Here is a 64,712-nt window from a genome sequence, read left to right on the forward strand (position 1 = left end):
ATTCTGTGTATTTCATACTTATTTGGAAATGTATATTTCATAGATCTACTTGTAAAACACGTAGAATGGAGTAATATTTCCTACATTAAAGCGTAATGGTACGATAAAAAAACAAGCTCGATTTTCACCCATCAATTACTTTTTAGACTGTGGTCACACAAACATCAATAACAATTTCTGGTATATTTAACGTTTAGCCGCAGGAAATCTTTCGACTTGTTATTAGTTAAGTGGTTGTGACCTCTTGATAAGTACATGCTTGCAGATGATAGATTGGTTCCTGTGTGGCAGAACGGCAGCATAATTATTCAAATTTAAACACATGTCGGACCTTCTTCAAAAAGTAACTGAAGAATATGAAAACTTTAACACACAGTATTTCTGTTACAGAATAGGAAGAGCTCTGGTTGTATCAGGACGAAACCCGAGTACACAAGCAGGTTGTAGTGTGGTTAATCTGGGTATAAGCAACCTTCCACCAACTGTGAAAACAGATCTAGCAAACCGGTATACATAAAATATTCACTCACTTATTTACTACTATGATAATCTGACAAGCAGTGTACAGGTTCCATAATTAGTCCCCCTTTGAAGAGGTTTAACATTGTTTTAGTCATTGTGTTTTGGTTGGTCAGTAGACCATTTGTATTCCGATTGATAACTAGAGACTGCTTAGTTTCACAAATGTCAAACTGCATAGAATGATTGCCTTTAGTCAGTAGATGACCCATCTTGTTTTGTGGGGTCAGTATGGTAAAGGTCAAGGTCACAGTATCTGCCAGACTGAAAATGGTTTTTCTTCAATAACTAAAGAATACTTTGGCCTACAATTATCAAACTTCATAGGTGCACATCACAGTGTGGTCAGTAGATGATGTTGGGTTGGGATCAGTAGGTCAAAGGTCAAGGTCACAGTGTCCTGAAGACTAAACAAAGTTTCTGCTCAGTAACTTAAAACCATTTGACTTACTGTCTTCATTTGCCTGTGGTCTGTATATGACTTCTATTGTATTGGGGTCAGTAGGTCAAAGGTCAAGGTCACAGTGATCTTGAGATTGAAAATGGTTTCTGCTCAATTAATTAAAAACCCTTGAGTCTAAGGACTTCAAACTTTATAGGATGATTGCTTGTGGCCAGAAGATAGCCTCTATTGTCTTTTTTATGCCCCCGAACGGAATCATATTAGTTTTCAACTGTCCATTCGTTCGTTACTCACAACGTTAACTTTTTGCATGAAGGCACTTTACTCGCGAATCGCTGCACCAAGGACCTTCAAACTTCACATGCTGATAGTACTTATTGAGTACACGACCCCTACTGACTTTGGGGTCACCAGGTCAAAGGTCAAGGTCACGGGCCAATGTTAACTTTTTGCATGAAGGCACTTTACTCGCGAACCACTGCATCCAGGACCTTCAAACTTCATATGCTAATAGTACTTATTAAGTACACGACCCCTATTGACTTTGGGGTCACCAGATCAAAGGTCAAGGCGCTGCGGGGCATTTGTCACCATTAGTGACAGCTCTTGTTTCGCCCTGCTTTGACAAAACTATTTATGATTTAGTTTTTTTCTGCCCCCAATTTTTTTTGGTACGGGTGTTGGGGGCACTTAACTTTGTCAGTACTGCTCGTCCATTCGAAATTATGGGGTGGCTATCTCAAAAAATGCTTGACCTATAGTTATCGGACACAATTTCTAAAAATTGTTGTTCAAAATTGGAAGTCTGACTTACAGGACCGCTTGATGTGAAGAAATTTGATTTCCTCTCAGCACTATGCAATCGTTTGACAAGGCAAACACTACTTGCTTATTTGGAGGCCAATATCTTGTTGATTATCTTTCTGTGAGGCTTGAATTAGCGCTCTTGTGTTTCATTACAATTCACTATATTTTCAAATAGCCTGGCAACGTATCGTATTGATAAAGTTGCAGAAACTCTCAAGCCAGGTGTTGTGCTGTTGCATTCTTTGGCAGCAAAATTACAGAAGTATTTAACACACACTTATATGCCTAACTTTAAGAATTAATAACATTCAGTTGGGTCTTAAGGATTTGAGGAGGTTAAAAAAAATCTCCATATACCCTTGCACAGTTGCTGACCCCTGTGGAATTTGTTTTTTTCCACCTGCAAATAATTTTTCGTACAAAAAGTTAACATGTCGTGCTCAACCCAAATATTTTCACACCGTAAGAATAGGAAAAAACTGATTTCCTATTAGCAAAAAAAGTCTTCAAGCATACTTCTAGACAGGGTTACCCCTGCATGTAGAAATATATAAAAATGTGCCTTAAGTTTAAAGTTTAGCTTGTGTACTTCCATTTTTAGCTCACCTGAGCCAAAGGCTCACCATGCTCATGGTGGGCTTTTGTAACCACCGTCCATCGTCAGTCGTCTGTCATGTGTCTGTCAACATTTTCTAAACAAGAGGACCATGATGGTCCTAAATCGCTCAACTGTCCCCACATGACCCAGTTTTGAACTGAGTATGACGTCGTTTTTTCTATTATTTGACATAGTGACCTAGTTTTTTGAGCTCATGTGACCCAGTTTTGAACCTGACCTAGATATCATCAAGATAAAAATTCTAATCTATTTTCATGAAGATCCATTGAAAAATATGGCCTCTAGAGAGGTCACAAGAGTTTTTATTATTTGACCTACTGACCTAGTTATTGAAGGCAAGTGACCCAGTTTCGAATTTGACCTAGATATCATCAAGGTGAATATTCTGACCAATTTTCATGAAGATCCATTCAAAAGTATGGCCTCTAGAGAGGTCACAAGGTTTTTCTATTTTCAGACCTACTGACCTAGTTTTTGATCGCAATTGACCCAGTTTCGAACCTGACCTACATATCATCAAGATGAACATTCAGGCAACTTTCATACAGATCCCTGAAAAACATGGCCTCTAGAGAGGTCACAAGGTTTTTTAATTATTTGACCTAGTTATTGAAGGCATGTGACCCAGTTTCGAACTTGACCTAGATATCATCAAGTTGAACATTCTAACCAATTTTCATGAAGCTCCATTCGAAAGTAGGGCCTCTAGGTAGGTCACAATGTTTTTCTATTTTTAGAGCTACTGATCTAGTTTTGGACCACAGTTGACCCAGTTTCGAACTTGACCTAGATATCATCAAGATAAACAGTCTGACAAATTGTTATAAAGATCCATTCAAAAGTATGGCCTCTAGACAGGTCAAAATGTTTTTCTATTTTTAGACCCACTGACCTAGTTTTGACAGCAGTTGACCCAGTTTCAATTTTGACTTAGATATCATCAAAATGAACATTCAGACCCATTTTCATACAGATCCCATGAAAAATATGGCCTCTAGAGAGGTCACAAGGTTTTTTTTTATTATTTGACCAAATGACCTAGTTATTGAAGGCACGTGACCCAGTTTCAAATTTGACCTAGATATCATCAAGTTGAACATTCTGACCATTTTTTATGAAGATCCATTCACAAGTATGGCCTCTAGAGAGTTCACAATGTTTCTCTATTTTTAGACCTACTGACCTAGTTTTTGACCGCACGTGACCCAGTTTCGAACTTGACATAGAAATCATCAAGATTAACATTCAGACCAATTTTCATACAGATCCCATGAAAAATATGGCCTCTAGAGAGGTCACAAGGTTTTTCTATTTTAAGACCTACTGACCTAGTTTTTGATGACACGTGACCCAGTTTCAACCTTTACCTAGATATCATCAAGGTGAACATTCTGACCAATTTTCATGAAGATCTTGTGAAAAATATGGCCTCTAGAGAGGTCACAATGTTTCTTTATTTTTAGCTCACCTGTCACAAAGTGTCAAGGTGAGCTTTCGTGATCGTGTGGCGTCCGTCCGTCCGTGCGTCCGTCCGTCCTTAAACTTTTGCTTGTGACCACTCTAGAGGTCACATTTTTCATGGGATCTTTATGAAAGTTGGTCATAATGTTCATCTTGATGATATCTAGGTCAAGTTCGAAACTGGGTCAAGTGTGGCCGAAAACTAGGTCAGTAGGTCTAAAAATAGAAAAATCTTGTGACCTCTCTAGATGCCATACTTTTCAACAGATCTTCATGAAAATTGGTCAGAATGTTCACCTTGATGATAGCTAGGTGAAGTTTGAAACTGGGTCAAGTGCCGTGAAAAACTAGGTCAGTAGGTCAAATAATAAAAAAACTTTGTGACCTCTCTAGAGGCCATATTTTTCATGGGATCTGTATGAAAGTTGGCCTGAATGTTCATCTTGATGATATCTAGGTCAAGTTCGAAACTGTGTCAACTGCGATTAAAAACTAGGTCAGTATGTCCAAAAATAGAAAAAAGCTTGTGACCTCTCTAGAGGCCATACTTTCAACGGATCTTCATGAAAATTGGTCAGAATGTTTACCTTGATTATATCTAGGTCAAGTTCGAAACTGGGTCACGTGCCATCAAAACCTAGGTCAGTAGGTCAAATAATAGGAAAACCTTGTGACCTCTCTAGAGGCCATATTTTTCATGGAATCTGTATGAAAATTTGTCTGAATGTTTATCTTGATTATATATAAGTCGAGTTTGAAACTGGGTCACCTGCGATCAAAAACTAGGTCAGTAGGTCTTAAAATAGAAAAATCTTGTGACCTCTCTAGAGACCATACCCTTGAATGGATCTTCATGAAAATTGGTAAGAATGTTCATCTTGATGATATCTAGGTCAAGTTTGAAACTGGGTCACATGCCATAAAAAACTAGGTCAGTAGGTCAAATAATAAAAAAACCCTGTGACCTCTCTAGAGGCCACACTTTTCATGGGATCTGTATGAAAGTTGGTCTGAATGTTCATCTTGATGATATCTAGGTCAAGTTCGAAACTGGGTCAACTGCGGTCAAAAACTAGGTCAGTAGGTCTAAAATTAGAAAAATCGTGTGACCTCTTTAGAGGCCATATTTTTCAATGGATCTTCATGGAAATTGGTCTGAATGTTCACCTTGATGATATCTAGGTCAGTTTCGAAACTGGGTCACATGCGGTCAAAAACTAGGCCAGTAGGTATAAAAATAGAAAAACCTTGTGACCTCTCTAGAGGCCATATTTTTCATGAGATTTTCATGAAAATTAGTGAGAATGTTCACCTTGATGATATCTAGGTCAAGTTCAAAACAGGGTCATGTACCATCGAAAAGTAGGTCACTATGTCAAATAATAGAAAAACCTTGTGATCTCTCTAGAGGCCATATTTTTCAATGAATCTTCATGAAAATTGGTCAGAATTTTTATCTTGATGATATCTAGGTCAAGTTCATAACTGGGTCAAATGAGCTCAAAAACTAGGTCACTATGTCAAATAATAGAAGAAACGACGTCATACTCAAAACTGGGTCATGTGGGAACAGGTGAGCGATTCAGGACCATCATGGTCCTCTTGTTTCCTATATAAGTCTATGTAAAACTTGAGACCCCCGGGACAGGGCCTCTTTTTACCCCAGGGGCATAATTTGAACAATTTTGTTAGAGGACCACAAGGCAATGCTACATACAAAATATCAAAGGCCTAGGTCTTGTGGTTTTAGACAAGAAGATTTTTGAAATTTTTTACTATATAAGTCTATGTAAAATTTGTGACTCCATGGCCCTCTTTTTACCCCAAGGGCACAATTTAAACAATTTTCATATAGGACCATAACATAATGTCACATGCGAAATATCAATGCTCTATGCCTTGCGGTTTTGGACAAGCAGATTTTTAAACTTTTTCCTTTCAGTTGCCATGACAACCAGAGTTCTGCATGGAATTCAATTCTTTGAATAATTTTGAAAGGAGACCATCCAAGGATCATTCATGTGAAGTTTGGTGTAATTCTGCCCACTGGTTTTCAAAAAGATCTTTTTAGCTCACCTAAGGTGAGCTTTTGAGATCGCGCAGCGTCCGTCGTCCGTGTGCCGTGCGTAAAATTTTGCTTGTGGCCAACTTTAGAGGTCACATTTTTCATGGGGTCTTTATGAAAATAGATCAGAATGTTCAACTTGATAATATCTAGGTCAAGTTCGAAACTGGGTCACGTGCGGTCAAAAAAAAGGTCAGTAGGTCTAAAAATAGAAAAACCTTGTGACCTCTCTAGAGGCCATATTTTTCATGGGATATGTATGGAAGTTGGTCTGAATGTTCATCTTGATGATATCTAGATCAAGTTTGAAACTGGGTCACGTGTGGTCAAAAACTAGGTCAGTAGGTCTAACAAGAGGACCATGATTGTCCTGAATCGCTCACCTGTCCCCACATGACCCAGTTTTGAACTGAGTATGACGTCGTTTTTTCTATTATTTGACATAGTGACCTAATTTTTGATCTTATGTGACCCAGTTTTGAACTTGACCTAGATATCATCAGGATAAAAATTCTGACCAATTTTCATGAAGATCCATTGAAAAATATGGCCTCTAGAGAGGTCACCAGGTTTTTCTATTATTTGACCTAATGACCTAGTTTTTGAAGGCATGTGACCCAGATTTGAATTTGACCTAGATATCATCAAAGCGAACATTCTCAACAATTTTCATGAAGATCTCTTGAAAAAATATGGCCTCTAGAGAGGGCACAAGTTTTTTTCTATTTTTAGACCTGCTGACCTAGTTTTTGACCGTACATGACCCAGTCTCGAGCTCGAACTAGATGTCATCAAGATGAACATTCTGACCAAATTTCAGGAAGATCCATTGAAAAATATGGCCTCTAGGGAAGTCGAAAGTTTTTTCTATTTTTAGACCTACTGACCTAGTTTTTGACCGTAGTTGACCCAGTTTCGAAACTGACCTAGATATCATGAAAATGAACAATCAGACCAACTTTCATACAGATCCCATGAAAAATATCACCTCTAGAGAGGTCACAACGTTTTTTTTATTATTTGACCTACTGACCTAGTTTTTGCCTCACCTGTCACAAAGTGACAAGGTGAGCTTTTGTGATCGCGAGGTGTCCGTCGTCCGTCCGTGCGTGCGTGCGTGCGTCGGTCCGTAAACTTTTGCTTGTGACCACTCTAGAGGTCACATTTTTCTGGGATCTTGATGAAAGTTGGTCAGAATGTTCACCTTGATGATATCTAGGTCAAGTTTGAAACTGGGTCACGTGCAGATATAAACTAGGTCAGCAGGTCTAAAAATAGAAAAACTTTGTGACCTCTCTAGAGGCCAAATATTTCATTAGATCTTCATGTAAATTAGTCAGAATGTTCAACTTGATGATATCTAGGTCAAGTTCGAAACTGGGTCATGTGCCGTCAAAAACTAGGTCAGTAGGTCTAAAAATAGAAAAACCTTGTGACCTCTCTAGAGGCTATATATTTCAAAACATCTTCATGAAAATTGGTCAGAACGTTCATCTTGATGATATCTAGGACAAGTTCGAAACTGGGTCACGTGCCATCAAAAACTAGGTCAGTAGGTCAAATAATAGAAAAACCTTGTGACCTCTCTAAAGGCCATATTTTTCATTGGATCTATATGAAAGTTGGTCTGAATGTTCATCTTGATGATATCTAGTTCAAGTTCGAAACTGGGTCACGTGCGGTCAAAAACTAGGTCAGTAGGTCTAAAAATAGAAAAACCTTGTGACCTCTCTAGAGGCCATATATTTCATGAGATCTTCATGAAAATTGGTAAGAACGTTCACCTTGATGATATCTAGGTCAAGTTCGAAAGTGGCTCACGTGCCGTCAAAACCTAGGTCAGTAGGTCAAATAATAGAAAAACCTTGTGACCTCTCTAGAGGCCATATTTTTCATCGGATCTGTATGAAAGTTGGTCTGACTGTTCATCTTGATGATATCTAGGTCATGTTCGAAAGTGGGTCAAAACAGCAGTCAAAAATTAGGTTAGTAGGTCTAAAAATAGAAAAACCTTATGACCTCTCTAGAGGCCATACTTGTGAATGGATCTCCATAAAAATTGGTCAGAATGTTCATCTTGATGATATCTAGTTCAAGTTCGAAAGTGTGTCACGTGCCATCAAAAAGTAGGCCAGTAGGTCAAATAATGAAAAAACGTTGTGACCTCTCTAGAGGCCATATTTTTCATGGGATCTGTATGAAAGTTGGTCTGAATGTTTATCTTCATGATATATAGGTCAAATTTTAAACTGGGTCAACTGCGATCAAAAACTAGGTCAGTAGGTCTTGAAATAGAAAAACATTGTGACCTCTCTAGAGGCCCTACCCTTGAATGGATCTTCATGAAAATTCATCTTGATGATATCTAGGTCAAGTTTGAAACTGGGTCACGTGCCGTAAGAAACTAGGTCAGTAGGTCAAATAATAAAAAAAACCTTGTGACCTCTCTAGAGGCCACACTTTTCATAGGATCTGTATGAAAGTTGGTTTCAATGTTCATCTTGATGATATCTAGGTCAACTTTGAAACTGGGTCAACTGCGTTCAAAAACTAAGTCAGTAGGTCTAAAATTAGAAAAATCTTTTGACCTCTATAGAGGCCATATTTTTCAATGGATCTTCATGAAAATTGATCTGAATGTTCACCTTGATGATATCTAGGTCAGTTTCGAAACTGGGTCAGGTGCGGTCAAAAACTAGGCCAGTAGGTATAAAAATAGAAAAACCTTGTGACCTCTCTAGAGGCCATATTTTTCATGAGATCTTCATGAAAATTAGTGAGAATGTTCACCTTGATGATATCTAGGTAAAGCTTAAAACAGGGTCACTTACCTTTGAAAACTAGGTCAATAGGTCAAATATTAGAAAACCTTGTGACCTCTTTAGAGACCATATTTTTCAATGGATCTTCATGAAAATTGGTCAGAATTTTTATCTTGATAATATCTAGCTCAAGTTCAAAACTGGGTCACATGAGCTCAAAAACTAGGTCACTATGTCAAATAATAGAAAAAACGACGTCAGACTCAAAACTGGGTCATGTGGGAAGAGGTGAGCGATTCAGGACCATCATGGTCCTCTTGTTGAAGGCATGTGACCCAGTTTCAAACTTGACCTAGAAATCATCAAGATGAACATACTGACCAATTTTCATGAAGATCTTGTGAAATATATGGCCTCTAGAGAGGTCACAAGGTTTTTCTATTTTTAGACCTGCTGACCTAGTTTTTGACCGCACGTGACCCAGTTTCTAATTTGACCTAGATATCATCAAGGTGAACATTCTGACCAATTTTCATAAAGACCCCATGAAAAATGTGACCTCTAGAGTGGTCACAAGCAAATGTTTACGCACGGACGCACGCACGGACGGATGGACGGACGACGGACGCTGCGCGATCACAAAAGCTCACCTTGTCACTTTGTGACAGGTGAGCTAAAAAAATCAAAGATCTTCTTGTCTGAAAGTTCAAGGCCTAGGCCTTTGATATTTTGTATGTAACATTACCTCGTGGATCTCTAACAAGTTTGCTCAGATCATGCCCCTAGGCTGAAAAGAGGCCCTGCCCTGGGAGTCACTTGTTATAATAATGAGTTATATTGGAAAAAATACTTCAAAAATTATCAGATCATATATCCTTGATTGCTAAATTATAATTACCTGATGACTCCAAACGATTAGGGATCATTTGACTGTGACCTTGACCTACTTTCTTGTTTTTTAAAATACAGCCTTGAAATTTGGATGACATGATTGTACAGTTTTGCACACCGATCTTAAAACTGACTTTCAGTTACCATAAATGTGACCTACTGACCTACATTCTTAAATATTTAGCATCAGTTTGCCATTTGAAACATGTAGCTCATATTACCAAGGTGAGCGATCCAGGGTGTCAAAAAACAACATACAATTGCCCTGCAAGAGTTCGTAAAAATGCGCAAGGTGAAGAATATACTTCCCCATGAACATGTTTTTTTTTTCAAGATGCTAACAAATAGAAATTTACTGGACAAACATCATGTATTTTGTTCCATGCGCAGTTTAGGATATGATTGTATTCTCCAGGCGGTTCTCCTTTAGATTTAAAAATTTATAGTGTATTTTGACCTGTGGATAAAGACCACCTCTTTATAACAACTACATTCTGGTTCTCCTAAAGATGGTCTTTTTACTGTAGAGATGTAATAAAGATATGGTATGTTATATTAGGCATAAACTGATAGCAATGAATGAGTTATTTATGACGAAACACATAAGAAGCAGTACCTTGTTACAGTTAAAATTAAATTAAAACTTGAATACATGAAATTGCTATTCTGACAGTTATAATGTCCCAAGAAACTTAAAAACTTCTTCAGTTTATTTCTTCAAGCTAAATATAGTCCTCTTTTTAGAATTTTATGTATTGACGAAACTGGTATTGCCTCAAAAGCAGCATTATTATATCCACAGTAAAAGACGACAACAAATAAACACCACTTGGATATGATATTTTACAGAAGAAAGAACTTTATTTTAGATATATACATACATATTATATTATCTTGTATAAATACAGCACATTATAAATATCAAAATCACATAATTATGCACAACCAAAGTGAAGATATACAGCATATGCATACAAAACATAATCATTCTTAATGAGGCTAGGGATATATACAACAAACACATTAAAAACAACACATGTTCTTCAAGTAACGAGGTTGACAAAATTTATTGTATAAACTCTGTTGGGAATTCAAAATGACACAATTTCATAAAAACTAATTTGAACCGTTAATATCGTAGACATCTGGTTGTATATCTGTTGAAAATTTAGATCTTTCTACATTCTGTTCAATAATTCATCTGAGAAGTTCTTGTAGTATTTTAACTTTGAAATTTCAAACTTGTTAATAAGACTGCTTACAATAAGTTCCTTTATGTTTGTACTAAATATCAAAACTTTAAGAATGCTTTAATAAATATCAGAAAATCCGAGTGATTAAGGTTGCTGACTTCGAACCATTTAGCCCTTATCTCTTTGGGTTCAAACTGTATGCAGAGCAACATGTGAGGAAACCATCCAGCTCACTTGGTCAGTGGTTCTACCCAGGAACCTGCTTATGCCTGAGATAATACTTGGAGGGCATCTAAGGTTTTCCTCCATCATTAAAGCTTGAAACACCAGAATCAAAAACTTAACAGCCACATTATGACCTGAATTGTGTCAGTATTACTTAAAGATATCCAATGGCCATCTTTCATGTAAATATTTTATCTTTAAATAATTACTTCGAAGGTATAATAGCCTCATGAAGTGTTTTTAACTTTACTTAATATATAAATCAAGTTTGCATATAGAGCTACATTCATAATTAAGTGTCATACAGTAACAGTTGATTGTTAAAAACAGCCAGTGTTTTGCAAGTAGTATAAATTTTAGGCGCGTAGCTAGGACCTTATTCATAGTACGAAGGGGTGGTGTACGGGGGTATCCTCCCCCTGAATGTTTTTTCAGTGAAAACGGCAAATGGCACATTTTGGGGTATATTTGATGTAAATACAGTGATCTTGTTTCTTTTTAATAAATTTCATACAAAACATTTTTCAGGAGACCTACACGCATGTGAAAAAATATGCATCAGGTCTGCATGTAGACTAAAGAGACATTTTATTTTATATTTTAAATATTTTTCAGTACATATGATAGAATCGAGCCTTTATACACTTTCAAAACAGAGCAAAACTCTAATCCCTTTTCTATGTAAATTGACTTATTATTTGAACAAAGTAAATGGTCTCATCTCTAAACACACTGGCTGTTATCGAAAATGTTGTGTTTCTTTATTTATATTCACTTAGATTACTTTCGCTCTGATCCTTCGAATTAAGAGTTATCATTTTGAATAATAACATATTCGCTATGTACTACTGAACCAAAGCTGACACACTGATGACCTTTTATCAATGTTTAAGGGTTTGAAGCACATTCCGGTTAATGACAGAAACGTCTTCATGACATCCAACTTTTGAACTATAGAACATAATTAGTTTGCAATATTTTCTTATTGACCTTCTCAAAAATCACAATTTTAGTTTTCAGCAAGACATTTGGAGCTCTTAACGCATAAATATATTTAATTCAGGACTGTAGATGTTAGGCTTTTAGCTCTAAAAATCGCAAAAACAATCATATTTATTGTTGTATATTGCCTCTTTCATGATAAGTCTACGATAACCCTTGTTGTTTTCAATGATTCAGGAAGTTTTATGCATTATGGTTTGCATGATCAGATTTATATGAACACGATGCTAAAGACTGAACGAGATTTACAGAGTTGTTGTGATATCCTGTTGCATATAGTAACGTTATTTCATTTCAGTCTATTGATTTGTTCAAATCTAAAGCAATAGCGAGTTACTAGGGTTATTAGGTAACTCTTAATTTTTGAACAACCCGAATTTAATGTGCTTGTACTCCGTGAACACAAAGCCATATGGCGGACATTACAGCCCAGAGGCGTGTCTTTGTATGGCGCACAGTCCTGAAAAACTCTCGACATTGGCATACATACAAAGGCAAAGATGCATATATTTAGATGAATATTTTGAAAAATTTAGATATATTAACTATGAGTTACGTACAACATCCTCCGTTAAATGATATATGCTCCTTACTATAACCAAATAGATTCAATGCTTAAGATTAGGCAATTTAATTGTACATGCCTACCTGCGTATAGGCAGCTATGCGCCTGCATTTATACTTTGATTTATATACATATATACGTTTGTACTGTTTTAAACCTAATGGATAGTTCTGTTAATACACATAAACTTGTTAATTTTATGTTTACATACACTATATGAAGTAATTGTTCATGTTTTTAAATTTTAAATTTGGATCTTATCTACCTTTTAAGTCCAACAAATGTAAGAAAAAGTGTTTCTAGTTGTGATGTAAATGTATCTTACTCCAACTCACAGACTTTTACATGCTTGCTGTTAAAATGAGTTACAACTAATCTGTTCTGGTGAGGATCAAAGCAGACTGATGTTGGATTTTGTTCTGTTTTGATGATACCCAACATTGTTTTTGAATCCTCACTTATGTGGACAATATTTGATGAAATATACCCACAGACCAGTATGTTTCCTCTTTTATCTGTACATACTCCCTGAGGCTGAACTAAATCAGGATCAGTAAATGTTGATAGATAATTTCCCTGCATGTCTAGAGTTATCACACCTTTCACTGTATCAGCCACATACACTCGGTCTCTGTTTGTACTCACACTAATATGTTTACAGTTACTGAAAATTGGGTTGCCTGATTTGTCAGTTGTAATTTTATGTAACATGGTGCCACTTATATCATGAATGTAAACTGTTTTGCCTTCATCAGATATGAACAATTTCCCATCATTGAAGCTCAAACCAACACATTTATGATCCATCTTCAGCTTCTGTGTTGTTGTCATCTTGTCTCCTAGTGATACAAACTGTATGGTTCTGATGTTCAGACTTACTGCAGCTTCTTGTTTACTGGTTAGACATACAGCAATAGGTCTTTGCTCCAGATCTAGATGGTCTATGATGGTATCTGTAGAAAGATCCAGACGTTTCAACTTTCTGTTGATAAGATCAGCAAGCAACAAGGAACCATCCTCGGTAAAACAGGATCCATATATATTACATCCAGAGTTGTCTTCTTTAAGCTTAATATCAATATCTCTCTGCTGTTTCACTTTGTATGCTGTGCTTAGCTTGTATGTTGCTTCTTCTGAAGACACATGTCCTAATATTTTTAATTGTTTTAGGTAGTTTTTTATTTTCATATCGACAGGAAAACTTATTTTTACTTCTGTTGGTATTTTAAAGGAGCTTGTGGAACTTTTAACTGTTACAATTTTTTTCTGAGCAGTTTTGACACAAACAAATTCTTGGCTTCTGTTTCCATTAGACTTTTGCAGTGCGGCAACAGACTGTTCTATGTCATTTATATGTTGCTCTGATTCTTTTATTTCACGTTGCAGATCTCTTTCCATACTATTAAGTTGTGCATTGACTTCCTTTATTGATTCAGTTTCAAGTCTCTTGAGCTCAGCCTCCAGTTCTTTTCTGTAGTTTATGATAGAATCAGTTGCTCTCTGCTTTTGTATCTTTAGCTCACTGAGGAGTTGTTTTTTGGCTTTCTTTATATCCTCTACATCCTTCTTTGCTGCAAGGAGTTGTTTCTTCGTTTGATCAGAAGCTGATTGTTTGTATAGATTGTCAACTTCGTCCGGAATGGAGTGTATATCTTGGCATGTTCTGAAAAAGAGGCCATAATTAATTCTTTGTAAAGTTTGAAACTGGGTCAATAAATGTTGAAACCAATATCACAAGGTTGGATCATTAAAACATCTTGTGAATGTATTATATGCCATATTTCCTAATAGGGGAGAAATTTGGTAAAGTCGCACAAAAACATTATTAACTCTCTATATGCTACATTTTCATCCTTGCCTTATTGAAATCAAGGTCAAATTTGTAACTGGTTACTTGGCCTGCTTGGTCGTTTTGTTAATAACTTTCAAATATTTTTCCTATATTATTGGCTGACTTGAAAAGTGACACCTGACTTTGGTTAGAATATAGGATATTTTTGCAAAACCAGAATTTTGAAAAAAGTTATCACTGATGTTGTTTAATACCCCAGTCACACATATGGTGCGGATAGCTACGTCTAGCCACGGATAGAAACGTAGTAATCCATATCGATCCGTACGTGAGCTGTACCTCAAAGTAGTAATCCGTATCAATCCGTACCAACACTTGGTCAAAACGTATTCAAGACTTATCCCAAACTTGCAGACGCGTCCAAGTGCTGGTGAAGTTGCCAGGTGCAGTAAGACGTAATTCAACGTAGTACCCCATACCTATCTGTACTTATTCGCGCCCTGTATTGTTTTGTTTTTTCCCCATTTCTCACCATTTTTCCTGTACTAAGACGCACTGCTCCGTACAAATCCCCCCCTCCCCCCCACAGACCAATCCCATCCGCACCATACCTCAACACATGTACATATCTGTATGTGTGACTGTAGCTTAATGAGTCTAAATGTTATGAAATATTTTGATGCAAAATTAATGCAAGCTTAAAACTGCTTGTAAGTTTATTACAATTTGGAAATATAATGGATTATCATAATCAATATGCCTTAACTATAGTCTACAAACATATTGTTAACCAATATATTTCCATCATAATTTGTACCCATTGGCCTAACACACTTCGCGGAAAATTGCTGTTTTTGTTGTTTTCAAGGGGTGTTTTAACAATACTGCATTTATATACAACAACAATAACAACAATAAATTTATTGCATTAAACATTTTACAATGTCTATAGCAAACTGACAACTCCAACACGACCATAGCTTTTCGGAAGATCTTACATGTACTTAGTTTCTGATTTTACTTGCATGGTATAAAAATTTGGACAAATTTATTAACACATTTCTAGATTTTATTGACAAAAGGTTAGATAGTTTTTGAAGCGTAGGCCATGTATAATAATATTTCTTTAGGTATTTTTGTCTGAGATCTTTGTATTTAGTACATATTAAAAGATGATGAAATTCATTTTCAACCATATTTGATCTACATTGAACACATATTCTATTATTTCTTGGAACATTAACATGTCTACCTGTTTCTATAAAAAGATCATGGGAAGAAGTTCGAAATTTAGTTAAGGCTATTCTGTATTTTTTCTCTTGTATTTTGTCTAAGTACGACTCAAAAGTAAATGAATGTTTGAATAAACAATACGTTTCTAAACGAGGTGAATTATTAATTGCCGCATACCAGGTTTGATGATATATGTCTATAATTCTTTGTCTAATGATATCATAATTTAACAACATAGTAAATTGATTTTGCCACAAATACGCTAACCCTGCTTGATCTAATATACATTTTACTTGATACGCCCAATTGGTTTGGTTATACGTAACGCCATTATCAACATCAGTCTTTAACATACAATACGTTTTAAACAATAAAGAAGTATCTTTCTGTTGTAAAACTTTAAGCCAGTATTTTATAATTATTAGTTTCCTATAAATATACATCGGGATTCTTCCTAATTCCCCGTAAACAGCATCCAGATTGGTGGAATTTCTCACACACAGTAGTTTTCGACAGAATTTAGAGTGCACAGATTCGACATCCGGGCTCTTATGATAGCCCCAAATTTCTGCGGCATAATTTAATATAGGAGCTACAAGTGTGTCAAATAAACCTAATTTCTGTGACACTGGCAGTTTTAACTGATTATTCACAATAAACAAGTTATGCATGGAAAACGAAGCATGTTGCGCAACTAATTTTTGCGCGCGATTCCAATTTCCGTTTTTAAATAGATGAACGCCTAGATATTTAAACGTTGTAACAACCTCTATACGTGAATCATAAAGATAAAAATCATGGGAGGTATGACGCCCGTTTTCGAAAATCATAACTTTTGTTTTGTTTACATTTAAACGTACTCCCCATGTATTACTGTAATTTTCAATGTCATTTAACACTGACTGAAGAGAAAATGGATCATACGCAAATATAATCGCGTCATCGGCAAATAATAGAAGAAAGATTTTAAGATCATCTATTTGCAACAAACCATCTATATTGCTATTTATGTTGTTTATGATATCATTTAAGAAAAATAAACATAACAAGCTACTTGACGAATCACCCTGTTTTACGCCAATATTAGAATATATATATGATGATTTATCTGCATATATGCACATTCAATAGCTGAACGTAAATATTTAATGGCCCTTTAACTCATAACTCAACAGTTTGAAAGAAAATGCACTATTTTTAAGATATGTTTAATATGCTTGAATAACATTAACTCATGTATGTTTCTGTGATAACAGGATTGTGCTGAATTTATGACACGAAAATTCATGCATGATCTTTAAATTATCACAATGTTGATTGGTGTTAACATTAATTGCACACAATTGAAACATGAATATTGCAAATAATTGAAGACCCAGTACTAGTTCATTATATCTAAAATTTTAACTTAATATTGGTTAAGGTAATAAGAACTAACTATTACATACTTTATATCAGTTACACAGTATGTTTTCAAATACTCAATTGAAGCATATTACTTTAATGTTATTTCAAGACCAGATATGTAGAAAAACTATAATAAAAGTATAGTACTCTATGATTGTCCATGAGTGTCCAGTAGTTTATTTCTAATTTGGTCGTCAAGAAATATTATACTGGTAATATTAAGTTCAAACAAATGTAATATATGATTATGTTTCAAGACAATATACAGTACTGTTAAAAGAGTTTTTATTTTAGAAATCATTATGTGTAACAGATATCTGGTAAAAAGTACCTAAATAATTAGTCCCTTTCAGCAGTATCAAGTAGATAGTTCTTAAAATTGGTTAAAAAATGTAACTTGTCTTTTTTTCTATGTACTCCCTGGGGTCCGCCAACAATTTGATTAGTAGGGTCAGTGCAGTTCTGTGGATAACGGGGCCATGAGATGGTGGGCTATTCAAATCACTCTGCGTTCTTGGTCCGTCCGTTAACAATTTCTCGTTATCGCATCTCTCTCCTCAGAAACTACTGGGGGGATTTTGACCAAACTTTGTCAGAATGATGTATTGGTACCCTAGTTGTGTCCCCCCTGAAAATCAGACTGGTTTAACAATTTTGAGTAAGTTATGGCCCTTTGTTTATTTTTATAATTTACATATATTTACATAGGGAAAAACATTTGAAAATCTTCTTGTCCAAAACCACAGTGCCTAGGGCTTTGATATTTGGTGTGTAGCATCATCCAGTAGTCCTCTACTTAAGATTGTTCAAATTATTTCCATGGGATAAAATATGGCCCCGCCCTGGAGGTCACATGGCTTATACAGACTTGTATAGGGAAAAAGTTTGAAAAACCTCTTGTTCAAAACCACAGGGCATAGGGCTTTGATATTTTGTATGTGACATCATCTAGTGGTCCTCTACTAAGATTGTTCAAATTATTCCCCTAGGGTCAAATATGGCCCCGCTCAGGGGGTCACATAGTTTACATAGACTTACAGTGAAACACCGCTCGCTCGAGGTCGCAAGAGGATGAGCAAAATGCTCGAGTTATCCATGGTTTCGAGCGACCTGAATATTGACCAACATACGAAGAAAATTGAAGTTTTATTTTACCATTTCTACATCTACATCTACATCTTTCACCCAACCGTCGATTTCCGACTATCACTGGGCGGCGCTGTCAGAGAAACAGTTGTTAAAGAACTGATATGTTACAATGTTAAAAGAATAAAAGCTAAAAAAGACAGTATGCTACAGTTAAAATGGGACAGAGGCAACAGAATTACATACTGACCACCGCCAGCCTCTCTCTAAAGATACTGAGACTGGGGCTAGATTTAACATGAGTTGGTAGGGAGTTCCAGAGTCGGATGGTCCTAGGGAAGTAGGAGTTAGAAAAGTACTGAGTGTGAGACATGGGGATTAAGTAATTTAGGTTTCTAGTTGGAATAAGATGAGATTGGTCGACTGCAACTGTCTGGGTCCTTATTTTATAAAACATTACTAATGAATTGTGTAACCTTCTATATTGGAGTGTATTCCATTCTAAGGTTTTCAGCATTTGTGTAACACTACTGGTGTAACTGTAGTCATACATGACGTACCTAGCAGCTGACCTTTGGACATTTTCGACTTTGCTAGTGAGGGTTTTTTGCCAAGGATCGGGACCACTTGCAGAGGAAACTGTGATGCGTAATAATAACAAACGCGTGGCATTTAAAAAAAAAAACGTTATCTATGATGTAATAAGTAATAACATACTTTCTTTAATCTAAAGTAAACAGTAATTGATCAATAAAACTTTAACCTTTCATCAATAATTAATCTCATTATCAGATCAAATATACCGACAAACAAACATTTAAGATAGTCGGGGAATAGACCACACAATTCTCACGGCGTGCGAAAATTTTAAATTAATCGATACATTCTGATCGTCGAAGGTGCGAAAATTTTTGACACCTCTGCTCGAGTAAGCCAGAAGCAACAAAGAGTAAATTAATACACATGGACCTGGGGTGCGTTTCATAAAGAATCTTATGTCTGTTTTTACTCCTAAGTGCAAAACTACGGTAGGTTAAAACAGTAAATTAATACACATGGACCTGGGGTGCGTTTCATAAAGAATCTTATGTCTGTTTTACTCCTAAGTGCAAAACTACGGTAGGTTAAAACTGTAAATTAATATACATGGACCTGGGGTGCGTTTCATAAAGAATCTTATGTCTGTTTTTACTCCTAAGTGCAAAACTACGGTAGGTTAAAACTGCGTTTCAAGAAAAATCTTAATGCGCACTGTGTGAAATTAAGACTAAAATTAGGACTATTCCTAGGGGTGCCTCAGGGCACCCCTAACTTTTATCTTTTGTCTCAAGACAAAAACTACGTGCAAAATAAAATGGCGGCACCCATGTATCTTGCGCTTTTCAGTGATTTTCCGCTATAAATTACGAAAAACTTAGCCTAACTGATACGTGATTTTGTAATACACCTGTGAATTTATTGGTGACACAATATAAGCTACATAGTCCAATCATATCTACTGTTTTACAATGGGTCGGAGATAGTCCAATTAATTGTACTCGACAGTTAAATATCGTTATACTTTTTTGACTTGTCGATATCCGCCTAGACAACGTAAAATATCAAAATGTAAAATCGGTCTACCCGAGGTCTCATTATCTAGGTCGGCGATAGTGTTGTTTATCGGCAGCGTCAAACATAATGTACATGTAGATCAATTCAGTTTTAACGCTGGACATTTAACAAATTACATCTTGAGGTACGTTTCGTTTACACGTAACACTACAGTTACTTGTTTTATTTTGATTACCGGTATTGCATCATTTATTCCTTGTGTTATCGGGGCTCAAAATTAATCACTCTATACCCACCCAGAAATGCACCGGCGACCAGGGGCGAATTCAGTAAGTGAGTTAATGTAGTGGGGTGCGGAGTTTTTAGTTGGATTCGGGTGCATATCACCTTCGAAAATTATTGGCAGATATAGCTCTACCTCAAGTGACAGCGTGTGAGGTGTGTTTGAACATGAATATAGATACTGTAAAGCTGTAAATATTCACACAAAATAAAATGATTTGACTAAGGTAATTTAGGTCTGCTCCAAATAGTTAAGTAATTTTAATTACTGTTTATGATAAGCTCTTTAGGAGCATAGGAGCTGTGGTGGGGCTGCCACCCCAATGTTTTGAGGAGCAGTAAAATGCCGAATTTGTAATTTTTTGAAAAGGCTAGAAAATATAGTTCAATAAATACAGTGGTCTTACATTTATCACAAACTTGACAAAGTGCATCAGCGGCTCATATGAACGAAAAATCTTGTCATATCGCTGACACCTTGCTAGATCACCTTGGTAACAGGGTATGATACAAAATCTATAAACCGCAATGTCCAAAATGGCAAAAACATGTAATTTAATCTGTTTTTAGTTAAAGCATCATGCCTCCAGATTTGGCTAAAAAATAATCTTTCTTTCAAATTGAAGCTTTGGTCATATTATGAACATTAGAATATGAAATTTTGTTTCTAAAATATTTAAAAAATTCTAAATCAAGAAAAAAGAATGACCGCGTCAGGAATCAAACCCTGACCCGCCACAGCAATAAAGACATTTTCCCCGTCGTCTTAACAATTGTGAATAATTATTTCAAAATACAGATATTTATAATTGAAACGGTTTACCGGAGTAAAAACGTGACAAACCCTTTTCAATTTTCATCGTAAAAAGTAGTAAAACCAGCAAATTCTCATGTGTTTCCGTAACATAAAGTTTGTCAGTAATTAAGTTTTAAAGCCTTAAGAAATATAGCATTTATTTCAAGATAACTGAAAAAAAAAATGGTTTTGTTGTCAAACGATCTTGAGGCATGTCGCTTTAATCATAAACATTGGATATTTCAGATAAAGAAGGCAGGGCAAAAAATGGCTGACCACACTCTGGACAGGAATTGAGCATGCATTGATGGAACATTATTTACTATCATTTAGTTCCCAGGTATTTTATATTGCATTCTTGATTTATAAATTCATCTGGATTCCAGACCCACTATTTCGCAACTGTTCTGAAAATAGTATTTCAAGGGCTAAAATCAGAATGTGAAAAATTCATGCATGTAGTAATATTTCTTAAAGAAACTAACAGAAGGGCTTACTTGACAATGAAGTAAATGACTCCTTAAATATAAATTGCTATAGTCCATAGTATGATAGTTTGTGCTATTCGACCACCAGTCTATATTATTCAACATGTGTACTAAGATAATTAGTCCAAAATTTAGAAATAAAACTAACAAGAGATCACAGAGTGATCTTGGCGCCCACCATTGAGCCATTTTTGATTGTTCAAAATTTCAAGACTACCTCAAGGTCAAATTTCATTTCAGTACACATCACTGTGCATGTGGTCCATGCATGTGATCCAAATTTGAAAGCTGTAGCTTGAGAAATGCTTCGAATAGTCGAGCTAATAAAACTGAATATTATATACCCTTCTCAAATGCGCTCATTTGATTGGTCCAAACTATGTACTGATGACTATGTACTGGTGACTTACTGGCAAGCAGCGTCAGTTAGTGTATTGTTTTCTGTAGACTTTGGTTTAAACAGACAATAATTATATTCCATATAAGGTATAAAAACAAAATGAGGCCCCCCATGAGAAACCCAAACATAGTTGCGTTTGCGACCGCATGCATCTGCGCAGTCGGGCCCGGATCCATGCTTTTCCCCTTTCAAAGTCTATTGCAATTAGGAAAAACCGTTAGCGAACAATGGACCCTGACCAGACTTCGCGGATGCGCAGGCGGGTCGGGGATCCTGCTGGACCCCAAACCACTATGTTGGTTTTCTCATGGCGCGGCTCAAATTTGTTGTTTTAGAAAAAAAGATCTTTGAATTATTTGCTGGATCATTTCTTATTCTTGTGCCTAAAAAAAATTGTACATGTAAACATTCTTAAAATTTGTTATTGACTTAGCTGAAAATATTTTTGTAATGTTAAAAGTTTCTTCTAAATTTATAAACAATGTCATTTTGCAAGTATATAGTATTTTTTATTATATAGAGGATATTACATGAGTATATTTTCATACTGAATTTATTTAACTCGTTGAATAAAATAATAAAATGCGAGGCTCTGCCAAGCATTTTATCAATTTTATTCAAAGAGTTTAATAAATTCAATGTGGAAAGTCACAAATGTAATATTCTTTTTATCACATGTAAGCTTTTCTTGTCGAAACATCGACTTTCTTTTACTATATAAACAAGACAATTTGACCGACGTTGCTTATACTATAAATAACATCAACGTCAAAGCTTTATTACACTAGTGTATTATCATTTTTATTTAATGGCTTTATTACACTCCCGCGACGTCAAACATGTGATAAATGTGAATATAACAGAACTAGTCTGCAAATATAGTACTGAAATATTTTCTCATTTTTCAGCAGACTCCAGAATGATATAAGTTCTTTCCAGATGACAATGGCAAAAAGCAAGTGGACATGGAATACTCCAGTTGATGTAAATGGTTAGCATGGATATTTTTTGCCTGTGAAAAGTGCAGAGATCTATACCCTACTGTTGTGTTCTTTGAGTCTGTTCTTATTTCCAGTAGACTTTATTATGCCCCCTTCGAAAGAGGGTTATATTGTTTTGCTGATGTCGGTCTGCAGACAAATTGGTTTCCAGATGATATCTGGAATGATGAGAAATTTTGAAATGTATATTTCTTTATTCTCCTGGATGGAAAAAAATAAAATATATAAACAAAACAACCATTTATACCAACCAAATTGTAAAATACTTAAGTTTCTTTGATGTTAGTAATTATATGTTGAGACATGAAAACAACATAAAATATCAACATAAATACAATATAACTAAAAAATTGTGGAACATCATATGTAGATTAGATTAGACTGTATTATACAAATATTTATATGAAAATATTGACAACTCTGGTTAAATGGGAATATAGTTAACTTATGGTAAATGTTGAACTGCTTTAACATTAATCTACAAGTGATGAATGAGTTCATTTTATCATAACTTGACATTTAATGTATTATTAAGAAAACTATAACATTACAAGAAATGACACCAGACAGTATAAGTTGCTGAATGACTGGTCAGTCTCCCCACAAATATAACATTTTAACACTTCTATGAATGCAATTGTTAATTGCTTGCTTTTTTACATGCATGCACTAATGAAATAAAAAATGATTTAACAATATATGTAACATCTTGTCATGAAAACATTCTGTACAGATGATAATACTTTAGAAAGTCAACATTTTTATTATTGGGTCCATCTCAGTTTACAGCTGGTGCATGGCTGTCTTTCACTTGAATATACATTTTGGCAGCACAGTTGGGGTAAATTCCATTTCACTTGACAACACACTTGTAGCACTTCTGGAAATACAAATTTTAAAACTTTATTACATAAAGGAATAAAACATGATAGTTTTTAAAACAATTATAACATCATTTTAGACATTTGGCAGATTTCTAATCTTAGAAATATATTATAAGCAGCAATTTCAGGTAACTCTACAAATTGACATTTTGTCAAATTTAACGGGTCAAAGGAATTACCTGTTTTAAGCGCAAGATTGTGTTGCTACTTGGCTTGCTGCTTTATTTAAATTTACATATATTTTAGATCCACTAAATGACAAGTTATTTAATAGGACTGTCTGAAAGATTGCATATTTTAAAACATTCAATGTACTTATTCATAAAATGGTGAAAAAAATAACAGATAAATCTGATGATGTTCACCTATGATCTCACCTAAAAGCTCCAACAACAATTTAAAACCCTCTGATTAGTACATGATGAAATAATGAAAAATCCCTATTTAAGTGTTTTTTTTATTAGCATGCAAAACAATGAATTTGAGAACTGCCAAAACTTCACCTTATGAGTAATATATGTTCACTTTTCCTCTTGTTGAAAGTGTTGTTTTTCTTAAAGCATTTGAAATCATACATTTATAAGTACAACGCAACCTCTGTAGAGAAAAACACCCTGTGGATATACAAATTTTTTAGTTATTTTGAGGTTGGGTGTTCTGGAGAAGAAAATTTGATAGTTATATTCAGCTTGGGGAATCCTCATGATGTTGTTATAGAGAGGTTTTTGCTTCAGAGTGAGCTACTCTGGAGAGGTTGTACTGTGAAAATTGCTTCAAACTTCATCTCCTTCAACTGAGCAAAATGAAGAAAACAAAAAAAGGATTTTCCAAATTTAGAATTTCCATGTTTACAATTTGACATTAAATTAATGTTAGGCAACTATGCAGACATATTTTTATGTGACACAATACCGCCTTTAACTATCTTTTTTCCAATGAACAAATTGTCAGTCTTGACAAAATCATGTGAAAAAAGATCACAGTAAAAAAAAATCAATCCTAATCATTATATATTATATTGCAAAATCAGCTTTACAGAACTCATAAGTGAAAAAATTTTTAAAATTCAAATATTGCCTTTGTGATGTGCAGCACTGGCCATGTCTTTTTATCACAATAGTTTACCTTATTTATATCTGTTACTTTCGTCATAACATTTATGTCCCTTCTGCACTAACCATTGTCTTCAAGTTCTGAAATATTGTGAAACATTAATTCACACACATTCTAGGAAGTCAACATAAAATCAGTGTCAAAGCATTGGAATATAATTGTTTTAATTATCTTAATACAAAGATACAAATTAATGTACTTCATGTTTTTGCTGACTGATACAATATACTGAAATTTGTATTTCAATATTTATTATCAAAGTACTTGTTCATTCTATTTTTGAAATGTTGACATTACAAAGTATCACACTTTATTACTAACCATATCTATTACATTTTTTTAATGGAGATATGTACTTAGTAAATTGAGGGATACACAAAGCTACAGGAAAGAAATGTTTATGCCAGGTGACATAAAGTCCAGACGGTTCACATCTTGTCGGAATGTCAGTCTTATAGCTGTCTTGTACGTTATTTCAGGAGCAAAAATGTAGCCATACAGCATATAAATGCTTTGAAACCTTTGTTTAACATACAAAAGCATAATCCCTCCTGCATTTTCAAAATGGTAACTCTTCTTGGACTGCCACAGGGAAAGCAGGTCAAACAATGTACATGTACAATACTCAAACTTTTCCTACCAAACTGAAAATGAAAATTATACAACCTTTTTTCCCTTTTTTTTTGTACAAGATGACTATGCATTTAATACAGACTTTTTACATTTATTAATCTAAATATATTAAAATTAATAAATATCCATAACTCATTGTATGATTAAAAATTATAATCTTTAAATAAACTATATCAAACATGAACCTGAAGTGTTCTAATTTATAAAACTGCAATTAATATTGAAAAAAAAGCAACTATTGTATACAATGTATATTAAAAAAAGTATCATGAACCTGATTATAAAAAAGTCTCAGTTCAAATTTTAATAACACAAAGACTGTCAGAAAATCAATGTATGTTGTACTTTAATGATATCATCATGCATGAATGCCATCAATAACTTCATATATAACAAACTATACCCCTATGTCAGCTCTTTTTGTTATTTCTACAGCTTCCAAAGACAGACTGCAACTACATGTATCAGACACTGTAAGTAAAATATACAAATAATCATTACACAAGAGAATTTTTTTATGTTAAATAAAGGGAGTTAATTAATGCAATCTGAGAAAATTTTTTCCCAAACATAAAGGGAAGTAATTATCAACAAAAGATCACAGAGTGATCTTGGCACCCACCAGTGTGCCATTTTTGAGTGTCCCAAATTTCAAGACTTATTGACTAGCTCAAGGTCAAATTTCATTTCCGTACACAACACTGTGCATGTGGTCCAAATTCGAAAGCTGTAGCTTGAGAAATGTGAAAGTAGGTCACTAGATCAATTTCAAGGATAAAGTTCTTTGTACACAAAACTATGCATGTGCATCAAGTTTGAAGACTGTAGCTTGAGAAATTTGTAAGTAGGTCACTAGGTCAATCTTTTAAAGGGCAAAGTTTAATTCGGTATACAAAACTATGCAAGTGGTCCAAAATTTTAAGGCTGCAGCTTGTGAAATGTGTAAGTAGGGCACTAGGTCAAATCAAGGTCAAATTTTTTCTTCAGAACACAAATTATGCATGTAGTCCAAATTTGAAGCCCGTCCTTCAAAATTTTGAAAGTAGGTCACTAGGTCAATGTTCAAGGTCAAAGTTTGTTTCGGTACACAATTCCTATGCATGTGGTCTAAATTTGAAGCCTGTAGCTACAGAAATGTGAAAGTAGGTCACTAGGTCAATCTTAAGGTTAAAGTTCATTTCGGTACACAAAACTATGCAAGTGGTCCACATTTGAAGGCTGTAGCTTGAAAAATGTAAAAGTAGGTCACTAGGTCAATGTAAAGGTCAAAGTTCATTTCAGTACACAAAACTATGCAAGTGGTCCAAATTTGAAGGCTGTAGCTTGAGAAATGTAAAAGTAGGTCACTAGTCAAATCAAGGTCAAATTTTATTTCGGAATACAAAATATGCATGTGGTCCAATTTGAAACCCGTACTTCAAAAATGTGGAAAATAGGTCACTAGGTCAAAGTGAAGGTCAAAGTGTTTTCGGTACATAAAACTATGCATGTGATCCAAATTTGAAGGCGGTAGCTTGAGAAATGTGAAAGAAGGTCACTAGGTCAAAATCAATGTCAAATTTCATTTTGAAACACGGAACTATGCATATGGTCCAAATTTGACGCCTGTACTTCAAAAATGTGAATTAGGTCACTAGGTTCAAAATCAAGGTCAAAGTTTTTTCCAGTGCACAAAACTATGCATGTGTCCAAATTTGAAGGCTGTAGTCAGAAATGTGAAAGTAGGTCACTAGGTCAAATCAAGGTCAATCATGTCAAAATTCAAACTTGCCACTCAAAAATATACATGTGGTCCAAATTTGAATGTTGTAGTTATTGACAAGAACATTTTAAAAGCTTTTCCCTATATAAGTCTTTATGAACCCTGTGACCCCCGGGCGGGGCCATATTTGACCCTAGGGGGATAATTTGAACACACTTTGTAGATGCTACATTACAAGTATCAAAGCCCTAGGCTTTGTGGTTTGGACAAGAAAATTTTCAACGTTTTTCCCTATATAAGTCTATGTAAAACCCTATGACCCCCGGGCGGGGCATATTTGAACAATCTTTTTGAAGCCACTAGATGATGTCACATACAAATATCAAAGCCCTAGGCCCTGTGGTTTTGGACAAGAGGTTATTCAAAGTTTTTCCCTATATAAGTTTATATATAAACCCTGTGACCCCAGGGCGGGGCCCTATTTGACCCCAGAGAATAATTTGAATCATCTTGGTAGAGGACCCCTAGATGATGCTTCATACCAAATATCAAAGCCCTAGGGTCTGTTTGGTTTTGGACCGAAGGTTTTCAAAGTTTTTCCCTATTAATCTATGTAAATTATAGAAATAAACAAAGGGCCATAACTCACTCATAAATTGTTGAACCAGTCTGATTTTTAGGGGGACACAACTAGGGTACCAATACTCATTCTGACAAAGTTTGGTCAAAAACCCCCAGTAGTTTCTGAGAAGATGCGATAACGAGAAATTGTTAACGGACGGACCGACGGATCACGGACGCAAAAGTGATTTTAATAGCCCCCCATTTGATGATGGTGGGCTAATAAAATGAATGAAGAAAAAATGCATATATAAGGGAGTAATTTAGAAAAAAACAACAACTTCAAAATGTCAGTATAATTGTAGTTGACATTTTACAATGACCCTTTTCAAGTATGCACAACATAAGAAAAAAGCTAGCACTTGAAAAATGCATTATTTTTCCTTGCGATATCAAAAATATTTGAATGTATGTAAGGGTTCTCTACATGCTGTTATACTGAAAAAAAAACTTTAGTCTAAATATAGCTTAGATCTATTTATATCTTCAAAAAAAGGAAGTCCCAAATTTCCACAGCTACTCACAGGCTGAAAATTTTAGGTACTAATATCAGCAAAGAGGTTGATATCTTACTTTTTAATGACTATTGTCAAAGGTAGGGAAAAATTTACTGGAAAGGCATAAACTTCTGATCTAGTCATTTCAATACTTTTCAGCTCATTTGCATATAAGAAGAAATTTATTTGCATTAAGAAGAAATTTACAGAATTCTCCCTGTTTTCTTTCTTTTCAAAAAAATCTGTAACATGGAATCATGGATATAAACCAAAACATTCTCCTATGTGTCAGCTATCAGATATATATTTCAACAAAAACGTCAACTTACCTTGTTTTTAGAAGAAGACAAATTCCATGGCAACTTTCGCTTCCCCCCAAAACTGTACCGGTGCAAAAATAAAAAAATCTCAACTGTGATTTTCAAAATAATAAGTCAGACCACAATTATTTCCCTTGAAATAAAATGCTCTAGGTAAATGCCTACATGTATGTTTTTAGTAGCAAGATTAACCTTGACACGAGTTGACCTTTATTTTGACCTAGTGGGCCTACTTTCACATTTCTGTAGCTACAGCCTTCAAATTTTTGGGCCACATGCATAGGTTTGTGTACCAAAATAAACTTGACCTTGACATTGACTAGTGACCTACTTTCACATTTTTGAAGGTACAGGCTTCAAATTTGACCCCAAGCATAGTTTTTTTGTTCCGAAATGAAATTTGACCCTTTATTTTTTACCTAGTGACCTACTTTCACATTTTTCAAGCTACAGCTTCCAGATTTGAAGCACATGCATAGTTCTGTGTACCAAAATGAACTATAACCTTGAAATTGATCCAGTGACCTACTTTCACATTTCTCAAGCTGCAGCTTTCTAATTTGGACCACATGCACAGTGGTGTGTACCGAAATGAAATTTGACATTGATTTGGAACATTCAAAAATGGCTCAATGGTGGGCGCCAAGATCACTCTGTGATCTCTTGTTTAGTAAAAGTAATTGTGTCTGACATCATTCTTCCTCCACCTCCGATTCATGTGGAGCAGTTGACAGGCAGTTGTGAAGAACAGGTTATTACTGGTACAGAATCAAGGAACACAAGTTAGGTTAATTGTCCACCTTTACATAGCCGAAATGCTGTTGAGAAAAAACAGTAATGAACCGAAAACATATAAAGAATTGCAATCTTTGATGACAGTGCATAAACATGTTTTTTTTATCAAACTTTATGTTATGCAGGTTGATATTATGACCTAGGTTGATCAAACAGCTGATAAAGCATATTGGTTTACAATTTAATTTACTGTCATGTGTAATGAAAAGGGCAGGCTATTGCTATTTTCGGTGTTTTCAGTGCGTCTCAGAATAAAGTCATTTAAAGTTCTTGTATTAACTTAATTGTTAGTTCTCCCTCACAATTTAAGTTATTTATATTGTTCTTTCAAAATGTAAAGATAAACAGTGATGTGTATTCATGCAGGCTGTACAAACTACACCACATTTCAAAATTGTCTTTAAAGGTTAATAAATATTAGGCAATTAATTATTTCTGCAAAATTTATTACTTCCCTAATATACTGATGAATTTATCTTTCACACAATTACTAGTAAAAAAGTATTTACCTGTGAAAAAGGTATTTACCTGTGATTTTGTAGCTAAAAATTAAGGCAGTGGCTAGTGAACCGTCACTGGTGCAGCAGACCCGAGGTCTAGTGCACTGTCACCAGTGCAGCAGACCTGAGGTCTAGTGCACCGTCATTTTTGTTATATATAAAATATAGCCTATAAATGTAAAGTTTAATCAAAAGATATTTTCACCTGTAAAATGCAAGAACATAACTAAAAGAATGAAGTAAGAGAAACCTTGACTTACCTGTTAATTTACCGTTTTACCTTAAAGCGCTGATCTCCGTTCTTCGGCAACAGTGGTATCCATCATTTACTAAGCTATTTCCGAATGACATAATGAATTTCATTATAAGATTAATTATTGTCTGCATTTGGATATATATGTACGTATATCAAAATTGAAATTCGATCTTAATTTCAGATTTTTATGTTGGTATTATGTCAGTGACAATTGACAATTAACTCTAACTTCATGAAACCTGAAATTCGGAAATGTTGACATGTTGCAAGCAAATATTTTATAATGTACAGTTACGGTGAAAACTGTTATGATTTCAATATTTGTTATATTATTAATTAAACAAGAGGACCATGATGGTCCTTAATCGCTCACCTCTTCCCACATGACCCAGTTTTGAGTATGACGTCATTTTTTCTATTATTTGACATAGTGACCTAGTTTTTCAGCTCATGTGACCCAGTTTTGAACTTGACCTAGATATTATCAAGATAAAAATTCTGACCAATTTTCATGAAGATCCATTGAAAAATATGGTCTCTAGAGAGGTCACAAGGATTTTCTATTATTTGACCTATTGACCTAGTTTTCGAAGGTACGTGACCCTGTTTTGACCTTTATCTAGATATCATCAAGATGAACATTCTCACTATTTTCATGAAGATCTCATGAAAAACATGGCCTCTGGAGAGGTCACAATGTTTTTCTATCTTTATACCTACTGGCCTAGTTTTTGACCGCACATGACCCAGTTTCGAAACTGACCTAGATATCATCAAGGTGAACATTCAGATCAATTTTCATGAAGATCCATTAAAAAATATGGCCTCTAGAGAGGTCAAAAGATTTTAATAATTTTAGACCTACTGACCTAGTTTTTGACCGCAGTTGACCCAGTTTCAAACTTGACCTAGATATCATCAAGATGAACATTCAGACCAACTTTCATACAGATCCCATGAAAAGTATGGCCTCTAGAGAGGTCACAAGGTTTTTTTATTATTTGACCTACTGACCTAGTTTTTTAAGGCACGTGACCCAGTTTCAAACTTGATCTAGATATCATCAAGGTGAACATTCTGACCAATTTTTATGGAGATCCATTCACAAGTATGGCCTCTAGAGGGGTCACAAGGTTTTTCTATTTTTAGACCTACTGACCTAGTTTTTGACCGCACATGACCCTGTTTCGAACTTGACCTAGATATCATCAAGATGAACATTCAGACCAATTTTCATACAGATCCCATGAAAAATATGGCCTGCCCGTCTGTAGAATGTCCATGGACAAGCATGGTTTTCCATATAAAGTGCATGGAATTCCATGGAAAGTATGCTATTGACACTGGAAAGTGTAAATCCCTGGAAGTGTTCCATGGAAAAGTGTCCTGTATTCCAGGGAAACACTGGAAATTTTCCAGGCATACAGAAATATGCATGGAAAATGTCCCTTAACTAAAAATATGTATGGAAAAATTCCCTGGACACTGTAGCATTTGCAAATATACATGTATATAGCTGGTAACACCTGGACATTCCTATAAAGATAAAGAACCAATAAAAATGCAGGCTACTTGTGACCTAACAAAAATAGTCCCAATTTTTCTGTTCGTTTTCCTGTGATCTTCAAAAATTCTGTGTGCTAAAAGATGGTCAAATTCACTCTTGTATTATATATCTGTTTTCATAACATTCTGGATATTCACATCAGTATCTTATTGTACTGAAGAAAATTGCTCATGAATACCACAAATCTGAATGTAAACAGGAAGTGCTTTGTTCTTGTTATTAGAGGCACATGGAATGGAGCTATCTAACTGGAAACTCTAAAATGCTTTTAGAAGGACACCTGAGGTAAAAACATTGTATTTTCTAATTTTAAATGTAATTTAAACCTATAATATGTCACAGGACTAGGAAATTATAGATTGAAGCAGGAACTCTATTAATCTCAATGGCATAAACTTCCATCTGGTTACAGATAATTTCTGTTCAGGTATGTGTGAATGATAGATAATAAATATACTTCTCTAGCAACAGTTTACCTAATACTTGATGACATATTCAGTACATAATTTAGGTAACTAGTACTTAAATCACTTTGAACCACTGACTTAATTGCATTTTAAATGTTATAATTTTACCTTTCAAATAAAAGTTTGTGCATATAAAGTTTTATAAGAAGTATGTCCTCAACACATATGTATGAATTTTATGGTCAGAGAAATTTGAGTGCTTCAATGAAAATGCTATAGGATGAAAAGATATAACAGACTGACCTGAGACTCAATACAAATTGTGCAAATGTCAAAGTTTGAACCAAGAAATTAATCATTAGAAATCTCTTGTTTCTGACTGAGCTACTAACAACATGATTTTTCAGTAAGAAACTTGGTGTATCAGGGAATATTTCCATGTGTACCATGGAATATTTCCAGGGATACCAGGGAATATTTCCAGGTGTACCAGGGAATATTTCCAGGGATACTATGGAAATTTCCAGGTGTATCACGGAATATTTGCAGGGATACCAGGGAATATTTCCAGGGATACTATGGAATATTTCCAGGTGTACCAGGGAATATTTCCAGGGATACTATGGAATATTTCCAGAAACATTAACAGACTAAACCTTTAAAATTTTCCATGGAACACTGGATTTTTTCCATGGAAATCTGTTCCAATACTCCATGGAATAATTCCATGTACTTTTCCATGGAAATCCCTGGACATTCTACAGACGGGTTTAGAGAGGTCACAAAGTTTTTCCATTATCTGACCTACTGACCTAGTTTTTGATGGCACGTGACCCACTTTCGAACTTGACCTAGATATCATCAAGACGAACATTCAGACCAACTTTCATACAGATCCCATGAAAAATATGGCCTTTAGAGAGGTCACAAGGTTTTTCTATTATTTGACCTACTGACCTAGTTTTTGATGGCACGTGACCCAGTTTCGAACTTGATATAGATATCATCATGGTGAATGTTCTGATCAATTTTCATGAAGATCCCATGAAAAATATGGCCTCTAGAGAGGTCACAAGAATTTTCTATTTTTAGACCTACTGACCTAGTTTTTGATGGCACGTGAACCAGTTTCGAACTTGACCTAGATATCATCAAGGTGAATGTTCTGACCAATTTTCATGAAGATCTTGTGAAATATATGGCCTCTAGAGAGGTCACAAGGTTTTTCTATTTTTAGACCTACTGACCTAGTTTTTTATGGCACGTGACCCAGTTTCAAACTTGACCTAGATATCATCAAGGTGAACATTCTGAGCAATTTTCATGAAGATCTTGTGAAATATATGGCCTCTAGAGAGGTCACAAGGTTTTTCTATTTTTAGACCTACTGACCTAGTTTTTGATGGCACGTGACCCAGTTTCGAACTTGACCTAGATATCATCAAGATGAACATTCTGACCAATTTTCATAAAGATCCCATGAAAAATGTGACCTCTAGAGTGGTCACAAGCAAAAGTTTACGGACGGACGCACGCACGGACGACGGACACCGCGCGATCACAAAAGCTCACCTTGTCACTTTGTGACAGGTGAGCTAAAAAAGCTACATCTTACGAAATCTATGATAAAAACTGTGAAAAACAATAAAGATTAAATTAAAACAATAAATTATACCCGGCTGTAGAATGTCCATGGCCAGATACTTTTATCCATGGTTAAAACATGGATATCCATGGCCAGAGCATGGATATCCAGGTGAATTAGGAGTTTTTCCATGGAAAAGTTGAATCCATGGACAGTTGTCCAGGGATGAAGGCAGGGATATCATGGACATTGTCCATGGAAAGTGAATAGCAGCATGGACATGGTCCATGGTCAGCTTTTCTGTTCACACTTAGAAATTCTCTGATGAATAAGGCAGAAAAAGTTCTAAGTCGAAAAAATGGGATTTTTAAAAAAAAAAAATTATTAATTCATTACTGTCCTTAGTTTTATGGTCATATAGGTATTCAAATTAATTGAAATGAAACAAGGAATGTAACTAAAAAAAATGTTTTCATTTTGCATATTAAAAAAAATGTAAATTAGAATTATATCATTTTATTAATTCATCTTGACAGTTGATGTAACAAGATATCATACATCATTGAAAATATATCCCACTATATAAGCTATTTATTTCTTTCAGTTTGTTATTGAACATCTCAAACAATGGCACCAAAAAAAATACAGTAGTTCATAAGGATTAAATGTCATATAGTCAAAGAAATTGTTATGAAATTATGCTCATATATGTAAACTCATCATATTATAAACTGAATTAGTCTATGCCTTTGATAATCCAGGCAGTGATTAATTATCTAGCTTTTACAGCCAGTTAATACACTGCTGTTCAATGTGTACTGTTGTATAAATGAACACCAGAGATAGCTGATAACATCTGGAGATTCTGACCAAGATAAAGACCAATGGAAATGCAGGCTTCTAAAGCCGTTTTACACATGTAGCCCCAAGAAATAATCCCAATACTTTTTTATTTTTTTCTGTGATCTTTGCAAATTCTGTGAGCAAATAAATGGAAAAATTCTCATGAACTGTATATATATTTTAAGAACATTCCAGATATTCCCTTCAGTAACTATACTGTACCAAGGAATATTGCTCATGAATACAAAAATTTGAATGTAAACAGGAAGTGCTTTGTTCTAGATGTTGGAGGCAAAATGGAATGGAGCTAAATAATTTTGTACCTTGAAATTCTAAAATGCTTTTAGAGAGATATCAGGTAAGAACATTAAACTTTCTGAACTAAAATATAATTTAAATCTATATATCATAGAACTAAAATAAATAGACTGAAGCAGGAAGTACTTTATTCATCTCAGCGGCTTAAACTTTCACCTGGTTACAGGTATTTTTTAAGGTATATGTGAATGATACATAATTATGCTTCTGTATCAACAGTTTATTTAATGCATATAGTTCTTGCAGTTTTCTATTATTCATTTCTTGTAATTAGTTCTACAATCACTTTGGCTTACAAGAAGTCTAAAAAATTATCTTATAATTTTACTTTGCAGATGCAAGAGTGTACATATTTAGTTATCAGAAGCATTGTCTTCAACATGTATGAATGAAATGATGTAATCAGAGATATTTGATGGCTTTAGTGACTATGCTACTGGATGAAATGAGATCACAGACAGAGACCCCATCAAACACTAAACTGTAAGTAAATATTTGCAAACACTTATACTAGTATATTTATTTCTATAAAAGGTTGATGATGTGTTAATTTATCTTGTTGGGGATAAGGTTTCACTGACAGGCTGATAATTCCATCAACATTTTATGACATTAATTTTTTGTCAGTACAAAATTCTAAAATTTCTTTCATCATTATTAATAAGCATTTACTGAGATGAGGGATAGTACCCACAGATTGTGCTCTTATTTTCTTTTCAGTGTCCAATTATAAAGTAACTGGTTTTGATACAACATTTAAATGGTAACTGCAAATTAATTCTGGATTTGAGTTTTCATTTCACATAGGTAATATTGTATTGTCTAAACATTTTAATTGCAATTATTAATATAAATTGTTTTATATCAATTTCAGAAATGGCTGGAATGAGGTTCTGACCTGGTGATGGTTTTAGCAAAGCTATAAAGACATTCTAGTGCCACCTATATTGAGCCAACATAACTCCAAAAATGATTTTGTTGTATTCATAACTTTCTATTAAATCATTTTTATATTTAATATATCTTTTAGTTTAATTTTTTAGTTAAAGCTAAGTGAATATTTATCATTCTTAACCAGACATCCACTTGTCTGATATGTAGATTTGAACAAATGCCCTGTTACGGTAGGAAGTTCAAGCCACAATTGCCAGGTTAGGCTAAGAAGTGCTGCATGATGACAGGTCCTTGGATGGCATGGACCCAGTCCACGGATGGCATGGACACCATCCATGGATGGCTTAGACACTGGACAATGTCCATGGATGGCATGGCCACTGTCCATGGATATGCCCTGGACACTGGCCATGGATGCCATGGACATTGTCCATGGCCACTGTCCCTGGACAGGCATGGATTTTTATCCAGGGATACACAGTTTTTGTCCATGGATATGTGTTCCAATACTCCATGGACAACAGACCATGCTGAAATCCATGGATTCCATGGACATACTACAGCCGGGTGGAGGTCTACAAATGTAGGCTTTGTTGGTAGCTTGTTAAAGTTATTTAAGAATTAGCTTGGGCGTGTTTGTCTTTTGTATTGGCAGCTCTGATCATGAGACAGTGAATCTAAAATTAAGTTCGGATTTCAATTTTGATGTATCCAGATAGAGACAATAATAGAGGTGCGCAGTATTACCGGTATACCTGTAACCGTGGTACCATCTTCCCGTGGTACGATACCGCGGTACCATCGGGGAATACCGGTATTTTATCAAAATTATCCATACTTCTGTAATATACTATATTTTTAATTTACATTGTCTATGTAGCTTTCCCTAACAGCAATTGATACCATGCATGATGCGATTTATATCTCTGGAATTCCCATGCTACTATTATTAGTTTACAAAAATAACCACCCAATGGTGCAATTGAACATGTATGATCGACCGCATGATCCCCAATCAAAACCTTTGAAAACCTCCAGATTATTCCGTATAGATGGATGACGTCATGGGCACACTTGTTTTTACTTTGAGTCTGGTAAATTCGGCGAGTCCCGACTTCTTGTTTAAATGATGATAGTTTAAAATATCCCGGTATTTATTTGCATGTATTAAAAAAGAAATAAATAGTATGGAAAATGTTGAGTCGAAATTTATTATTTCTTGTTTGAAAACGATTTGATGAAGCCTTCATACTATTTGTAAACGTTACTGGTTTATCAAACGGGTGCACGAATCGAACTTCAAACAAGCGCGACCTATATACATGTGACCCAGTGCTTCCCTAGAGACAATATGGTGTCTTCCGACAAATGCACGCTGGTAAAAAAATACTAAGGGTCATTAATCTAACTAGTCATTATATATAAGTCAAGTTAATATTCGAATTTTTTTCTTCTTTAATTCTAGTCAAGTAACTAGTCTTCGTTGTTGCTCATAATAAATTATTAACAAGAAACGCGGCAATGCCACGAAACCAGGTTTTCAACACTTTTCATAAGAATAAACAAGAGTGCCAGAATGTCACAATATACGCCTGTCACAGCAAATTTCTTTACTCTAGCACCTGTATTTGCAGATGTAATTTTAATTTTGTGGTTGTTTAGTAATCACTGTAATTCTTTTGTTTTTCTAAGTCCACAAAAAAACTCCTTACCAGGTAGAGATACCTTAAAATACACCTAAAATTAGAAAGTAACAACTATGTTGTACCACAGAAAAGTGGTCTTGGTTTTTCCCTACGGTCAATTATAAAAAAATTGCAATATAAGTTATTTATAGTAACAACTAAGGGAAGTTAATCTTAAAAAAAAAAAAAAAAAAAAAAATACAAAAAAAAAAATTGTAAGTCCACACAGAAATCCTTACCAGATAGAGAATGGTCAAAATACACCTCAAAATTGGATGTAACATGCATGTTGTACTACAGAAAAGTGGTCTCGATTTTTCCCTATGTCTAGTAATGAAAAAGTTACAATATAAGCTATTTATAGTAACAACAAAGGGAAGTAATTCTAAAGAAGGGAACTGCGCAAGACACTTCATCTCATGATGGTGTATAATTGTGCCAAGTTACATCAAAATCCCTCTATGCATGAAGAAGATATGCTCCGGACAAAGTTTTCATTCTTGTATCCTTTGACCTCTAAGTGTGACCTTGACCTTAGACCTAGGGACCTGGTTCTTGCGCATGACACTCCGTCTCATGATGGTGAACAATTGTGCCAACTTTCATCAAAATCCCTCCATGCATGTAGAAGATATGCTAACCCTAACCCTATTTTCAGTAACAATGACCTTGACCTTGATCCCAGAAACCCCAAAATCAATCCCAAGCTACAACTTTATATAAGTTTTCTATACACCAAGTTTCATCATGATAGCTCATTCCTAAGTTAAGTTATTGACCGGAAACCCTTTTTCTATTTTATGTAACAGTGACCTTGACCTTGACCCCAGAAACCCCAAAATCAATCCCAGCCTTTGTCTTGATATAAGCTACATACATACTAAGTTTTATTCAAATATCTTTACCGAAACAAAAGTTATTGACCGGAAACCCTTTTTCTATTTTAAGTAACAGTGACCTTGACCTTGAACCCAGAAACCCCAAAATCAATCCTAGCCTTTGTCTTGATATAAGCTACATACATACCAAGTTTTATTCAAATATCTTTACCGAAACAAAAGTTATTGACCGGAAACCCTTTTTCTATTTTAAGTAACAGTGACCTTGACCTTCAACCCAGAAACCCCAAAATCAATCCCAGCCTTTGTCTTGATATAAGCTACATGCGTACCAAGTTTTATTCAAATATCTTTACCGAAACAAAAGTTATTGACCGGAAACACCAGTTTGACGCCACCGCTGCCGCCACTGCCGCCGCCGCCCGCCCGACATCTACCCCAATCTAATAACACAGGTTTTCGTTGAAAACCTGGTTAATAAGTATTTCCGAGAGTTTTTCAATATTTTTATGACCACTACCGTAAGTCTTACGATAAATATGGTGGTATACCGTGGTATATACTGCAGTAATTAGGAAAAAACCATGGTATACCACGGTATTTTTTTCAAGGCGGTGCCCAGCCCTAGACAATAACTAATCTTAAATGGACATAAATATACTAGTATGCTATTTATGAAAATTAAAAATTAATTATTTCTTTCAATGAAACTCATTCTGTCATAACCGAACGTTCTTCTTAAGAATCATTCCGCCATAATAAACTTTCTATTAAAAAATTTAATAGACCATATCTGATAGCGGCACAATGTTTTTAATCGGTATATCGGTAAATTAAAAGGTAAGTCAAGGTTTATTTAAATTAGAATCATCAAGATTACTTCATTCTTCTAATAATGATCAAACATATAGAGTCAGTGTACACGGTTTCGCTCTGTACGTGGTTTCGCACACCCAGCAAATTCATGTGCTTTGTGAGAATAAAGCAGAAAATTCAACAATTCTGTTATTATTTCACAAAATTGAGTTATTCCCTACATAAATTGACACAAGGGGTCCATCTACGCTTGACTTACATGTTTGAATGTTTGACACACAGGTAGCTGGAGGAAAGAGTTGTTTTTCACAGGTGAATTTTGATAACATGATCATTAATTGTTTGTTTTGATAAGGGATTTGACAAGCAGGGCCTTTTCCATCTGTCTCACGGGGCCGAATATCGGCCCTTTCTCAATGCTAATTAGGCTCCATTTTTTACCAATTTGAAGCAAAAAACCTCCCAGTCATAAGAAATAATTCCCAGCTGAAATGAATTTTTGATTTTTCAAATTAATAAAATCACATAAATAATTGGTGGAAAAACCAACACATTACTATTTTTAGAACATGAATGTTACTTCCCCTTATGCAGTTACGCCATTTTCTTCCAATGTTTACCAAATTAATTTGCTAATAAAATCGGACTTATTAAGTTATTTCATTGAAAATTCGATCAAAACACACACTCATTTATTTGATAACATCAATCTACATTATTTTGGTAAGGGTAAATACACATATATGGCCCAAAAACACAACACTTTCCACACCCTTCGTTTTTTGTATCCTGGTTACATAGGATACATTCACCACCATTTCCGACCTAAATTGAGACTGTTTCTACAACTTTATTCTGTTAAGGCTAAAAAAAAAAATATGTGTGGTTCAGGTAACATTGGTAAAAAAATAGGGTAGGTAGGTAGGCTTTTTTTTTTTTTTTTTTTTCCCACTTTGACGCCAGCTGGTACAGACATAGTTGGTCACAATTCTGCGAGATATGCACATGGAAAGCATCTCAACAATATATGCAATTCTAAGTGACATCTCCGACGAGGGACGAGTGAAGAATTGCCTTCATAAAGCGATTCTGGTCGCCGTGAACACATTTTTCCACTGTCATGGCGAGAACACTAGCCGCTGCCATGTTGAAATCGTAATCGATAAGACGTTTGCATTGATTCGTATATTTTCGTACTCAATATTTTTCGTACCAGGTTAAAAACCACAAAAAACTATAAAAAAGTGTTAGGGTCGGCGATGAAAAAATAGGGTCGGTCGGGTTACCTGAACCACACATATTTTTTTTTTTAGTCTAAGTAAGTTTAAAGTTAGAACAAGTGGGAGCTTCTGTAAGACAGCATGCTCGACTTTTCTCAGTGATTAACTCTGAATTAAAACTTTGCCAGTAAAAGGGGTATAATAGTCAATAGCTTTGTATGTAACAGAGATATTGGACATTATATAAAACTTTAACAAAAAAAAAAAGTATGTTAAAAAGTGGCATAACTCTGTCAAAATTCAAATCAAGAGTTATGAGGATTGTTTCTTCTGGTGTAGACTTATGCATCCGCGTGCTTAATTTATGTCGATAAAAAACCTCCAGTTTTGAGACCCCAACTCCAGCTGAAAAATGGCAAACCTCCAGTTTTGGGATTCTGAACTTATCACATGTATGTAAGTGCAGACGAAAACAATAACAATACTAATGGAGGCTAGTAGGTCAGCTGAAAAATATTAAATTTTATGGAAATAATGACTAAGCAAACAACAACAAGGTGTAAAATAAATTGAAAAATCACTTTTCCTTCATACATGTAGGTATTTACCTATTACTTTACCGATCAATGAAAAATATTTCAACAGATATTGAAGTTCTCCCAACCTGCAAAACATTGTGTACACTACGGTAGCGCTTTCATACTGTCGCACTGACCTGTGTACTTTCGCTCGGGGCATTATGGGTAAGAACTATTTTCAACATGGAGTCGTAAACAAGGAAGTGAAAGTATGCTTTGCATTTTTAGTTGAATATTCACCATTGTTGTTTCCAGAGTATGATTAATTCTAGTGTATCCATTCTAGTACCATTTGAAATGATGAATTTAAGTTATCTGCAGTTGTTCAAATCGATTCATACATGAAAAACGGCATCGTTTAGCTTGTTTACCTGCAAAATTATACATGTATTATTTCTGTACAGTTGTTTGTTTGTTTGTTTTGGGTTTAACGCCGTTTTTCAACAGTATTTCAGTCATGTTACGGCGGGCAGTTAACCTAACCAGTGTTTCTGATTTCTGTACCAGTACAAACCTGTTCTCCACAAGTAACTGCAAAATTCCCCACATGAATCGGAGGTGGAGGACTAATCATTTCAGACACAAATATTATTTATCAAATAGTCGCAAAGAACATTAGCCCTGCCCGAGGATTGAACTCTCCGTAGATCTGTGCGCTACCTACTGAGCTGTACATGTACATCATTTCATTAAACAAATGTACAAAATATTGAACGCACCATTTTCAAATTCAGCATAACTATAAATTGAAATAATGTCAGTCATACATTTTATTTTTATTTTTGGCAGGACTAATTTCCAAAGTATCAGTTTGATGTAGTCCAGTAAGGCTAAATGTACAGTCTAGTCAGAAATGGTCCAGACCTAAAAGGCTAAATACCAGACCTAAAAGGCTAATTATACCAGATGCACACTTTGTTTTCTTGTATTGTATTCTTGTTTTGTTAATTGATATTTTTTCCTGAATAAACAGTTGATAATTAGTACGAGTTTATATGATATCGGAATAGTAAAAATCATATTCAATAAAGATTTCTCACGGCTTGCTTCAAAATTGTAAAAAATCTCAGAATTTATTTCTCGGTGAGGACAGTCGGTGACAGGTAGCTCAGTTGGTTAGAGCACCCCAGACATAGAAGTTTATATGTCATGGGGAGGTCTCAGGTTCGAATCCTGACCTGGCACTTGTCCACCTTAGTACCTGCAATTATGTCAATTTACACTTCCAAATTTTAACACATAAATCTTCAATTCTTCATGTACGTACATTTGATCTTATAATATTTTGCATAACACAGCACATTTAGAAAGTGTTTCAAGCATTTTGCCATGGAAAACTTAAGAGATTGATGCTTTAATTTATTGTTATAAATTTTGTTGTTGAGCACAATATCCTATTAACTTTGATATAATCTTACAGTTTAGATACATGAAATGGTAGGTATATACTAATGTAACATTTAGATTTTTTCAACTGAGAAACAGGCATGTCCCATGTTTTATAACTGCAGGTCAAAGAGCTATAAAAATAAATATTTTATACTTCTTTGTGCAGGTCAATAGGTAATACAAACTAGGACATTTTTGTTTTATTTTAATTTAGTAAAAGCTGACTTTAGATGAATACTGCAGACCAAGATACTAGTAACAGTATATTACATTACATATTTGTAAAGGTCACTATACATAATCCTTGCATATTTCTCAATCTGCTGCATGAGCTGTCAGGAAGTTGTAGTGATAGAAATAATGGACTCTTCTGAAACTAAGTCACATTGTTATTTTTGTATCAGAATGAATTATGAATAAAATCCATTTCAGAAGAAAGGGACTTGATTTAACATATTGCTTTGTGTTTTAAATGGTATGGCTGACATAATATTTACTAAAAAATTTGGTTGGAAGATGTAAAAAAGATGGAGAGAATTTTTGGTCAAATATTGGAAATTAAACCTACTTTCTGAGAGAAGAATGAACTAAATATTTTACAACTAGCCTGGGAAATAGAATTTTTGTGTGAAATACTATCAATTTAAAACATTGAACAGAATCTAGAAACATTTTAAACATCTTTTATTGACTGTATATATATACACATTGTTAACATTCTAGTTATTATTTTCATTTAAGTTACGAGTGTATTACCCTTTTACCTTTTACTGATCTGATAACATGTTTTAATGTGTGTACCAGAAATAATACTAATAATCATTAGTAATATTGCATCACTTCTTACATAACTATCTGGTCCATAGTTTGTGTTTTATGACATGTCTAATATTTGAGAATTATAGTTAATATTAATGTCTAAAGTCATGTTATATACCACTTATTGAATGGCTTGTCAGTCAGTATTCATGACTTAGCCTTTTTTTTTTACTATTGACCAGCAAATACTTCCATTAATAATTATATTGTATTGAAGTTGTCTGTGCTTAGGATTTTATATGTTTCCTAAAGTGTATTTGTTTGATATGTTCCCCATGTTTAGTAAGCCTATTAATTAATAAAAAATAGACTGCAAAATAGTGTGTATGAACTTTAATATATGTAAAAATAAAACTGGAATTTACAAAGGTGGTTGTTTTTCACTCATGATAGTGGTGTTGAAAACTGAAATCCTGTCAGTATTACATTGTCCATGATTCATAGTTGTAAACAACAAGTACTTTTTAGCATTTCCAGTTAGCAATAGCAGAGAAATTATACTCTCTTTGGTCTAACTGTCAGTGGTGCACCAAGGGAAGGACTAGACTACCAGAACTGCAATATGTAAACTTAGAGTAAGTGTTTGGTTATTAACACTTTGAACAGAATATGATATACATGTACATGTATATTGACATGGGGTGCCAGCTGGTATATCAGGCCACACAGTATTCCTTCTTGATGACATGACTTAAGCACTCTATTTGTGCATCATTTAAACGTTTAGGACATTGATCTTATGATATCTAAGTCTCCCGATCCAATTATTTAATATACCATAATTGCGCTGCAATACTACAGTATAGGCAAGTGAAAGTAGATTTTCCTTTTTGTCAAAAAATAATTCTATGACACGAATCAGAGAACGATAACGGTTTAAAAAGTTTAAGTAATCACAATGACGCACATTTCTTGTAATAACATGCAAAAAATTAGTAGATTCTGAAAATTTACCATCCTCCGCAGAACTATGTTTTAGTGTATGTACAATTATCCAAAATTGGCTAGTTATCAGTTCCTAGTATAGAGGTTAGACGGAATGTGTGACGTCACGCTCTATGTATAGAATGACCTGCAAAATGTCTTCAACTTGATTGTTTGCTTTACGTTTTTATTAAAACAGAGAACTTAATCGAATGATAAGACTTGTTGGGGTCTTTTGTGATTCAGCAGCTTCTATTGTTTATTTTTGTTTCATGTATTCAGCTGTTTTAGCCTTTTCTGCTTTAAGCAGTAAAAACAGGGTTTGGTCTCTATATTTCACTTGCATAACGGCTTTTTAATTTCACTTTCAGATGTTTTATTGGAAAATACATGTTTAAACTGAATAGAATAAATACTTAAAAAGTTAACTGATATTTTTCTGTTGGGTAAATGCATTACTATCACTGAATTCTATAAATGGCATGGTGTGCGAAACCAGGTACACTTAAATGCAACAAGAGCTGTCTGATGACAGCGCGCTCGACTATTCGAAGAACTGATTGAAGAATGGGGTCAAAATATTTCCACAGATATTCAGACAAAAGAAATAAATAGATTAGACAAACAATGTTCCTGTATTTCTTTGATTTCGATAAGTCTTGCACTAAATGGCAATATATGAGCCAATTTCAAAGTCCAAAAAGGGCCATAATTCAGTCAAAATAGTTATGTACTCTTGCCTACAGATGGAAATCATAATGATAAACAAGTGTTCAAAGTTTAAAAGCCATATGTCAAATAGTTTTGACAAAACATGGACTTGTATGAAAACAGAACCAATTTTTCAAAGTCCAAAAAGGGCCATAATTCAGCCAAAATAGATGACAGAGTTATGTTCTCTTTCCTACAGATAGAGACTATTATACTAAACAAGTGATAAAAGTTTCAAAGCCATATGTCAAACACTTTACAAAAAATATGAACTGATACGAAAAACTTAACCAAGATTTCTAAGTCAAAAGGGGCAATAATTTTGCCAAAATCCTTGATGGAGTTACGTACTCTTGCCTATAACTGGAGATGGTGATGGTAAACAGGTGTTGAAAGTTACGAAGCTTTAGCTCAAAAGACTTTGTCAAAATATGAACTGGTACGAAATATTAACCCAGATTTCTAAGTCAAAAGGGCCATAATTCAGCCAAAATCCTTGATGGAGTTATGTGCTCTTGCCTATAACTGGACATGGTGGTGGTAAACAAGTGTTGAAAATTTAAAGCTTTATCTCAAAAGACTTCGTCTAAATATGAACTGGTACAAAAAACTTAACCAAGATTTCTAAGTCGAAAGGGGCCATAATTTAGCCAAAATCCCTGATGGAGTTATGTACTCTTGCCTATAACTGGCCATGGTGATGGTAAACAAGTGTTGAAAGTTTCAAAGCTTTATCTTAAAAAACTTTGTCAAAATATGAACTGGTACGAAAAACTTAACCATGATTTCTAAGTCAAAAGGGGCCATAATTCAGTCAAAATCCTTGATGGAGTTATCTGCACTTGCCTATAACTGGCCATGATGATGGTAAACAAGTGTTGAAAGTTTCAAAGCTTTATCTTAAAAGACTTTGTCAAAATGTGGACTGGTACGAAAAACTTAACCAAGGTGTGACGCCGACGCCGATGCCGACGCCGTGGTGAGTAGTAGTGATGGGTCGATTAGCGGATATAATCGATTGATGGCTAGAAAAGTCCAACCGATTCCGATAATCGATTATGTTTTCTCAGAGTCGATAGTGGGTACGAATCTACACGGGTATGAACGAAGGTTTCCGAAGGGAAATACGGTGCGTGAGAATTTATGTTTACCTAGAAATATCCGAAATATGGACTACCTGCATATACAACGGATAAAACAGAAGTATGCCGACAATCAAACGTTAGTATTTCGTTTCAGTTATCCAATGAAAATGGATTTAACATCTTACAGTTAGGCACAGCTGATAACATGGCGGCGTCCATAGCGTCAATAAAAGTGGGGCAAAATAAATTAGAGAAACTTTGATAAATTTTCGTATTTTACAACGGTATGCCCGAGGGAATTTATCTGTTGAAACTGGACACTAATGCCGTCAAATTTCCGTGTCCATGATGTAATTTCAATGGAAAGAACTTTGGTGATTTTATGCAGTTGCAGTTGTCATCGAGTTGTCATGATTTTTTTTCTGCCGAAATTCCGTTTACCCAGTACCGCTGACCAGTGTACATAAAAATAATAATTGAAACAGATTAAACTCTGATTTTTATCTGATCATTTTTTTACCAAGCTTCATGACATTGTTATATGCCATAGCAACAAGTAGTTGGAACATGGTGCTACTCAGTAGTGTCAGGCTATGGTAACCATTGTATGAAAATATTTATATTACCGAAAAATAACTGAATTCATTTAATGATTTTCTACAATCACTATTTTTGTCAGCCAGAGAAAGACTGAAATATCTGTACTTCCTTCCTGTATGCTAGATATGTTACAGGTACAGGTATACCAGTCAACTGTCACAAATGACAGCTATGAGTCTATGATACATGTACACCAGATTGCAATTTATTGTTGTTTCCCTGTCTGCAACTAATTAGTCATTACTAAACAAGTTTCTGTTTACCAGGAACCAGCTTTAAAACATCTGATTAATGGTAGTTCTTTATTTTTCAAAAGAGCATATGAATTTTATGTAAAACAGTCACTTTAAAGGCATGACTATCTGAATAAACAGGTATAAAAATAAATAACATTCAACCGATTATTTTTCCGATACATTGCATCGGTTTGCTAACCGATTCCAACCGATAATCGGTTGGAGTTTTCCAACCGATGTCCCATCACTAGTGAGTAGGATAGCTCTACTTATTCTTCGAATAGTCGAGCTAAAAACTGGTCAAAATATGTTATCCGAATCAAGTTCACCAAGAGGTATGACGTCACTGAAGTGGGAAGTGAAAGTAGCGTGTTTTAAACCAAAATAAGTGTATTTATTAAAGCATGTAGAGGTAAATTCAAATCTTATCATTTTTGGCTAAATAGGAAAGTATTCTTAGGAAATGTGTGCGAAACCGGGTACACTGACTCTAAGTGGTGACAATAAGTTATAATTATAATTCAAAGAAAAGCTATATTTTAATAAATTATACCGGGATATAACAAAAACGACGGTGCACTAGACCTCAGGTCTGCTGCACCGGTGACGGTGCAATAGACCTCAGGTCTGCTGCACCGGTGACGGTTCACTAGCCACTGCCAAAAATTAAAGTGTTAACCTGTGAGTTGTAGCTAAATCTAAAACTGTTTACCTGTGATTTATAGCTAAACAAGTGGCACAGACAACCTCATCATGGTTCTTACAGAACATGTCCAACAGTTTGGCTTTATGAATCTGGCATCTCTCTGTTGGACAAGACGGTAAAGATGACTGTAAACCATGTGTACTGAAATCTGATTTATCCAGCAACTTGTGTTCTCTCATTAACGGAAAAGTTTTGTGCGTGTCTGTACATGGTATACAGTAATAGTCCTGACATTCTATACAGTATTTTTCAGCTTGTCGCGTTATATTTTTCCCAGCACATACACAACATTTGGTGTCTATTATCTCATCCGATGCAATGTCACTACCCTTAGCCGCCATTGTTTCTTGTTTATCTTCTCCCCCCTACATAGGGGAACCGAACAGTGTTCGTAGATGATTGGGTTAAATTCCACCACCAGAATCACATTTGACACGAATATTAAGTCCACCATCCGAATCACCACAGTACACGTATCGCGACACACACTTTATACAGCTCAGTTTACGAAAGAAGCACTATTTACTTAAATGAAACTTTTTTCATGAAAGAGTGTTTGGTACGTTGTGGCCCCCGCCCAGCGCCGGCAGACAGAAGGAATAGCCGTGCTCTGTCCAAACCAAATAGTAATCGCCCGAAATGCTTCTCAAGGTCATGATAATCCGCACAACTAGGGGACTTGAGGTATCTCCTAAAAAATTTTTTTTTATAGGCCAACTGTTGATTATAATCAGGTCTAGGAAAGTGGAGTATTTACAGATTATCTGTAAATTTACAGATAATCTATAAATTTACAGATTTTTCAATCTGTAAATTTACAGATCAAGTGTTTGAAAACTGCTAAAATTATATTTAGACACAAAATCGCAGCTTGAAATTAATTGATTTACTTATGGTATGTATAAATAAAGGTCAGTTGTAACTTTCAGTCATTTCTGTTGACTTTGATTTTTCTTAAAATGCCAAAAACTCAAAGTCAACAAAAATGGCTGAAACCCACAAATGACCTTAATTTATGCATGCTGTAAATAAACCAATTAATTCCAAGCTGCGGTTTTGAGGATAAATGTAATTTCATCAGTTTTCATACACACAATCTGTAAATTTACAGATTGAAAAATCTGTAAATTTATAGATTATCTGTAAATTTACAGATAATCTGTAAATACTCCACTTTCCTAGACCTGATAATGGCAAGCTTAGTATTGTCGTCTAGCCCTGTAAAGTCGGTTCCTGTAATCTCTCTCCATTGATGTTCAATGTCACCCGTACTATTATAGTACGCCTAATACCGTCCAATGCGATACATTTCAAAACAAAATGCTCTACTGTTTCTACGGGTCTCCCTTTTAGCTATCCGTGGAAGCTATCGGTGACAAGGTATAAATACACTAAATCATAGAAAATGTGGAAATTACTCCCCTTGATCCATCTTCCGCGTGGAGGTTACTAGGTAAACAGTAACAACAACAACAAAACGTCAAATGGAACCGAATACAACAGATTGCAGCAGTTAAGGCTGCAAAACCAACAGCAGATTCGCTGCCTATAAGACATCCAAAAACTTTGGACACCCAGGTTCGTACAATCATGACAATCCTATTTAAAACCAAGGCAGTGGCCCGGGAGTGGCAAGCCCAGGCCAGGGTCTGGTAGCGGTTGACATTTCCCGCATTGAGTGCACGCACGCATCAGGTCCCAGAAAAGTCACAAATTAGCTATATAGCTAAATCTAGCTATATATAGCTAGAAATAGCTATAAAACCAATAACAATTGTTTAACATATGTGTATATTAAATGTAAAATAATTATTATCCCATTATCCTGTGGTTTATGAGACAGAAGACAATCACAAAGAATGGAGATCTATGCAGTTTTAGTTTCAATACATGTTGCGAATTTTTGCGATTAGTCATAATCTGATTCTAGAGGTACGGATCCGTACTGCTAGACAAGCCTGTTAGGTGTTTTCTAGGGGTACGGACCTCCGTTTTTCTAGAGATTAAGGGTCATTTACATTTCAAATTTTGTTGAAAATGAAATAACAAATAACATTTCACCAGAATTCACCTTAAACTTGGATCTAAATGGTTTACAGATAACAACGTTCATCCGATTTGTTACATTTTCTTTCGGAACGTAAATAACCGAGGAACACCAAATAAATCACGAGGATTCGAACTGGCAGAAAAAAAAGATATAAAGCTTAAACAAAATAATGATTAATATGTTGGGGAAAAAACTGTTTTTAATTGATAATTAACGCTTAATGTATTTATGTTTTTCACACATTTGGTAGCCGTTACGAGATACATGGGGCGTTTTCACAAACAGTTCCTTTTACTTAATGTCGCTTAATTGGTTAATTTAACACTCAGTTCCGTGCCGATTATCATTATTCCTTGTTAAATAACAAAATTAATTGGTGCATATTATTATGCCTAATATTTATTTTTTTTTTTTGCTGAATTTGAAATAGACTTTATTTAAGGGATAGATTCATTCATTAATCTATCTGTTATCAACAGTTTATTTGACAACAAACTCATCGGGACGGAACAGTTTATTCATTTGGAAATCCTCGGTTATTTAGGTTTTGAAAGAGAAGGTAAACAATCAGGTGAACATTGGTATCTGTAAACCAATTAGATCCAAGTTTTAAGTGAAGACTAGTTAAAACTTATCTGTTATTTCATTTTCAACAAAAAATAAGATATAAATAACCCTAAATCTCTAGGAAAAGGAGGTCCGTACCCCTAGAAAACCCCTAACAGGCTTGTCTAGAGGTACGGATCCGTACCTCTAGACACTTCCTTATAAATTTGTCTTATACTACGATGATTATCACAAGTGAAAAATTCAGTGATGATTTATCGCAAAGGAAGTGTCTAGGGGTACGGATCCGTACCTCTAGAATCTAATTCTAGAGGTACGGATCCGTACCTCTAGACAAGACTGTTAGGGGTTTTCTAGGGGTACGGACCTCCGTTTTTATAGAGATTAAGGGTAATTTCAAATTTTGTTGAAAACGAAATAACAAATAACACTTCATCAGAATTCACCTTAAACTTGGATCTAAATGGTTTACAGATTAACAACAGTCATTCGATTTTTTACATTTTCTTTCGGAACGTAAATAACCGAGGAACACCAAATAAATCACGAGGATAAGAACTGGCAGAAAAAAAGGTATAAAGATTAAACAAAATAATATTAAATATGTTGGGGAAAAAACTATTTTTAATTGATAATTAATTCTAACTGTAGTGCATTTATGTTTTTCACACATTTGGTAGCCGTTACAAGATACAAGGGACGTTTTCACAAACAGTTGCATTTACTTAATGTCGCTTAATTGATTATTAAACAATCAGTTCCGTGCCGATTATCATTATACCTTGTTAAATAACAAAATAAATAGGTGCACGTTATTATGCCTAATTTTTTTATTTTCTTTTTTGCTAAATTTCAAATTAAGGGATAGATTAATTCATCAATCTAGCTGTTATCAACAATTTATTTGGCAACAAACTAATCGGCATGGAACAGTGTATTCATTTGGAGTTCCTCGGTTATTTACGTTTTGAAAGAGAAGGTAAACAATCGGGTAAACGCTGGTATCTCTAAACCAATTATTAGATCCAAGTTTTAAGTGAAGACTTGTAAAGTCTTACTTGTTATTTCATTTTCAACAAAATTTAAGATATAAATAACCCAAAATCTCTAGAAAAAGGAGGTCCGTACCCCTAGACACTTCCTATCGCAAAATACTGCAACAGTTATTGAAAATGTGATTACAAAGATCTTGGATTTGTGTTATTGTCTTTCATCTTCTAAACCCTTTGGACGTAATTATGACCATTTTGCATCTTGTTTTCACATATTTTGCATTATTGGTATTGGTACTGGTTTTATAGCTACTTCTAGCTAGATTTAGCTATATAGCTAATTTGTGACTTTCCTGGGACCTGCGCATTGAATGTATGCTATTAAACCTATGTTAAACCTAACCCTAACCTTTAGTCACTATATAGTATGCTCAATACGTGCATACATCCAATAGGGGCGATTTAATGTTGACTGTCCGGTAGCAGGTAGTCCAAATAATAATCAGAAGGTAGAATCGGTCTACCTGAGGTCTCATTAAGTAGACTAAGGATCCGGTAACTTAACGGAATGAAAAAAAAAATACATAAAGGGATGTATTAAATCTGTGACGATGTACTGTATGTGACTAAAAATACTCACATATAGAAGCATGTGTCGTTTAAATTTCACACGGCAATTAATCTGATCAAATACATCCATTATAGAAGCACGCATATGAAGATGTATGTGACCAATGATACTCAATGCAGAAGCATGCATTGATGATATTTCACGTAGCTATCTGTGACGATGTATGTGACGAAAAAATACAGGAGAAGCATGCGTTGTTAACATTTCACATGGCTATATGTGTGGATATATGTGATCAAATATACCCATTATAGAAGCACGCACTGATGATTTTTCACAAAGCTATCTGTGACGATGTATGTGACAAAATATACACATTGAAGAAGCATGCACTGATGATATATCACGTGGCTATCTGTGACAATGTATGTGAACAACTATACTCACTATAGAAACATGCACTGATGATATTTCAGGTAGCTATCTGTGACGATGTATGTGACTAAAAATACTCTCCATAAAAGCATGCGTTGTTTACATTTCACGCGGCTATCTGTGATGATGTATGTGACCAAATATACTCATTCTAGAAGCATGCACTGATATTTCATGCGGCTATCTGTGACTTTATAGAAGTATGCAGTGACAATATTTCACTTAGGTATCTGTAGGATTTGGATGATTACTCAGTTAATCGGATCCGATTCGATTATTAGGTGAAACCGGTTTCAATTTTGCAAAACTGCAAATCGCTCTCAAACAATAAACATCGCATATTGTACTTTATCTTCATAAATTTCTTTGACCAGTAATTAGACCTACAGTATATTTCCGCTAAAACACATAGACTTTAACATAATCAATAGTCTTAGATTTGCTCATGGTATATCTAAAATATAATACACCACAATAATTATGACTTATCAATTAATTATCACACTGCTTCCAAAAGATAAAGTCTGTAAATTCCTAATGAAGTCAGCAGTTGGAAGTACCTTTATAAGGTTGTCAGTAAAGAAAACAGCATTTCAAATATGGCGGTTGATTAACCGGTTCGATTCGATTTCATACAAATGATTAACCGGTTTCAAAATTTTGAAATCGTCCCACCCCTAGGTATCTGTAACGACGTATATATAAATAATAATAAATTAAATATGCTCACTGTAGAATAGACTAGCTCCTAGACTATGATATATCTTTTTACAATTTTATGATTGAATGTAGTGAACTGAGCCAGTCTATATCCTATGTCCAATATCAACATCAGTCTTGTGTGAAAATCTCTAAAATAGACGGGCTTTTGTCTCTGGGTGATTTCAAAAAAAATGAAGACATTAGCATGACAGAAAGCTCAAAATTCAAATTCAGTCTTGGCTCTTAAATTATATGGGCTTGATATCTCCTGACATTGAAGTTTACAAAACTCATTGGGGCGAAATTGTACAAGCACACTGGAATTTTATTTTAACAGTTTTAATTAACTAGTTTTGTGTATTTTGACAACATAAGTATCAAATTTGAACACAGATAGTTTTATAGAAATCATACATATAACTCTTATTTTTTATTGTGTATGATGGTGTACATTGAAAAAAGAAAATTTCATCAAAATTATTGGATAAGACTGCAAAATGTTTTAAAAAAAATTGAATTTCCAGCATTTTAAACCAGCTTTTTTCTGTTCACACATGGAAAAGTTTAAGTGTTTTTTTTAAAAGATCAAAAGACAAGATCTTGCCTCTAAAATACAACATTGGGGTCAGTGAAATAACAATTGATCCTTTTTTTGTTATTCTATATGTATGTTACGTACCAAAATATGTCATACAAAAACAAACATAATTTTTCTCCAAATTTGTTACACTTGCAACACATTAAGGTAATGGATGTTTCCCAAATAAACATGAAATGTATTGGGTTTGTGGACAACAAATGCTTAGCATAATCATGTACATTGTAAATGTTTTAGAAAAGGGGTTTATAAACAATTTATTTTTACAAAATTAACAAAAACATTCGAAAATCAAAGTTGAATATGACAACATGTCAGTTAAGGAATATTACAATCTTTTGTTGTTTCTTGATGAACTGATCCATGTTTAATAATCATTTTTAGCCATTTTATAAATGTTTTGATAGTCTATTTAGTAAATGAGTAAAAGTTAGTACCATATTTAGAAAGGTAGCATCGTGTTACACTTGCAACAAGTTCAAGAAACATAATATGACCAGGACTTGGCCTTTAGGAAGTGTTCAAGAAACTGCTTTCACTTCACTTTCTATTACAAAAAATGAACAGTTGAGAATGCAATTTGCTTGCTGAATATTTATTTTAGATTATTACTATTATGAAAATAAATTCACAGTACGATTACATCTGCTTATTAAAAATGCAATGCTTTTCGTATGACAAAAAAAGTTGATGTCTTGGTATGCCACATAATCTTAGCAAATTTAACAGTGAAGACCCTGATCAGATGGCTCTTTTAGAAGCTATCTGATGTGGGTCTAGTCACTTTTTGCATAATCATCAATATTTGCATGATAAGAAAATTGAAGGGTTTATAGTTTTAATAAAGAACAGTAGAAAATTTTAGAACAAACTGGGTAAAAAATTAACCACATGTAGGTCCATTTAATCTGGACTAACCTGTAGCAGCCATCTTGTCTATAGATAGAAAATCACAATAAATGCTTAACCCTTTTGATGCCTGATAACAAGCTCTTGCCCATTCATGGCCGGGAGCTATGGAAATGGGTTCTCTCCAGTCGTCCGGCATGTGTCTGTGCATCTGTCTTTCCGTGTGTCTGTGCGCATGATGTTAATGCAATATCCCATGAACGGCTAGTTTGAATCTGACCAAACTTAGTGGACCAAACTTAGTGAATAGATTGCTTATAGAGAGAGGAAGGCTGTGATTGCATTTGTGGAAATTTTGTTAAAAGATCAGGGTCGCTGTTGCTAAACAATTTCTGCTGGCCTGTGCACTATTTGTCAATGTTAATTTCCTGAACAGCTTCTTGGATTTTCACCAGACTTTACCAGTGGACCTATATTGACATACTAATCCCTGTGCTGGCCAGTGATTTATCAGTGATGTGAACGCAATATCTCTTGAACGGCTTCTTAGATCTTCACCAGACTTTACCAATGGATCTATATTGAAGATGTCTCGGATGAATTTGCCTACATGGAGAAATTCTGCGCATACAGTACTTATGACCTGTGCTGGCCGCTGATTGGTCAGTGTTGTTAATATTGTATCTCCTGAATGACTGATTGGATTTACAGCTGAGTTTACCAGGAGCTCTATGGAGAAACTCCATGCATATAAGATGTGCTGGCCTGTGATTGGCTGATGTTGCTGTTGGATTTTTACCAGACTGTACCCTTATAGAAATGATATTAATTCATAGTTTTATTATGCCTGCCTGTTGAAAATAAAAAGTTTTTCACAATAACAAGAATTTAAAGGTCTGGTTTGTCACATGCTGTAAGCAAACAGTACAAAGTCTGATAGGACAGCTCTTTCGGGGCTGTCTGATCTGGGTCTGAGCTGTTTGCAAAAGCATCAGTATGTTTTCTTAGCAAGATAAGGATTACATGTTCACAATGTCAACAGTGAACAATGTCTGACACAATTCTGTCAATAAACATTAAGTTTAAACAAGTTTCTTTGAATTTATATTATTTTCTGTGAAGAACAAATACAGCTGTATGTAATAATTTGCAATTATTAATTTTATTGTTGCGAGTGTAACACTTTACCTACATTAAGCATTAACATGATAGTCAAATAAAGTACAGGTATTTGGCTTCCAAAGTTGCTTATTTTGAACAAGTATGCATTGCACTTTTATGCAAAACAATTAAAATTGCTTATTTAAATAAAATATTTGTTTCAGAATTCATAATGTTAATAAATGAAGGGTAAATTCACACATTTTATATAAAATTTAACTCAAAAATAAGTAATTCCATTAACATGAAGCCTCTACAACAATGAGAACGTAACTATTTTTAATTGAATGTACAGCTGTTCCAATGGAGATGTCACAGTTTTGCTTAAATCTGGTTAGAAATGTGTCCAGTTCACATGTCAAAATAGTGTTACACTTGCAACATCACTTATAATGGCATCATTAATCTACATGCTTTGATACATGATAATAAGTGTTGTGCATGATCTATGGTGTTGATGCTCCTGTGATAGATAAAGAAAGGTACATGTTATCTCACATTTGAAAAAAAATCTTGTCATTTTTAATCAAATGTTACACTTGCAACATATTTCAACTGACAATCTTTAATTCACTGTTATTATTGTATGAAAGCACTGATCTTTAAACTTCAGAATACTTTGTGTAGATAAAACCTTAGTCTGTGAAAAGTCATATACTTTTTCATTATCTTTGCTTCACAACAACTAATAAAATACAGTCTATTTTGAAAATGGAGGTTTTTAGTTGTAAAAAAATCCAATGGGTCATGTTACTTCGATGCACAAAATGAATGCATCAGATGTTGGTGTATTAGAGTACTATCCATATTTATATGCCTGAATGTCCAAGGCATCGGCAAAAACAAATATTTTGCATACTCAAATAGCATTTTCTTTACACAGTTACATTTAAAAACTTGTTTTTGTAAAAATGTCCCAAAAAAATGTTACACTTGCAACAAATTTAGCCACATTTCCCTTCGTTAAATTTGATTAACAGCATATATCATCATGAAACTTGCTACACACATTTTGGTCATAGAGACGCATATTACAACATAAAATTTATGTTAAGAATCCTTTTATTTGTCTTTTTAAGTAAGTTTATTTGATTTGCCTCATTTTTTTTGAAATCACCCCTCTATGAAATTGAATTTGTAAAAAAGGGAAAATATAGAAATATAGTTATTATCAGTCTAGTGGCTAGTCTAACTGAGAAATAAGCTCTGATGATATTTAACGTAGCTATTTCTGACGATGTATGTGACTAAAAAAATAGAGAAAAGTGAAAACATACTCTCAATAGAAGCATGTGATGTTTACATTTCACGCAGCTATCTATGATGATATTTTTGATCAAATCTACCCATTAAAGAAGCAGGCACTGATGATATTTCACATGGCTATCTGTGATGATGTATGCTACCAAATAAACTCACTGAAGAAGCATGGTTTAATGATATTTCACGTAGCTATTTGTGACAATGTATGTGACTAAAATAACTTGCAATAGAATCATGCGATATATAAATTTCACGCGGCTATCCGTGACGCAGTTTGTGACCAAATACAGTCAAACCTGTGAACAAAGACCACTCTTCGGAACAAGCAAAAGTGGTCTGTGTTCACAGGTGGTCTTTATTTCAGCTGGGGAAGGTTCATATCTCAGTTAGCCATTATCATCTGAAAAAAAGTCTCTTGCTTTCTTTCTGTTCTATGTATAAATCGTACCGGTGCAAACTTGCAAATTTTTCAAATCAAGTCAGACTTATTGTGTTTGCTTAAATGCAATAAGTCGTGAAAATTCAGCTGATTTCAAAAATTTTCATCCCGGAACGGTCCAGCTGGGTCGTTATTGGGGGGCAAATATGTCTCTTGGGAATCAGTAAGGCCGGTCGCTGGTCGCGGTCGCCGAGGTTGTCGCTATTCACACGGCCCCTTTTATGAGCTTTTATCCGGGGGACCAAAAGACCCGTCGTTGTCGACAGTGGCGTCGCAATTTCCGGTGGTCGCTAGCAAAGTTAGACTGTACACCCAATAGAGAAGCCCTCACTGAAGATATTTCACAAGGCTATCTTAAGATGTATATTGACCATCCATACCCAAATGTGAACCCAACCTACTCATTATAGAAGCCAATCTCGGTAGCCAAGTGGAAGAGAGTCCGCTTCGAGTACAGGAGGACGTGGTTCGATCCCCGGCCACAACAAAACAAAGAATGTAAAAAATGGTACTACTAGCTTCCAGTCTTGGCGCAAGCAAACACACAACACAACATTTATAGAAGCATGCACAGATGTATCCCATGTGGCTGTCTGTGATGATAGATGTACCAAATAAACTCGCTGTAGAAGCGAAAGATCTGATATATTTCATGAGCAATCGTTACGATGTATGTGATGAAAAATCTGCATTTTTCCTTACATGTATCAAGCTGACAATCTGTAACAGGGTAAGTGACTTAAAAAATTTGCCCATTAAGGAAGCATGCAAGTATAATATTCACTTCGCTAATGGAGGAATGTTTAAGACAGCAGGTTATTTTTTTTTTTAAGTTAAGTTCTCTCGTGCGCACGACAAATCTTATCTTGAGGCACACAAGATCTTACCTCCAGCGTTCGACATCTTTTCTCCGTGCACTACAACATCTTATCATGATGCACAACATCTTATCACGTGCACATGCATCTTACCTCTGCGCACACATCTTATCTCGAGCGCGCAACATCATGTCTATATATATTAAGGCCCATCGTGGTATCAGGTCATAAGTAATGACTGTCACCATTTCTTTGCTTTTGTTTCTGTTTATACTTTTGCTTGCAGGGTATTCTTTTAAATAAACAAATTGAACAAAAAAGCCAACAAAAATCTGATGCTGACAATTGCAATAAAATCCTATGATCAAAGCTGCGATTAGTAGCTACGGAACATGCATAAGCATCACTAATTAATGTACTTTTTAATTTTACAGATTAGGATGACCAAATATGTGCCCCCCCTCTCTCCAAATGAAGTGATAAACATGAACTTGTGGGGAAGTATAAGTCTGAATTAAATATGATTGTGAGCAGGATTTTCTAATTATCTACTTGTCGGTAATTTTTTACTAATGACCTAAGCTCACACAAAGGGCCCGAAGGTATATACTAAAAAAGATGTCGAGGCGCGCGAGATAAATGTCGTGCCACCAAAGATGTCGAGCGCAGGAAATCTGATGTTCTGCTCTTCTGCTCTCCTGAAAAGATGGACTACGAATAAGATAAAAATGTTGGAGCACTACAGAAAAGATGTTGTGTGCTCGAGATAAGATTTCGTGCGCACAAATAAATTAATCTAAAAAAAAAATAATGCCTGTCCTAAAGAAACCGTCCTTATAGTGACGTATGTTTATGCATGCATTTTTTTTTTTGGATAAAATTTTAATTAGAATTAACTGAAGATCAGAGTTAGCAAAAAGGCCTAAATATATATATTGATAAGAAGTCGTGCGCTCGAGATAAGATGTCGTGCCCAAAAGACTAATTAAATCTAAAAAAAATAAAAATGCATGTCCTAAAGATAACCACGGTAATAGTGTATGTATAACGACATGCCCATTATTTTTATTTGATTAATTTTAATTACATTTACTGACGATCTGAGTTACCAAAAAGGGCCTTAAAATATATTGACAAGATGTTGTGCCCTCGAGATAAGATGCCGATCGCCACGAGAGACCATAAGTCAACGCTTGAGATAAATGTCATGGGAATGAGATATAAGTCGACGCTCATACAAGATAATATGTTAGTGCGCACAAGATAAGATGCCGTGCGCATGGTGGGAGAAAAGACGTGTGATCGCTCAAGATTAGATTTTGCCTGCAGGAGATAAGATGTTGTGCGCACAACATGATATATATGGCGATCGATCGAGATAAGATGTCATGAGATTTTTTGTGCTCAAGATAAGTTGCCGAGTGCACAAGATAAGATGTTGAGTGCTCGAGATAAGATGTAGTGCACACAAGATAATACGTCAGGTGCTCAAGATAAGATGCTTATCACTCGAGAAAATATGTGGAGCCCTCGAGATAATATGTCAGACGCAAGATATAAGATGTTCATCGCTCGAGATAAGATGTGTGTGCATGAGATAAGATTCTTCATCGCTCGAGGCAAAGATGTTGATAGCACACGACATAAAAGATTTGAAAAGATGTTGAGCACACGAGATCAGATGTTGCTTCACTCAAATAAGATGTTGTGCACACAGGATAAATATGTTGACGCTTTGAGATAAGATGTTTTGTGCATGACAAAAGATGGCGCTTGCTCGAGAATAAGATGTACATGGCGAAAGAGAAAAGATGGTACGTCCATGATATAAGATGCCACGTCCATGAGATAAGATGCCAAGCACACGAGATAAGATGCTGAGCGCTCGAGATAAGATATAGTGCACATGAAATAATATAATCTTAAAAAACTAAATGCATGTCCTAAACATACCATCATATGTGACGAATTATATAACGAAATATATTCACTGTATCTGATGATATTTCACATGGCTTTCTCTGATGCTGTATGTGACCAATCAAACTCTTTCTAGACGCATGCACAGATGAAATTCACGTGCTAGATGAAGTGAAGTGGACCCATTATACTCATTCTAGACGCTTGGCCACTATTGTATTTCCCGTGGCTACAGTGACGATGTAAGTGACCAAATGTAACCAATATAGAAGAATGAACTGATGAATTTCGCGTGGCAAGTCCCTATGAACGAGTAGAAGACTAAATAACTCATTGAAAAACAACAAGCACTGATGATATTTCACGTTTCTAAATGTGAACCGATGTTGTGTGACTAAAATACGGACAATAGAAATCGGCCTTGTTTACAATTTCACGCACTATCCTGTGACGGGTATGGACCAATGTACCAAATATACAAATAAGCATACGTGGTAATAATTCACATAGCTATCTTCGATGAGGCGTAAATGGAATTTGTTACACACATCGTCACAGATAGCTAACGCAAATATCTTTAGTGCATACATCTACTTGCTAGTATATATTTGGTCCACCCCATCGTCACAGAAAGCTACTGAAATATCTTTACTGCCAAACTTCTAGCTGTTGAGTATATTTGGTCACAACACATCGTCACAGATAGCACCGATAAATATCTTTAATACTACTGCATACATCTTAACTGTGAATATAATTGTCACACACATCCGTCACCGATAGCCACGTACAATATCGTTACTGCAACTTCCTACTGTGAGTAATATTTGGTGTCACACACATAGTCACAGATTGCCACGTGAAAAATTGTTTACTGCATACTTCTGCTGTGAGTATATTTGGTCACACACATCGAGTCACAGGGATAGCTTACGTGAAATATCTTTTAAGTGCATACATTCTACAGTTAGTTATTTTGGCCACACACACGTCACAGCAAGCTACGTGAAATATTCTTTTGTGCAATGCTTCTACTGTGAATATATTTTGGTCACACACATCGTATAGATAGCTACGTGAAATATCTTTAGTTATACTTCTACAGTATGTATATTTTGGTCACACACCTCGTCCACAGATAGCTACGTGAAATATCGATACTGCAACACTTTAACTGGAGTAATATTTGGTCACACCCATCCCATCACAAATAGCCACGTGCAATATCTCAGTGCATACATCTACAGTGAGTATATTTGGACCCCCACAAACACCCATCGTCACAGATACTAACGAGAATATCTTTAGTGCATACCTCTACGTAAGTATTTTTGGTCAACACACATCGTTCACAGACAGCTACGGAAAGATCTTTTACTGCATACTTTTTACAGTCAGTAAATATCTTTTAGTGCATACTTCTACTGTGAGTATACTTGGTCACACACATCGTCACAGAAGCTACGTGAATCTTATGCATCTTCTACTGTATATATTTGGTCACACACAGTCAGATACTACGGAAATATCTTTAGTGCATACTTCTACTGTGAGTATACTTGGTCACACACATCGTCACAGATAGCTACGTGAAATATCTTTACTGCATACTTCTACTGTGAATATATTTGGTCACACACATCGTCATAGATAGCTACGTGAAATATCTTTAGTGCAGACTTCTACAGTAAGTTTGTCACACACATCATCACAGATAGCCACGTGAAATATCTTTAGTGCATACTTCTACAGTTAGTATATTTGGTCACACACATCGTGACAGATAGCTACGTGAAATATCTTTACTGCATACTTCCACTGTGAGTATATTTGGTCACACACATCGTCACAGATAGCTACGTGAAATATCTTTAGTGCATACTTCCACTGTGAATATATTTGGTCATACACATCGTCATAGATAGCTACGTGAAATATCTTTAATGCATACTTCTACTGTGAGTATAATTGGTCACACACATCGTCACAGATAGCTACGTAGCTATCTGTGACGACGTGTGTGACTAAATATACTCACAGCAGAAGTATGCAGTAAACATATTTCACGTAGCTATCTGTGACGATGTGTGTGACCAAATATACTCACAGCAATAGTATGCAAACATATTTCACGTAGCTATCTGTGACGACGTGTGTGACAAAATATACTCACAGTAGAAGTATGCAGTAAACATATTTCACGTAGCTATCTGTGACGATGTGTGTGACCAAATATACTCACAGCAGAAGTATGCAGTAAACATATTTCACGTAGCTATCTGTTACGATGTGTGTGACCAAATATACTTACAGTAGAAGTATGCAGTAAAGAAATTTCACGTAGCTATCTTTGACGACGTGTGTGACCAAATATACTTAATGCAGAAGTATGCTGTAAAGATATTTCACGTAGCTATCTGTGACGATGTGTTTGACCAAATATACTCACAGTAGAAGTATGCACTAAAGATATTTCACGTAGCTATCTGTGACGATGTGTTTGACCAAATATACTCACAGTAGAAGTATGCACTAAAGATATTTTACGTAGCTATCTGTGACGATGTGTGTGACCAAATATACTCACAGAGAAGTATGCAGTAAAGATATTTCACGTAGCTATCTGTGACGATGTGTTGTGTACCAAATATACTACTGTAGAAGTATGCACTACAGATATTTCACGTATCTATCTGTGACGATGTATGTAACCAAGTATACTGACTGTAGAAGTATGCACCAAAGATATTTCACGTAGAAGATGCATTAAGTATTTCCGTAGCTATTGTGACGATGTTGTGACCAAATATACTACAGTAGAAGTATGCACGTTAAATAGATATTTCACGTAGCTATCTGTGACGATGTATGTGACCAAATATACTTACTGTAGAAGTATGCACAACGATATTACACGTAGCTATCTGTGACCCATGTATGTGAAAGAAGAACTCACTGTAGAATCATGGCGTTGCTTACATTAACGCGGGTATCAGTGACGATTGTATCCATTGTAGAAGCATGCGCAACGAAATTTCGCATGGCTATCAGGTACTACGTAAGTGAACAATATACTCATTGTAGCAGCAATAACTGATGAATATACTAGGCTATCTAGACGATGTATTTTTAAACCAAATAAGCACTGACTAGAAGCATGCCACTAATGAAATTTCACGAGGCTATCTATGGTGATGAAACTACCTTACTGTACTAATACTTGTACAAGTACAGATACACATGGTGATTTATAAAAGAGTCTTTAATCATTTATTTGATATGGGAAATACATAATTCAATATGTTATTAAAATAAGTATTGCAAAAATGTGTTGTAATCATCCAGTGAAAAGACAAAATACCAAAAAAAAGTTTTGTTAACAGAAAGCCATATAGCAAAAGGTATACCAGCATTCATTAACTTACAAAGTAAGAATCAAATGAAATTTTACAAAACACACTTGATTCTTGTTTTCTATGCCTGTTCATTTTAATTTCACAGATTATAAACAATTAAACGGATAATTCTTTATGCACATGAGCAATGCTTTATATGAAGAAGGAAAAAGACCTTCAGAGCTCATAGCGAGACCAAGGTTGGGTGTCCTTCATATTTCAGAGATTATTACAAGATTATCTAACCGTCCTCACAGTGTGTGTAAGTTATGTCATTTGCAGAAACAATGGAAGTATAAAATAAAAAGATTTATGTTAATAAGATTTGTTTTGATTGAAAAAATGAAATATTAACATTGTTATTACTTTGGTTACCACATGATAATATAATTAAGAAACCACGAGCTATCTAAGAATCTGAAAGTTTTGCTCAATAAAATAAGAAATCCAGGGATAATTATTGAATAACTTTTTTTGTGATCAATATAGTCTTTCAGGATTTCCACCCAGGCCTTGCCAATTAGCACCATAAATAATGCGAAGAAAAACTCCCAGAACTTCGATAGAGTTTTAAGAATACTCTCAAGTTGTAGTTTAAAAAATCAGACTTACAGATTGTTTCTATCAGTGCTTAACCTGTGTACTGTGGTGATCATGGACCGCCTGATGTTTCGTCCGTCCATGCACACGACAACAATTTCTTGCCTGCACGAAAGCAGTTTCAATTTTAGCACCAACTGAGCCTAAAGGCACATTGGTGAGCTTTTTGTGACCGCTCAGTGTCCAGTCGTCCGGTCATGTGTGGTCCGGGCCGTAAGCATTTTCTAAAAAAAAATCTTATTGAAAACCACTGGTCAAAAAACACCATGGCTTTAAATAATTGGTATGTAGCATCATCTTGTGGTCTTAAACCAAATTTGTTCAAAATATCCCACTCCTCAGTCAAAATCGGCCTGCCCTGGGTCACAAGAAAGTTAATATTAAGTGAAAATAGTATGCCTTAAATTAAAAACGTCATGCTATAACAGGTTATATTTCATTAATTTGTAGGCAATAGATTTGTTTGTGTAAGTTGCTTGTATAACCCTACTTATCAGTTTAATATTTATCCAAACTTTTTCCAGCTTCACAAAGTACATTCATGTAGCGATGGTGGTCCAAAGACTACATGGTACATGTACATTTTTCATTGACAAGCACTGGCCTTTTGGAAAGTCAGAAAACGTATGCTTGAAACTCATTGGACCTAAGTGAAGTGTTAACAAGAACCAGAAGCAACTCTGCTAGATAAAAGGTAGTATAACTTCAGAAAAATGATATCTTTCCTTTCTTTTAGGACACCGCACATTTTTTGGGTATCGGCTATACGAAGTATATGGTGAGCTAACCTACTCACCACGGCTTCGGCGTCCTTCCGCGATCCCAGCCCTTAGTTAAAGCTTTAGCTCCAGATCCAAAGGCTCAGGTTGAGCTAATGTGATCACTGACCGTCCGGCGTCAGTCGTCCTCCATAAACTTATATTTAAAAGACAGCCTCCCCATAAACCGCTAGGCCAATTTCATCCAAACTTCACCAGGAATGTTCCCTTGTTTGAAGCTCACTCGTCATGCGATCCATGTGGACCAATCATTAACCCTCTGTTTTCATTTCTCTTATTACTCCTCATCTCTTAATTACATGACGGATTTTGATTTAATCAAACAATAGTTATTCAATCACTCCATCACCACAACATATGGCACCAGGCATAACTCCACACCTATTTTTGACGAATTCTTCCCCCCACCACCTTTTTACTAAGATTTCAGGTATTTGATGCAGTTCACACTCTCTCGGTTAAATTCCTTAATGTATATG

General features: G+C 35.0%; 1 protein-coding gene across 2 annotated transcripts; it reads right to left on the reverse strand.

The window, feature by feature from the left end:
- Positions 1–10,363: 10,363 nt before the first annotated feature.
- LOC128552306 (uncharacterized) lies at positions 10,364–48,426 on the reverse strand. 2 transcript variants are annotated; one of them, XM_053533338.1, is made up of 3 exons: positions 48,279–48,426; positions 47,101–47,785; positions 10,364–14,175 (listed from the first exon to the last, which is right to left on the reverse strand). In XM_053533338.1, exons 2-3 carry the CDS (start codon positions 47,433–47,435, stop codon positions 12,834–12,836), a joined length of 1,677 nt encoding a protein of 558 aa, XP_053389313.1. In that variant the 5' UTR covers positions 47,436–47,785; positions 48,279–48,426; the 3' UTR covers positions 10,364–12,833. The 2 variants fall into 2 exon arrangements, with proteins under 2 accessions (XP_053389313.1, XP_053389314.1); XM_053533339.1 differs by lacking the exon at positions 48,279–48,426 and having other exon boundaries at positions 47,101–47,861.
- Between the last annotated feature and the right edge of the window lie 16,286 nt (positions 48,427–64,712).

Source organism: Mercenaria mercenaria, unplaced genomic scaffold (genome assembly GCF_021730395.1).
Source record: "Mercenaria mercenaria strain notata unplaced genomic scaffold, MADL_Memer_1 contig_2258, whole genome shotgun sequence".
Taxonomy (NCBI): Eukaryota; Metazoa; Mollusca; class Bivalvia; order Venerida; family Veneridae; genus Mercenaria; species Mercenaria mercenaria.

What these genes read in the sequence shown, in the direction of transcription:
- LOC128552306 (XM_053533338.1), bottom strand. Translation starts at nt 47,435, where the DNA reads ATGGCGGCTAAGGGTAGTGACATTGCATCGGATGAGATAATAGACACC. An exon ending in TGTTTAGCTATAAATCACAG is followed by an intron (nt 14,176 to 47,100) that starts GTAAACAGTTTT and finishes CCTCTTTTTCAG; the next exon opens with AACATGCCAAGATATACACT.